The sequence below is a fragment of the Nyctereutes procyonoides genome, unplaced genomic scaffold (assembly GCF_905146905.1).
Source record: "Nyctereutes procyonoides isolate TBG_1078 unplaced genomic scaffold, NYPRO_anot_genome, whole genome shotgun sequence".
NCBI classification, from domain to species: domain Eukaryota; kingdom Metazoa; phylum Chordata; class Mammalia; order Carnivora; family Canidae; genus Nyctereutes; species Nyctereutes procyonoides.
In genome coordinates this window covers 5,263,094-5,325,859 of record NW_026575142.1, presented here as the reverse complement: position 1 = coordinate 5,325,859, position 62,766 = coordinate 5,263,094, and the positions used below count along the sequence as shown (strand labels likewise).

General features: G+C 46.0%; 1 protein-coding gene across 1 annotated transcript; it reads right to left on the bottom strand.

Annotated features, from left to right (window-relative positions):
- Positions 1–8,540: 8,540 nt before the first annotated feature.
- FRZB (frizzled related protein) lies at positions 8,541–39,834 on the bottom strand. The gene is made up of 6 exons (XM_055308174.1): positions 39,318–39,834; positions 32,264–32,311; positions 17,036–17,101; positions 12,819–13,023; positions 12,384–12,447; positions 8,541–8,927 (listed from the first exon to the last, which is right to left on the bottom strand). The coding sequence occupies exons 1-6, from the start codon at positions 39,799–39,801 to the stop codon at positions 8,811–8,813; spliced, it is 984 nt and encodes a 327-aa protein (XP_055164149.1). The 5' UTR covers positions 39,802–39,834; the 3' UTR covers positions 8,541–8,810.
- Positions 39,835–62,766: the final 22,932 nt, after the last annotated feature.

Sequence of the window (62,766 nt, the reverse complement as noted above, 5' to 3'; positions counted from 1 at the left end):
GAGGAAGATTTCTGCTTCAACATGGCTTGTGGCTCTTTGACCTAGACTAGGGCTAAGGTACTAGCCTCCTCTGTGGAGCTCTGGACTTTTCTAGGCTCAAAGCCTATCTTTGGGTACATTTGTGCACCCACTGCCTCCTTTATTCATGTTTTTTGTTGTTTTGTTCATTTGGCTGTGTTAGGCAGCCTGGCCTCAGCACACAAGACATTTTCCCGGCTCTCCAGGCTGTGGCTCCGAGAAGGGGATCAGGTCAAGGGCCTGTGGTTTGTCTCCAAGGACAGCTAGCGCCTGAACCCAGGCATATTTGAAGCTAACACATTCCGCCCTGAGCTTGAAGGAGAAAGGTAGGACTTTAAAATGTTACCAAGACTTATTAGGAAAATATCCAACCTAAGTCCAAAACACAGATCTGGCTATTTAAGTGTAAGGTATTGAACAAGTACTTCAAAAAAAAAGTAAAACAGTTATAATTGTCGCTAAATATTTCATGTAATTTGACATTTCCTTGTGCTAAAAACCTGCAGTGGAATTTAAGAAATGATTCTTAAATTCCAGAATTACCTACAAAAAGAGATCATTAAATGTCTTCCAGAATATTCTTTTTGAATGAGATAGATGACAGATAAGTCGCTGTCTTATATAGAGCATATTTGGCTTTACCTAGACTAGGTAAGAATTACTGGGGTTGCTCTCAGGTGTAGAATGCTGCAAGAATCATGTCTGCCTTTCACGGAAAGTCCCTAAAAGTCCACAAAAAAGGAATAAACTCACAAACTCAAAGTTCTTTTGTATTTGTGTGAGCAAACTGCAGTCCATTTGTCGAATGGCTCAGGGTCTCTGCCATTTCTTTATTTATGGCGGGATCAACAGTCAGCTGGAGTGTATATTTTATGGTTAAATTAACCCGAGGCAGGTTAATTATGCCGGCAATTGAACCTCATTCCTCTAAGCTCGCAGACTGAATCCTAGTATGACCATATTCGACTCAAAGCTACGGTATTTCAAACACAAACTCCTGACTGGGAGCAGTTTCAGAATCAATTTACGTTCAAATAAAAAGGGACTCCAGTGAGAGGCACATTAAGATGTTTAAATTAAGGGGCATGTGGGATTCATCAGGCTGGGAAAGCAGTTGTAAATCAAGCTCACGGCGAATGGGTTAAACACACAAGAGGGTCTTGATGCGTGGGCAGCGCTTCCTACTGTCTTTTTTTTCCCCTTTTCTTTTTTAGTTTTAGCAACTTAGATGGAAATATTAAGGAAATAGCAAAGAGTTAATAACATTTTTTTATTTTTTATTTATTTTTTTAAATAACATTCTTTTTTAAATGATAGCTACCAGTCCTATTGATGGTCTCCCACCATTACAGCCAGGCCAGCTTTAAAGAGAGGGGATAGTTCGCGGTAGGAACACATTTCAAGACACCAAACCAGAATGAATGGGAGGGGAGGCCAGAGAGAAGAAATGAGACCAGCAGTCGGAGGGACTTTTCAAAGAATTACCTCTTGTTCTTATTTCTTTTATAGATCCTACCATCGTGTATTATACATGGATTTTCCCTGCTGGATCACCCTAAAGAATATGCCTTTGTAGAAAACAACAAACTATTACTGGGTGGTCAGCCGAGTCCTGTGAATAATTGCTTAAAGGAGGCAGCTAACATCTCCCTTTCCCGACTTCTTTCAATCTCCTGTTCCCCGAGCCAGGTACCATGTACTCTCTGGCAACTTCTAGGGCTTCTTTCGGCCCTCGTTACTTAATTGATGCTAAGGAAGGGGTAATTTGATATATTTCCCAAGCTCTTGCATTTCATTCCTGAAGAGAACAGTGTTCTACGCAGTAGATTCACTCTGTTGGTAAAATGTTAGGCAAAGTCCTGTTTAAGCACAAGCCCAACCTTTCCCAGGAAAGCGTCTATGTCACCAAAACTACCTATTTCATTAAGTCCAAAAAAATGATCATTGAAGCTAGTTGGCGGACATTTGATTAGACGACCCACAAAGGCAGGCAAACTACAGCTTGTAAGCCGGTAAGGCTTGCAAAGCCTGAAGGACAGAGCTCGTAACAGAGGCCGCGCAGCCCACAAAGCCTCAAGTGTTTGCTGGGCAACCCTTTACAGGAAGGCATGCCAACCCTAGAATTTGGTTGTTCCCTGTTTCAGCTGGCTGATAGGTTATCCTCTGCTTTTCCAATATGTTCTAGTCCAAGGCCTGAGGAGTTACCCTTATTTCCCAAATTTCAACTAAAGCTGCCTCTGTTTTGAGAACCCTCAGTGTGCAGCCTGGAATGCAGAGCCTGCACTTTTGAAACATAAATACTTCATCTCGATATAATTTTAGTACTTCTGGAACACCCTAGGAAATGAAAAACACCAAGAAGCTCCTCTGACAAAATTCAGCTCGCACGGAGAGCGCATATCTTTGCAAGAGGCGTCGTCTTGCTCACCTAAACAGTGAACAACGGCTCTTCTTGGGGACCAGAATTTTACCAATAACATCAAGAAAAATATTGGTTTACTTGTTTGGTTCCCTTACGTGAAATGATCTATTACATAAAACGAATCACATTAAAGCATAAAAGCCCACTTCCAAAGTTGGAAGATTAAGTGAATCAATCGGAAAGTCCACATCTCCATGGAGATAACCAACATAAAGATGTTAAGCTTCCCGTACGTTTACCATCTTCTGTATTCAGAAGTCGTTAGAGAAGCACTTTGGTTTCTCGATTTCCAAAACAAATCATATTTGGAAGAAAAAAAATTTTTTTATCAGTTCTATAAGTACTTGCCGAATTGAGTATTATGAAGTTTTTCCAGAATTGTTTTTTTTTAAATATTTTATTTATTCATGACAGAGAGAAAGGCAGAGACACAGGCAGAGGGAGAAACAGGCTCTATGCAGGGAGTCCGATGTGGGACTCGATCCTGAGACTCCAGGATCACACCCCAGGCCTAAGGCAGCGTTAAACCGCTGAGCCACAGGGGCTGCCCGTTTTTCCAGAATTGTATCTCTCTTTTTTTTCTTAATTAAATAAGAATTCATCTGGTCTCCTGACCATGCTACTGTCTAAGCACATCTGCTTAGGAAGAGGAAGGAAAGAAAGAGGATTTCGATCTTCAACCTGAGAATGAACGAAAGGGAATTTTTTGAGTTCGGCATCTTGACGATGGTGGGGCCAGAACAGGTCAGGGTGTAAGATGTCTTGGAAGCCACTTTTTCTTCCTGGCTGGGTAAGCATGCACTGGCGCCATGTTTGAGAACCGTGGACCTTAGAGAATTCAAGAGTAAAGGTGGAATCGTTCTGACATTTTTTGAGCACCTACCCTGCTCCAGGCACTGCTCAACATGCTCTGCCCAGCCCAACTCACCTGATCTTAAGACTTGGAGAGAAGGCTAAACACACAGTAACTTGCAAAGCAAGAAGTTGGATCCAGGGGTCCTAACTTCAGAGCTCTTTTCAGGGTGTGATAATGGGGCCATTTTGAATGACTGAATATTTCTAAGGAGGGAGTGCAGGCAACTGTAGTCTCAGGCTATTGGTACCGGGTACACAAGAGAAGAGAAGACAAGACTGCGTGAACCAGTGATTCGAAAGAAATTCAGATGAGCTTCATGGATATTGATCAATGGGCTTGAGGAATGTCCATCTCTTCTATTTGTTTCGTGCTTTATTTTCTCGCAATTCTGAATTTATTTCCTACGGGCCTGTATTGGACTTAGCACAGCAATATAAGGAGGAACAGAAAAGGGGAGGATGAACAAGACGGGAAGAGACAAATGTGCACAGACAGGACAATGAAGTCTTTGCAGGGGTACTATTTCCGAGCTTCGTGCTTCTTTTTAAAGCTTTGGGATCCCTGGGTGGCGCAGCGGTTTGGCGCCTGCCTTTGGCCCAGGGCGCGATCCTGGCGACCCGGGATCGAATCCCACATCGGGCTCCCGATGCATGGAGCCTGCTTCTCTCTCTCTCCTCTCTCTCTCTCTCTCTTTCTCTCTGTGACTATCATAAATAAATAAATAAAAATAAAAAGATTTAAAAAAAAAAAAATAAAGCTTTGAGTTACACGTCACAGGGAAAGGATTGTACAGTAGAGATTTTGTTTGTATTCATATGTTCCTTTGTCCAGTTAAGTCATAACTGTTTACCTCAAATTCTGTTAATACTAGCATAGGGATCCTATCTGAGAAGCCCTGATCCTTCCCCTGCAGAGTCACCAAAAGAACATGGAAATAAAATGAGAGTAAACTAGATCGACTTCATTAGCTTGTTTGCCATCCAGTATAGACAAGAAACACTCTGTTTTCTGTTTCACAGACTATTTACCATCTCAGAAGCTTCATGGATCACCCCGGCCTACCCTCGCTGATGCCCCAAATTTTTTTTTCTTTTTTTTTTTTAAAGATTTTATTTATTTATTCATGAGAGACAACACATAGAGAGAGAGAGAGACAGAGAGAGAGAAAGAGGGAAAGAGAGAGAGGCAGAGACACAAGCAGAGGGAGAAGCAGGCCCTATGCAGGGAGCCCAATGGGGGACTTGATCCCTGGACTCCAGGATCACGCCCTGGGCCGAAGGCAGGCGCTATACCACTGAGTCACCCAGGGATCCCCAATGATGCCCCAAATTTTCCTAAGACCCAACGCTACAAGCCTATTCAATCCTATTTCATAATGTTAAGTGTGCAGAGGGGCTGCTGGCTCCTTGGAAGGGCAGCCCCGGCACTACGATGCCACTAAGAAATGGCCTTCCCTTCCACCGCCTTGAGATTGGTGGGAAGTTCCTTTCCACATTTGCTTTCATTGCTGACTTCGCCTCCACAGTCCATAGATCCCTTCCTTCTTCAGCTCCTCCTTGGGCTCTCAACACCCGCCGTTCAAGTGCAATAATGGTTGCACTTCCAAAAACAAACAAACAAGAAACAAAAACGCCAGCTTTAGTTGTCTTTCAACGTGTTGAATCCCTGTCATAATAAAAATATTTAATGGAAGAAAAGCAGGAGGAATTAGGTCATGTAGAGACTGGGGAGGACGCTGGCCGTGTGAGGGCTTGGGGAAAGATCTGAGAGTGAGAAACAAGAGCTCCCCGTGGAAAGTAGCCAATCTGGTTTTATTTGGAGTAACTGTCAACTCTGAATTTCGACTTTCCTCCTGACCTTGTTAAATACTATTAGCTCCATACTTCTCTCCAAATTCAAGGGAAAACAGAAACGTAGAGGGAAAAATACCATTTTTTTCCTTCAAAGAATCACATATCTTTAAACTATTGATGTTAAACAAAACAACTAATGCCAAAAGAATCGCTTTAATTGTTCATTTACCTGCTCATCCTCGACAAGAATCATTCCATTAAAACTTTGATTTTCGGGCAGGGAAAACTGAAAAGCAAAAACGACAGCGCTTGGGATCAGAACTGGAACTCTATTACATGCACTTTCTGGCATTCAGTCAGTAGACCTCCATTTAAGAAAAAAAATATCAGCACCCCACTCCAAGCCTGACACTACTTTTTTTTTTTTTTTTTTTACAATGTCAGGATGCCCTGATCTTTTTATCAGCAATTGCGATGGTGGGAAACATAAGTTGGGAAATAAAAATAAGAGGGTCTGAGGCCCAGCTCTGCTGCTTATGAAACTCTGCATTCCCAGTCCTTGATTTCTTCATCCATAAAGTGGAAATAATACTTACTTGACAGCCCTTGCAGGATTACATGAGGTAACACACATACAGGTGTTTTCTATAAAGCTCTAGCCCCTGTTAGATATTATTACCCAAAGAGACAACTAAAAAAGACCTGACTGTACCATTTTTTCCTACTAATACAGCTGGGAACCATATTCCAAAAGTCTATCAGTCGGTGACAGTATTAGAAATCTCTGTTTTGTCTCATTTTTACCATCTTCTTGAACACTTATATTACTTAAGTATTAAAACTCACAGTCTGCATAAACACCGGTCTTGAAATACTTATTTGTCATTTTACTTGTTGAAAAAATAATAGCAAGCAATTTCTTGCAGAAGGCAATAAGTAGTGCTATTTACTCACAGTGACTGTAATTTTTGTATTTGCCGTCTTAATACTTAACAGATGTGGAAAGCCGTGGACTTGTCCCACCCCACCCCCAAATGCTCAGTGCAACATATGGCACCGAATCAGGTTACACTCTCTATGTGACACAGTAAAACACTCACAAATCTGGGAAGAGAATCCAAGTTTGCTGCTATTTTCATTTGTGCTGGCCTGCGCAGCGGGCGCCGAACATTTCGGAGCTGTTACCTGGCTGGGGAAATTAAAATCCCGAAGGTGAACAAGGTGTTTCTAAGGAATTATTTTATTTTATTTTATTTTATTTTATTTTATTTTATTTTATTTTATTTTATTTTATTTTATTTTATTTATTTTTTTAAAGGGATTTGGTGTCTAAGGAATTTTAAATGAACTTTCTAGATCTCCAGGCTACCGACAAGGGTGCATATATATTACATTTTTAGTGGCTCTGGGAGTTAGCGCCAGGCCGAAGAGCCCTACAGAGGCGCCAAGAAGACGCACTTGCATTTTGGCGATTACGGAGGAGAACGGACTCTGCAGCCGGATTAGGAACCTGCCCGACCTGGGGACCGTCACCTCCTCGCCCGGGGAGGCCTGCACGGACTCGGGGTGCAGCTGCTGCGCCCCACGGCCGGCGGGGACGTGGCCGAGGACACGGCTGGATCAGAAGCTGCAGTCCTCTGTTGGTTCTGAGTGTAGGTGTCCTGAGTGTAAACTGTGCCACACGTGCACGCGGAATCGAATTATTCCTGCGGCTGCTACCTCCCGCCCTCAGCAAACACTGCAGACGCTGGATACACCTGCGCCCTCGCGGGGCGTCGGAAGAGGTCCCTCACTTAGACTTCCTGGGGGGGCGGTTAAGCCACCAGGCCTGGGCGGTGACCCCCACGGCCAGCTGCTCGGGGGACACCACATGCTGGCTTCTCCCTGCCCCCTCCCTCCCCCCTTGCTCGCCTGCTCTCTCAAAAAACATCTCACTATGCTTTGGAGAGGGGAGGACGCCTTGTGGGTTCAAGAACCCCAGCCTTGGAGGTCTCCCGCCGTCCCCCCTTCTGGCCCTTCTGACCAAAGCAAACCTGAGAAGCGCAGGAATCAAGCAGGACCCACCACGCAGAAGAACCACCTGGGCCCCACTCCTGGGCGCCCAGGGTGAGCCCCCCCGCGGGCCGAGATCCCAGGGGGCTGCTGGGGGCCAGGGGCACCCCGAGGACAGGCGCATCTGGCAAGGGAGGCACCTGCCGGGGCCCAGGGCAGGTGGAGGCGGGCGCCCCGGGTGGGTAGGTGGGGGGGGTCCTCTGGGATTCCAGAAGCTGCGGGCCCGGGCATGAGCCAGCCATCAGGGTGCCCGCTCCCTCTCAAGAGGGGGGACTTAGAAGACTTATTTGCTATTTGGGGGGCCATTCCCGAACGCATGCCTCACTGCCCCCCAACGGCCCTTGTAGCCGAGGAAAGCGCAGCAGGGGGCTGCACACCTGTGCACACCTGGCCTGCTGTCCAGGCCCGAAGCTCAGAACCGTGGTTCTGCTGATGTCCCACAGGGAGGAGAGGGACTCTGCTTGGGGGGAGAGCCGCGACAGCAGCCCCCAGGTCCCCAGGGTGGGGGGTGCACAGCTTGGCTGCTGTTGGCTCCAACATCCAACAACCTCCCTCCGACGACCAGGACTCCCTTTACTGGGCAGATTTCACGGAACATGAAACAGCACAAATCCAGGTGACAAGAGCACAGGCCTGCGATTGGGTCCAGCTCGGGTGGGAGTGCACACACACGCACGCACACGCACACTTCACCGTCCTGCAAACATTTTCTAGAGCTACGCATTTTCTAGAGCTACGCATCTTTTAAAAGCAACACCGCGGTGCCCGTGCATGCATACTGCCTCTCCGGGGTCAGCGCAGCAAGTCAAGATTTATCTTAAAAGATTGGGGTGGGGGGGAAGACTTACGCCAATGGGTTTATGTCCAGGGAAGCGAATTTAACAGAGCTCCGCTGCTAACAGCAGAGGTCTCCTTACAACTCACTTCCCTAGTGCTGATTAATATATTCAGAAGCAACCCAAGTGTATTGGCCAAAAGAAAAACGCTACTGGTAACACCCCAACGGCTCCCGGTTTCAGTTGTGCTTCTCAATCAGGCGAAATGTTCTCTCCCCAGCTACCAGCACTATTTATTTTGCTTCCTGCCAATCTTGCAAATAATTTATCTTGTGTGTCGTTTCCTCATAAATGTTTCCCGGTGCTTGATTGCTCTGCCTGTGTGGCGTCTGATTTCAAACTGCCATTTTACCTTTATAAACATTCAGAACTTTGAAGCGCGAGGAGAATGCCCAAAAGGCATGTGAAAATGAGGCGACCGTAATTAGAGGTGCAGACTCCGTTTCACGGCGCGCCTGGCCTTCTGCGTGTGCCCCAGAAGTCTCCCTTTGCATCCGGGATTGCATCCCCAGTCTGGGTGCAGGACAGCAAATTCACATTTACTCCAGCAAAGAGCACCTGGTATCAACATGTTTAATTTATTATTATTATTGCAAAGAACAGTTTTCCCAGGATTAGTGAAACAGAATACATATATTTAAGGATCTGCACTCAGACCACAAAAAAAAAGAGAGAGAGAAACAGAAACAGAGAAATAGAAGTAATATCAGTAACCACATGATTTTTGTGGTAAAAAATAGAATATGGCGTGCAATAGTGCAATTTTCCTTTGCTGATCCAGCAACGCAAGTCTTAGTAGGAAGTCCACTGGTGTTCTTTCTGCATTTCAGGATTTAGTTGCGTGCTTGCCGGGGGTTGGCGTTCCTGCCAGACTTCTGACTCTGGGTGGAATCACTGTGGCTAGAATCACTTTTATTCAGTCCAAGATGACGGAGCTTCATGTCCCAGCGCTGTGAAATTCAAAACAGGAAATGGTCACGTGCACATATCACCAGGGTCATCATTACAATTATTCTAACAACTAAGCAAGGCCGCAAAGTCAGGTCTCAAAAGCATTTTCCAACAGCATAAGCCTTCGCTATCTCAGGGTAACAAAACTGGTGCTAAATGGACATGATTCTCTGATCATAAGAAGCACAAAACTGGCCACCTCTGACGTATCAATGATGTTTTCATATCAAACCTTCAACTCAAAATCTCCATGTCAAGTGATGACAAAAGAATCTATCAAAATCTGCAAGTATTTCTGCAAGTGACATACACAAATCTGGCACTTCACAGGTGACCAACAAATGGAAGCTTCACACGGGGAATTCGAAGGGTTATTTTTCATCTTCTCTTATGACACATCAGAACACAGTCTTTTAAAACATATGGAATTTAAGCAGTGAAAAAAATAGAAATTTGGGGGGGCAAATGGGATCTCTTAAAAACGTCTACCAAGTGGACCAATCACAACGGACAGGGTTCTGCACTCAAAGTTTTCCAAAGCAGACATCACCAACATTTCTAATAACCACAATCAAGCCCACTGATAACTCATATTAACAATGCCAACAGTGTCCACATGTGAACTAATTAAAATTAAAAGGGAGTTATATTTTGAGTATCACAGCTAGTGAATAAGGACTACAGCTATACTTCTCGAATTTCAATAAATATAGAAATAACTGGAGATATTGTTAAAATTGCAGGTTCTCATTCAGTAGGTCTGGGATGGGGCCCAAGATTTTCACACCTAACAAGCTCCCAGGTGATGCCAGTGTGGCGGGTCCAGAGACCACACGTCGAGCAGCAAGGAGCTAATTTGGTCCAAAGGCCCAAATTCAAATCCAAATTCCATTGGTTACTGTGCAAAGTTTCTTGAACTTATTCAACCTCATTTTCATCATTAACACATTGGAATTAATAATAGAATATACTTAGAAGACAGTTACAATGATTATCAAATAAAAAGTGTATAAAGGGCTTAGTACATAATAAATTATCATTTTTCAATTACTGTAAGGAATTCTTTATTTTAGCATAGTCTATTCCACAATCTTACTGTTTTTCATATGAGAAAATAGTCTGATTCTCAGCTGCCCAAGGCAGACCAAATATTTTGATTTGAACAACCTAATATGTCAGAGACTTAGGTAAACAACCATTTGTACAGCAAAATCATAAGAAGGTCTTTATTTCTAATTCTATTCACTGAGCAAAAAGAAAAAAAATCAGCTGAAAAGGGAAATTCATATCTGAAAAAAAAGTGTCCTCCATAAAACTTTTTGACATCCTCAAATTGACTAGAAAACTAAAGTAAAAATCGCAATAATTCTAGCCAAAAGAGATTTTTCTACCCAAGATCTTTAGCCATGAGTATCTGCATGTGAATTAGAAATTGGGTTCACATTATGGGTTTAGTTCTTCCCTTTAACATGTTTAAATCCAGACTGAGAATATAAAGGATTTCACAACAATTCTGTGAGTAGAAAGCAATGGACACCATATGTTTGCCTAAGAAACAGGATAAACGGGATCTCTGGGTGGCGCAGCGGTTTGGCGCCTGGGCGTGATCCTGGAGACCCGGGATCAAATCCCACATCGGGCTCCCGGTGCATGGAGCCTGCTTCTCCCTCTGCCTATGTCTCTGCCTCTCCCTCTCTCCTTTTAAAAAAAAAAAAAAAAAATTAAAAGAAAAAAAGAAACAGGATAAACAAGCCATGCGTCCTGGGTCTTTACATGCTAGTCATTGTTTTGGTACCAAAAGAGAAGCAGCAAGCCTCGTTACATGCTTTGCAGCAGGGATGTTGAAAGGTCTTCCAACTGGTACAGGAATTTAGGACAAATTCCTGTTCTGCATTAGCAAGCAGAAAACCAAATTAAAAGAACAGTAAGAGATTCCAACGTACTGAAGAGCCACTTTTTTTTTTTAATTTTATTTATTTATTTATTTATGACAGTCACAGAGAGAGAGAGAGAGGCAGAGACACAGGCAGAGGGAGAAGCAGGCTCCATGCACCGGGAGCCTGACGTGGGATTCGATCCCGGGTCTCCAGGATCGCACCCCGGGCCAAAGACCGGCGCTAAACCACTGCGCCACCCAGGGATCCCCTGAAGAGCCACTTTTTAATAAATACCAAAGTAACTGAAAAGAGATACAAATGGACAATTCCCACAAGCCTGAACCCGAAATGCATCTCCCTTTTGACAAACACACTGGGGGCGGGGGGGGGGGGGAGAAAGAACTTACTGAAGGATAGTTTCTCCCTGCAAAATAATAATAACAAAATGCCCTTTACTTTTGTAGGTCACTTAGGCTCAAATGTGTCTGCTGTGTCAAGTGCCAGATGTAGAAGATAAACCGCCCAGGGGTGTTTAACTTACCCTGTAAATGTTTCCCAAGCCTTCAAACTCACAGAAGGAAGAGGATGTATTATGTTCGGTACAATTCTCACTCTTTCTTTCTCCCTCCCTGCCCACTACACACACACGCGCATGAGCACCCTTTTCAATTCTTGGCCATTCTATGCATACGTTCCTTTCTTTGAAACAGATTTGCTTCGTAGAGTAAGAAGAAATGAAACCCAACTTTCTACAGTAAGGTAATTTACTGTGATTTTTAAAAAACCCATCACTTCCAGAATCTGAGAATAACTGGCTTAAAAATAAAGCTGTGCGACTGCTCTAAGGACCTAACTGAGCCAGGTCTCTTACACGCAGATGAATCTGGCTGCACCTTGTACGGAAGAACTGGGGTCTATGATTTGGGACACTGGTAGTTTCCTGCCCATCATCCATCCGCCCCCCCCTTCCTGACTCGCAGAACTGCAATCTGTTCAAAGAAGCAATATGCCCAGCTAAAAAAAAAAAAAAAAAAAAAAAAAAAACTACATTTGCCAGCCTCTCTTGCAGCTAGGGATGGATACGAGACTAATACCTAACTATAAGTTGCCTTTTCACCTCTCTTTTTTTCCTCCCTAAAATGTAGGTGCGATGCTGGAGGTGACCTCCAGGTGAACTTGAGCACGGCAGTGATATCCTTTCAAAGGGCAGAAGAGTAAGGCAGGAGGAGCCTGGAGCCCTGATGATAACGTGCAGCCACCCAACCAGGACTCGACTCCCCACAGCCAGATTTCTCGTTGCGAGAAATGAGGCTATTGTGGTTAAATCTCTGATACGCTTACAGAGAATTCATTCCTCAAATTAAACGGACATTAAAAACAAAGTCCAGGGGTGTCTGAGTAGCTCAGTCAGTTCAAAACAAACTCCATCCTTAGAATTTCACACACACACACACACACACACACACACACCTCAGGTTTTAGTATTTCTCACACTCCTAAGGGCAACTCTTTCGTTTAAATGACAAATGGCTGATTTTCTACTTTTATTTTTTTTATGAACACAAAGTACAGGCTTACCTTGACTTTTTTACCAAGTCGATCCTTCCATTTCTCAGCAATAGACCCTTCCACCAACAGTAATCTGTAATTTTTTTAAGAGAAGCAACCATTTTTGACAGGTTAAAACATGTTCTTGAGAAATACAGGAGTCATGGGTCAAAAAAGCTTTCCTGTTCATTCTAGGACAGCCAAGTTTTAGATTAGCAACCCTCAACAATCTACGAGTCACGGGCTCCTTTAAGAAGAAATGATGCTATGATCTCTCCCCCCAGAAAAATGCACGCCCGCAAACCGCACACCTACACTTTGCTACCCAATCCATGATAGTGAAGGACTGAAACCTAACTATCGTCCCCTAGCAGGTGGACAGGGCCCCAGGTCAGAACCGCAGAGTAAGAGGTCGGGAGAAATGCAGTAAAGAGAGGCAAGCATCCTGCACCAGGGAGCCACTACCTGGCGCGCTCCTCATCCTCGTAGCCCATGATGACGTACTCCTCGTTGACGCTGAGCGGAGGACACAGGCAGCCAGAGCTGGTGTACAGGTTAACGGTGTCCCTTGGAATGTTTACCAGGGAAGCCTTTAGAATCTCCTTCACCTCAACGACCACAGTCACATCATGGCACTTGGTCTTTACTTCTTTAACTTTAGCCCGAATGACTGGATAAGAGAAAATAAAGCTGAAATGGTAAAACGACACACAACAGATGCTCCATTCCAAAAAGACAAGTCGGCTTTCTCACGGTCGATGCGTGAAAGTCAACCAGGTAGTTCTTTTTTTTTTTTTAAAGATTTTATTCATTTATTCACAAGAGACACAGAGAGGGACAGAGACACAGGCAGAGGGAGAAGCAGGAACCCTGTGGGGAGCCCGACGTGGGACTCGATCCCAGGTCCCCAGGATCAGGCCCTGGGCTAAAGGCAGCGCCAAACCTCTGAGCACCCCCCCCCCCCGGGCTGCCCTAAGCAGGTGTTTCTGCCTTAGGTGGAGGGGAGTGGCACACGACACAACACACCTGTCCCCTTTACTGGTCAGCCCTGACCCCCTTCCAATTCGCGGGCACAAACATATTCGTGCACACACACACACACACACACGTGTGCGCCTGTATCTCATTGTGAGAAATCCACTTAAACAAAAGTTGAGTGAATCTGATGTGATTTTCCTCCAAAATTTTATTTTGAGTGTGTGCATATGTGCTTTCAGTTGTGGCCAACAGGAATTTATATTAATTTCACGCTAGGTAAAGACCTGGTACTTAGATACGCTGTTTCCTTCCACTGTGTCCGCGGCACCATATGCCTCTCCTGGTGGAGACCCTGGCACCCAACTTGGCTCACAAAAGCCAGCTTCACGTCTCCATACAAACTGTCTTAAAAGTACCAATTCAGCTGCAAAGTATTTGACTCAGAATCTAGAAAGTACAGTGCTGCTTCTACGCTGTATATTCCATCCCTTGGAAAAGCCAGATTTTTTAGATTCCTCTTTCTGATAAATGAGCTTTCCTTTCTTTTTTTTTTTTTCTTTTTTTATCTTTTTTTTGGGGGGTGGGGGTGGGTGGTGAAAAAGCCTGCAAAGACATAAAAATGTCAACTAGCAAGAAGCTAGTGGCTTTTGGCCCAGCTCCCTAGTCCCATACCCAGGGATGTTATACAGAAAACTACGCAGTGTATTCAAATGAATCCACTTTTTGAAAGCCTCTAAGCACATATCTGCATACTCCTTGCATCTGGGTGCCTTCCCACGGATTTTAGGGTCTTTTAGACTACAAAGGAATGGAAAAAAAGTACTCCATGAAAACATAAAGCCAGCTAATAAACCGTATCCCCCGTCAATGCCCCAACCTCACGCAGAAATGTTCAGCAACATTCCATCAGTAGGACAGATGGTGGATAGAAATTAAGTTGCTGATTCTAAAAGCTTCAGGACAAAACCTCATTTTTGCTCCACAGGTATTTCAATTTCCTGAGAAAGCAGGAGCACTCCAGCGCACGGAAGAGCGCCAGCCAGCCGTCCCTGCGGGTGCTCCTGGGGAGCAAAGGAATCCCTTGTCTCTCAAGCCCGTTTTTGAACAAGAAATAAGATGGCCCTTTTTGAAATGTCACTTGGGAGAACTGATGATAAATCGACAGCCCTGGCTGGCAGACATTTCTGGGTGTCCTGGTTTATGTAAATGTGCTTCACAGCTTCCATCAGCTCTCAGAGATTAGCAAACTGTGCAAATGTTCTCAAACTAATGATTTATTTACCCAGTGTGTCTACTATTTTCATTAGAAATTTTTAGCACATGTCCCCACTCCAAAATAAATATCCCTCTACAAGACTGACTTTATTATTCAAGTAATTTGGTTCAAGCTCAAGAGCTTTTACTGAATTCATCTGAATGAAGCAGAGATTGTCTGAAGGACCTTTTACCCCCACCCCCACTTTGTTTTCTCATTGGAGGCAGGCAGATACTAGTGACCAAAATCACCATATTTTAGAGTGTGAATTGCATTTGCTTTTCAGAGTTCTTCCTTCCATTTAAGCATCTGAGTGCCCGCCTTCCCCCAAAGCAGCTCTGAGTAGGCAGCAGATGCGTGAACATCCTCAACTGTGGGCAACCCGGTCATTATTTGGGTACGAGGAAGAAAGGATCTCCTTCCCATTGATTGTGAGCTGTATTCCATTTTACGCCGTAATATTCCCTCGGCTACCTTGTCAAAGATCTCCTCTTTCCCTGACTTGCAACCCAAGTATTAGTAGTATTTCGACTTTTAACCAAAATACGCAGCACCCACCGTCACAGCACTAAGAAAGTGAGACAGAGTGCAAACTGATAAGAGAAGTAAAATAAAGTCAACGAAATGTCCCTGAAATAACATTTTCATTATGCCTTTGTTTTTAGCATAACTATACTAAACGTTCACCTAACAGTTTTCAATCTTGAAGAACTAATCTCCTAAAAAATCAAGAACCTCCATTCCCATGATTTTTCACATCAGTTTTTAGAGGAATGGGTTCTCAGAGGAGCAGCCAGGCATTTGGCCTCTCAGGAAAACATGACCTTTCGACCTTGCACAGTGCATCCACCACCGGCTAAGAGAAACTGGATTCCTCTTAGGATGAGTGGTAAGCAAAAAATAAAAATGGATTCCATTGGAAAAAAAAAAACTTGGGAAACCATTTATTTCAAAGAGATTTACTTACACTGAGAATTTCCTATTATATACCTTCTAATACACAGTTTCATAGATATTAAAGATTATTCTTACGGAGTCTTACCGATTTCTCTCCTTCTGATTCCCCACAGTACAGAAATAGAAACAAATCTGTGCCGTATGTCCTGCGTCCTCTAAAAGGAGGCACATAAATTCAATAATAAAATGCCCATTCTAATAATAAACTTTCCTTTAAGAATCTAATCGTCACGTTCATTCGTTGACTCAGCATCAACAGAGATAGTCCTGCAACCCTTTATCAATCTCATAGACATTAAGGGGGAAAAGTCACAATAAGATGCCTCTGGATGGCAGCAAATGTTGACTTGTCCCTCACATTATCAGCTGGGAAATTCTGAGCCTGCAAAGATAGTGGTAATTGGTATTTGTGAGTCTGAAGCCCGCCAGGGCCTAAAAGTATATTCTAAATAATTAAGAAAGGACAACCCAGGTTCAATAGTCACTGATGGGACGCCTGGGTGGCTCAGTGGGGGAGCTCTGCCTTGGGCTCAGGTCGTGATCCCGGGGTCCTGGGATCGAGTCCCGCCTGGGGTTTCCCCGCAGGGAGCCTGCTTCTCCCTCTCAGTGTCTCTGCCTCTGTCTGTATGTCTCTCAAGAATAAGTAAATAAAATCTTTTTAAAAATATTATCCCTGATAAAATCAGGGTAGTACTACATCTCACGGGGCAGGTGTACGGGACGCACCCAGCACAGCACTTGGTAGGACAGGAGGCCTTGTCCCCCTCAGTGAAGCCTGCGGCTACATGTGGGTTGGTGGCTCTCCAGCTAATAAGGTTTCAACAGGAGGTCACTCTCCGGGGTCCAACTAGAGCAACAAAGCCATTTCCTTCACTGCACACGAACACCTTCTGTCCGTGTCACCTTCCAACTAGGTCACCACATTCCAGCAGACAGATCGACGACGGAGACACCAGGTTGTGCTGTCAACCATGCATCCCTTGAGCTGGGGATTGACCCCTGCTCCCCACTGCAGGCAACTCGCCCCGAGGCTCCAAGCTGGGCTGGGCCTTGGCCTCTGGGGGAAGGAGGGGCCCCCACCGCACCGCACCCGCAGGGCTCCGGGTGCCAGCCACACTCACCCCCAGGCTACAGAACACAGCATGTGGGGCTGGGGCTCGGCCCTGCAGCGCCCTTTGGCCCAGGGCGTGACCTGGGATCGCGGGATCGGGTCGCCCCTCTGCCTCTGTCCCTCTCTGTGTGTCTCATGAATAAATACAGAAAAGTCTTTAGAAAAAAATAAACATAAAAAGTTAACTTTAAAAAATCAAGCATTTGTTAAGAATTCCACCCGTGGGGTAAAGAAAAAGACAGAATTTTGCCCAGGAGACATTTTAATTATTTGGCAGGGACGGGGCACTTGCACTTAAAAGTTGTCCCTGTTTGGCTGTATTTTTAGATCGCTCTGCGCCCCCCCCCCCGCGCCCCCCCAGCCCCCAGACGTCACCCTTACCGTAGTTGTAGTTGTTCCGGAAGTAGGTCTTCTGCGTGGCTCGGACAGGCTTACATTTGCAGCGCTCTGAAAAATACAACGTTTTTGGTTTTGGCCCAAAATGCAACCTGAGCTTTCTTTTTTATTCAATCACGTTTTTTTTTTCTTGGTAGGAGGAGCTGCAGCTGGGGGTGAGGGTGAGGCAGCTCCTAGCAGCACCTCCTCCCCTCCATCACCCATCCTCCCCCATCCCCCCATCCTCCCCATTTCCCATCCCCCATCCTCCCTCTCCCCCACCCTCATCCTCCCCCATCCTCCCCATCCCCATCCTCCCCATCCCCCATCCTCCCCATTTCCCCTCCCCCATCCTCCCTCTCCCCCACCCTCATCCTCCCCCATCCTCCCCATCCCCATCCCCCATCCTCCCCATTTCCCTTCCCCCATCCTCCCTCTCCCTCACCCTCATCCTCCCCCATCCTCCCCATCCCCATCCTCCCCATCCCCCATCCTCCCCATTTCCCTTCCCCCATCCTCCCTCTCCCCCACCCTCATCCTCCCCCATCCTCCCCATCCCCCATCCTCCCCATTCCCTCATTCTCCCCATTCCCCCTCCCCTATCATCCGGGCCACGGCCCAGCGGGGTGAGGCGCCTGTAACTGGCGCCCGAGAAGGCTTCCTGAGCCGTGGATGGCACCTGCTTACGTTTTGATGCAGAAAAAGGAAAAAAGAGCAGAAAAAGGGAAAACAAGCAAAGATTCTTTCCGAATCACAGAAAGCCAACACGAGAGGGGTCCTAAGTGTTTTCTATCAGGACGCCCCGCAGAAGGGAGATGGCCCTGCAGGCCCGGCCGGCCGCTGTCCTCCCACCAGGGCCCGGCTTCCTTGCAGCTGAGCTTCCCGGCCACGGCCCAGGAGGGCAGCGGGCACCCCCACCCGCCGCCCTAAAGCTCCAGAAACCCCTCCGACAGCAGCCAGCGGCCTCCCCTGGGGTCCGGGGCGCGAGGCCTGTCTCCACCACACACAGCAGTGCCCTTGCTCTGCACGGGACTCCTGACACGCGTTTCGGGGGAAGAGATCTCGGACCCATCCCTACGCCAGCCTGGTGCTGGGTGCCCTGTGAAGACCAACGAGGACGCGCTTCTGGGCAAAACACCTGCATTTCCACTTGTGCAAGATGGAAAGCTCTCTCGCTCTCCTGCACGGCCGCTCTACTCTGCACCGAAATGTCACACGGGTTTGAACGAGATATTCTCTAACTAAAATAGAGTTGGCCGGACGTGTGAGGGGGTCGCAGGTTAGGACACTGATTCCACGGGTCCTCCGTGCTGCTGTGCTCACCACCGTGCTCACCACCCCGTGGCCACCGCCTGCCGCCAGCTGCTACCAGAACACGGCTGACCAGGCTCGGGCTGCTGGCCTGTATCCCCGTGACTCGCTCATGTCACCACGGGGAGCCTACACTGCTCACTGCCCTTCATGCCTTTCGCCCATTCTCTGACCAGTTTCTTATCTGTATTTACGGATCCATTTCTGCTTTTCTTTTGTTTGTTCATTTGTTTGGTTTTCTGATTCCACATATAAGTGAAATCATATGGTAGTTGTCTTTCTCAGAGTGATGTATTTCACTTAGCATCACACCCCCTGGGTCCATCCATGTTGTCATAAACGGCAAGATCTCAGGGTTTTTTTTTCGGCTGAGTAATATTCCTGTGTGTGTGTGTGTGTGTGTGTGTGTGTGTGTGTGTGTATACATGCACACACTACATCTTTATCCATTGATCTATCAATAGACGCTTAGGTTGCCTCCCTATCTGGCTGTTATGAATAATGCTGCAACAAAGGGGTGCATATGCTTTTCAAATTAGTGTATTTGTTTTCCTTGGGTAAATACCAGTAATGGAATTACTGGATCATACAGGGTTTCTATTTTTTTTTTCTTAAGTAAGCCCTATGCCCGATGTGGGGCTTAAACTCACAATCCTGAGATCAGGATTTGCATGCTATACTGACTGAGCCAGCCAGATGCCCCTCTATTTTTAATTTTTTGAGGAACCTCCATACTATTTCCCACCATGGTTGTACCAATTTACATTCCCATGAACAGTTCACGACGGTTCCTTTTGATGGAAAGATATTCTGGAGATGACACCATTTCTGAAGCTATAATTGCTATGGTCTTTGATTTCTAGATTATCCTCAGAGGGATTTGTGCTTCTCTATAATTTAAAAATAGATATTTGTCAAACATAATGTAGATAAATTATCGACATATTTGTAATTCTTTAGAAATTTGCTAATATGCTAATAAAAATTCTTGGCAGAACCATACCAAGTATCACTGGACTGAGTTGAATATGGGGTTGTTGCCATAGGACTCTGCTTGAAGCATAAACAAAGCGATTCCATAACCTTCCCAAGCAGAGATTTTTTAAAAATTAGATCATAAAGTGATGTAGAAAGATTTCAAATTAGTATTCACATACGATATATACACAATCACATATACAGAGCTGCACCATTTCTTGATAGCTAAGGAGCAAAGCAATTATATTCCTGGGACTAGATTTAACTTCTCTACGGCTCACTCATTTCTGCTAGCTTCAGAAGTGGCGACGCCCGGGCTCCCGGTGCATGGAGCCTGCTTCTCCCTCTGCCTGTGTCTCTGCCTTTCTCTCTCTGTGTGACTATCATAAATAAATAAAAATTAAAAAAATTAAAAAAAAAAAAAGAAGTGGCGACGCCATGCCATACACGTGACCCTGGCCATGCTTCTATCCCTCGCTTTTGCTATAAGCAAACATCTGCCTAGGTAAAGTAACTAGTAGCTCAATAAAATAGCTGACTCAAAGGAGAAGTGGAAATTTGTATCTACAAAGGGCTCAAGTAGGGGAGGACTTCCTTTCACTTATTTATGCTCACTCAAGTCAAACATAATCATACCAGTGTATTCATGAAAAATACATCTTAGATCGGTTCTTCTTCTAGAGTACATTTACTCACATCTACCTATATATCCCCAAAAGTCCAAGAACTAGGAAATTACAAAGAATCACAGAGGGATATGGTACACACATATTAGGTTTTTCATACCTGCCACCCTAAGTCAGATTATAACAGCCTCCTTTTTTCTTCTTCTATTCCTATGAATAGTTGATTCCTCGGACTTTGTACGGAGCCAGTAATACTACCATCATTTCTACTTTGATTTGCTAATAACTCTTCTAGTAGTCTTCCTCTCCCGGCTTCCCAAACTGCACAAAGGTTTTATTTTCTTTTATTTTTTCTTTTTTTATTTTTGCACAAAGGTTTTAAATTTTGGTTTCTACAGTGGCAAGATAAAATCTATTATTTACTGAGCTTTGCACAAAAACCCTTAGCGATTGATTTGCTTGCATTCCACTGCTGAGAAACAAAGGTTGTAAAGGAAATGCCTTGAGGTTTTTATCTAAGGAATATGAAAAAGTCACAGGAGCTGGACGTGACAAAGAATTCTTCAAACGAGGGGAAGGTTTTAGACGAACAATTCATTCACCTCACGTCCAGGATTGAAGAGAACGTCCGAGTTGCAGAAGAGCATCATCATCAACCTCATCATCCTACATCCCACAGGCGTCCGCAGGCCCTGGTCGGCCGCTCTCCCAGAATCAGTGGTTTCCCCCTCCTTGGCTAACCATAGTGAACACTGCTTCCCATCCTCATACAAACACGAGTTTATCACCCTCACACAAATATTCATTTGCAAAATTAACGTGCCTGAGCTCCAAAGAATCTGGTTTGCAATTCGGAGGAGATCCCCCCCGCCCCATGCACTGCAGGGCCTGAGCCTTAAACAGCCTCCTCAGTGATGAGGCACCTTACAAACATAGTTCAGAGAGGAAAGTAATCACAAACTTCTTTATTTGAAGTTTGGTTCAGAAAAATGGGCTCGTTTACTGAAAACACATAATGATGATAGTCTTCCTAAAGAGTCATATGGTGGGGCCCCTGGATGGCTCAGTGGTTGAGTGTCTCCCTGCAGCCCAGGGCGTGACCCTGGGGTCCTGGGTTTGAGTCCCGCATCGGGCTCCCCCCGCAGGGAGCCTGCTTCTCCCTCTGCCTGTATCTCTGCTTCTCTCGGTGTGTTTCTCATGAATAAATAAATAAAATCTTTTTAAAAAAATAGTCACATGGTTTCCTAAGAGCTAAAGAATTAGAAGTACCCAATACAACTATGAAATTCGATTACCAGTGGTCCTTCGCTACTTGATGGAATTCATTCAAGTTGATGCCTAATAAAGGTGACACTACTTTCTAACCTTGACCTTTCCTTGAAATGGACTACTGCTGGGTCTCATCCAGAGCCGGAGGACCCTAACGCACCTCCTTTGCCAGATTTCAAAACCCCTGTAGCTTTTCAGGTACCATAACTTTGGAATACTACTCTCTATGAATTAGTATTTTTCTGCTTTTTCTAGGAAGCAAACATCTTAGATCTGTGTGCAGGATCTATTGTCAGAAAGTACGTGGGGGTTAAAGAAAGTATAATTCTATTTGTTTTACAATTTCCAAAGTAATTATTTCAAGATTGACTCATTCTAATCAGATTAGAGTTTAAGTAATTTTAATTTGTACCAAATGTATTATATGTTTTATATCTTGGCATTCAACCCTAGGAGCCCACTTGCCCCCTTCCTTCCATTTGAAAAAAACATAGGAGCAAACCACAAGTTTTAAAACAGACATAAAAAAATATTTTTTACAATTTGAACGTCTATATTCTTAACTATGACTTCTTTATGGAGATCCAGATCTGTATTTCTCACCACCTATAAGGCATGTCCATAAGCGTGCCCTTAGGTAATTTTAGACATGTCCTTTATAGAACTACTGGGAGAATTAGAGGAGAGAAAACACATAAAATACTTATCACAGCACTTGGTATACCTCGTAACTATCAGATTTAATCAAGATTCACTGGGTTTTTTAATTCATTATATATAAAGACCATTTAATGGGTAAGAGAAGCACTATTTTTTCCAGGGTCCCTTGCCACCCACTGAACCGTTGTGCCCACCAAACTTAGGCAATCAGGCTTCTCAACGGTGCCAGATTCTGCTGTTTTGGTCCAGGTCGACCAAGCTCATTTCTGTCCCCATGTAAGGAGTCCCTTTGAATTGTCATGGACGTATTCCAAATTTGAAGGATCAAGCTTAGCAAGCCAAAATGATCACATATGTGACCATTCTCATACGTATTAAAATGTAAGAGAATATGACAAAGTGATTAAGGGCCCATGGGTCTGCCTCCCAGCTCCATGCCTTTCCCATCGTGTGACCCTGGGCCAGTTACCTTCGGCAAAGCCTAGGTCTAAACGACGACTGTCTACCGCCTAGGGTTATTGTTAAGAATTTAAAGAATAATTCACTTAAACAATTTGGCGCAAAGCCTATTAGTGAGTAAATCATTCACTGAACGTTGGCTCTTAGCAGGAGTCATACATAAACAAACCAAAAAGATCTGAAGATATTTTATGCAAATTCAAGAGCGGTTGATGACGCAGAAGAGACAATTTTTCTAACAGAAAATCATCTGCAAGTTGCTGTAAAAATTAAAGTTTAGACTTAAAAGTTCACATTTAAAGGTAAAAATCTACTAGATTTTTTTTTTCCTGGAGACAGAAACTTTTATATGTATTATACTTGGTTTTGGGGGGGAACTATATGGAAAAAGGTAGAATTTAGAAATCACACTGGTATTACGGTCCCACAAGGGAACGTTACTCCACAAAATATAATGATACCCAGAAATGGATACATCTCAGAAACATTAGCCCAAAACAAAAGTAGCCAGTCACAAAGGAATAGGTTCTATATGATTCCATTTACATGAATCTGAAGAACGGATACCAATGTAGGGTGACAAAAAACGACACCTGTGCTTGCCTCACAGTGGGGTGGGTGACTGGGCCCGGAGGGATTCTTAGGGGTGCTAGAAATGCTCTCTATTTTGATCACCGTGAGAGCCATGTAGGCGTACACAGTTGCCAAAATTCAATGTGGCACACGCTGCATTATGCCTTTTATTGTAAGTGAGTTATATATCGAGAAAGTGCCAGGAACATACAAATTCATGAGACATTCCTTTCATTTTTCCATAAACTGAAGTGTGCCACGGCTTAGCAGCTGTTCATTACATGTTTAGAAAAATATTTATTTCCCAATCGTATGCATAAGGCAAAGAATCTATTAGATTTCCTTTTGGATAAGAGCAGTATGTGCAGAAGGCGATGCAGCTGACTGGTGAACACAGGTAATGTAACAAGGCTTTATTTATTTTTTTTAATTTATTTATGATAGTCACACACAGAGAGAGAGAGAGAGAGAGGCAGAGACACAGGCAGAGGGAGAAGCAGGCTCCATGCACTGGGAGCCCGACGTGGGATTCGATCCCGGGTCTCCAGGATCGCGCCCCGGGCCAAAGGCAGGCGCCAAACCGCTGCGCCACCCAGGGATCCCTGTAACAAGGCTTTAAAAAGCAAAAATAACCCTTGCTCAGTTTAGCCTACAAAACAAACCTCAAATGTTGTAATAAAGGTCTCTATTCATAGTAATTTGTACTTTGTAAAAGGGAACTGTTTAAGATTGAGGGGATTAAAAAAATTTAAAAAAATAAAATAAAATAAAAAGCTTGAGGGGATTAACCCTGTATTAATAAGAAAAGGAAATTTAGCGTATTCCTTTAGGATTTATGCCTTCAGAAATTTTTAAATAAACTGTTCCCCACAACACTTCTGGATCTAAGAATCATTGGGGATGCACAAAATATGGGTAGTCCATGAGATCTGTCCACTTTCTCCCGTGAGACTGGAAGTGTTATGGGGGAGCCTGATTCCCCCTCTCCCTCAGCCCCTTTCCCTGCTCCCTCTCCCCCTCCAGCACTCTCTCTCAAATAAATAAACAAAATCTTTTTTTAAAAAAAGATCATCAGCCATCTATCTACCTCCCCCCAGCCCCCCAGGGGTGCAGGGAGCCCTTTTCCCTCACTCCCTCTCCCCATGTCCTGGCCTTGGGGAGGCCTGGTAGGAGGAAGTGGCCCTTCTAAGGGCCAGTGAGGGGGAGGGACCAACAAACTGAAGTTTCAATCCTGGGGACCTGAGAAAACAATGGTGCCACACATTTAAAAAAGAAAGTTGCCAGGAGGAAATCTGCGATACAAAGAGAGCCTTAATTATTAACGAGGCTGTATCTGAGGTCCAGGGTGACTCAGGGAGAGGTGTTTATCCAAGGAGTACTGCGGGCTCTGCCCCTGACAGAGATAAGACCCGGGGTCGGGGAGTCAGGGGAGGGAGAGCTGAGCCCCTGTGGCTGGGTGCTCCAAGGGGAAGAAGCCCCCAGAAGGCGGGAGGAGCAGAGGCCTGCACTGGCTGGGGGGCTGGGAGGCAGGGGAAGCTCTGGCACAATTTGGCAAACAGCTCAAAGAGGAGAATGCTTAGGAATAAAAATGAGTCAAGTGTCAAAGAATTTTTTTTTAAAAAAAGCGCCTCTACTTGGAAGCTACTGTGAATTTATAAACAGACCACTTTTTAATCCATCCTAATTTTTTCCCAATAAAGGGCAGGCGTTGCACCCAAGTTAATTTAGCTGCTAGAATCAGTACACATGTGCACCCAAAGCAAAAAAAAAAAAAAAAAAAAAAAACAACTAAATTCCTTCCCCAAATTAGGAGGAAGCCAAAGGGGAGGAAAGAAGTTTGGAGAAGGAGAGAGAGAGTGAATCTATACTACCCAAGCAGGGCATAGGCCACCCCAAGAGGGGGGAGCTGGGACCGGCCTGGCAGGTGCAGGCACTCAGCAGCGGCCACTCAGCCACCCAGGGGAGCTTCTCTGAAGCACCCCTGAACCGGCAGGGAGAGGCCAGCCGAAACCTGGTGAGTGCCCACCTTACCCTGGGGACGCTGCTGATGTCTCCCGGATTTGAATATGTATCAGAAGGAAACCAAGAGTCAGTACAGTCTGATTTTATATCTTTGGAAACCAACCAGTAAAGTAATTCGGTTATGCTTATGTCAATTAGCTCGTGTCGGAATTTGCCAGCGCTATCCCCCACCCCCCCCACCCCCCCCACCCCCCGGAAACTTTGTGTTTTTCAAATATAGGAATTCATAAACCGGTCACCATCACAAAGTGGGGAACTGAGAGAATTCTTTCAATACAAAATAGATCTTTTCATTGCATCCCTGGAGCACCTGCCTTAATCTTCGGTGTTGATCTGACAGACCAAATGACTCAGTGGAATAAAACTAGAACTGTTTTTCCCCAAATTCCACGTTATGGAAACTAGAAGTGATGCACCCCTTAGTGGGAGAGTGGGTTTACAAAGTAAAATATACTCACAGATTGGAAGCTGTTCAGTCATTAGCTCAAAAAAAAAAAAAAAAAAAAAAAGAAGGAAGGGAGGTAAGAAAAGAAAAAAATTATGAAGCTTCTAGGCAAAGAATAACTTAACTGGAATAAAAGAATTTCTTTTCCAAATTCCAGCAGAAACAGCTTAACACTTTTGAAAGTGGGGACATGTGGGTGACAGTGTTTTTGTATCTTCCTCATTCCTTGTTTCGTCAACCTCGGCTGCTCCATTTTTCCAAGGCATGAATTTCTGCGTGTGAATAATTTATATTTTCTTTGCAGAACATGTGAATATGCCAGTGCATTTTTTTTTTTACAAGCAGAATGAGCTTGGTTTTGCCTGTTAGTTAGTTTGTTTTCATGGTTCCCATTATACCAGGGAACAGGAAAACATTGGTAAAAGAGGAACAGTCAACCCTAAACCCAGGAAACTACGTTCATTCCAGGTAGTTTTACACACTGAACTATTTTCGTATATTATTTATAGTATTGTTGATGCCATCTTCTTCCGTTTACACACTGAAGGGCTGTATTATTCTAACCATAACTTCTGGACAATTTGATAGCACACGCATGCAGTTGCCAAAAATGGTGACTTAGCCAACTGTACTATACAAATGAGCCTTGTGGTTTGTTTTGATCAAATATAAAGTAGGGGTGATCATTAAAATAGAACCATCGCTGGACACCAATGATTTCCAGGTGATTTTATGACACTCCAAGAACATTCTCAACTGTATCAAGAAGGTAATGAAATCATTCTAAATAAATCATTTTCATTCACTTACGTTTTTCACAGATAAATGTTTGTAGGGCAACTCTGGCAGACATGGCCTCCGGTTGAACCCCTGTCACTCTTAACAATATTCATTGGAAATCAACGGTGAAAACTGCTGCAGTCTAATGAAAATTGGTATTTCAAACTTATTTACAACTCCATAAAAGAAAAGTTCCACTTCCACATATAAGACACCTTACAAGGCAGAGGCACCTGAGTGCATTGACTCTGGATGTTGGCTCAGGTCACGATCTCAGGTCATTTCAATGGAATGATTCTTGTAGAGGATGAACAAGTAAATGAACAATTAAAGTGATTCTCTTGATATTAGTAGTTTGTTTAATTTAGCATTAATAGTTTCAAGGTATGTGATTCTTAGAAAGAAAAAAAATGGTATTTTTCCCCTCTAAGTTTCTGTTTTCCCTTGACTTTGGAGAGAAGTATGGAGTTAATGGTATTTAACAAGGTCAGGAGAAAAGTCAAAATTCAAAGCTGATTTTTGATTAGTTACTACAAATAAAACCAGATTGACTACTTTCCACTGGGAAATCTTCTCATTCTTAGATCTTCCCTTAAGCCCTCCCACCACCAGCATCTTCTCCAGCCTCTATATGACCTAATTCCTCCTGCTTTTCTTCCATTAAATATTTTTATTTGGACAGGGATTCAACACATCGAAAGACAACTAAAGCTGGGTTTTTTGGGTTTCTTTCTTTCTTTCTTTCTTTCTTTCTTTCTTTCTTTCTTTCTTTCTTTCTTTCTTTCTTTCTTTTGGAAGTGCAACCGTTATTTGTTGTTTCTACTTTGAATGGCAGGTGCTGAGAACTCAAGGAGCTATGAAGAAGGAATGGATGTGTGGACTGTGGAGGCAAAGTCAGCAATGAAAGCAAATGTAGAAAGGAACTTCCCACTAATCTCAAGGCCGTAGAGGGGAAGGACTCTCTCTCTCTCTCTCTCTCTCTCTCTCTCTCTCTATCAATCAATCTTAAAGAAAAAAAGACACCTTACAAGGCAGGACACAGGAACGTGAAATGAAAAGGTATATAGTAATTAATTGTAGTTATAACATTCTTATAAGAGCAAATACAGCATTAATCATAGAAATAAAAACTAAAAATGACCTAAATATTCCAAGAACATTAGAATAACATGTGGAATATTCATATGATGAAATACTATACAGCACTGAAAATTCAGAAGAACTACTATACACAGGGTAATGAAGAGCAAAGGAAGGCACACCCTATATATATGTTCACAAAAGATCAAAATTAATAGATGCTATTGGAATTTCTGCTAGTAGTTACCCTTGGAGAAAAAGGATGGAAGCAGTGATTTGGAAGAGGTACAAGGAGGCTTCTGGAGTGCTGTCACGGTATGTATCTTGATCTGTGTGGTGGTTACACAAGAATGTTTACTTTGTAACAAGTCACTGAGCTACGTGCTTATGACATGTTTTTTGCACGTATGTCATACTTTATTTGAATGCTTATTTTAGGAAAGACGGAGTAACTAGATGCCACCATGTCTCTCCCCCTGAACACAGCTACAGAATACGTGAAGCAACTACTTAAGGACTCGGCTAGTAAATAGTAGCAGGAGATTGGGGAAGAAGACTAATACTATCAAAGTGGCAATAGGTTCATCAATTTTTCCCCCTCTGGTCTCCTCAGGCCTAGTTTCAACACAGCCCATAGCCTGTAAGTGGGCATGATGCAGCAGAGTCCTTCAGGAGAGGCCCTCTAGCTAAGAATCAAAAGCAGGTGGGACGCCTGGGGGGGCTCAGCAGTTGAGTATCTGCCTTCGGCTCAGGTCATGATCCCAGGGTCCTGAAATCGAGTCCCACATTGGGCTCCCTGCGAAAAATCTGCTTCTCCCTCTGCCAATGTCTCTGCCTCTCTCTCTCTGTCTCTCATGAATAAATAAATAAAATCTAAAAAAAAAAAAAAAGAATCAAAAGTAGGAAAAGTGTCTTCTAACACCCCATTCTCTTGTATTCCAGCCCTCAAGCAATCCTGGGGCAGTGCTGACAACAGCTGCACCAAGGGAAGCCCTCAGAATCCTAAACTGCTGATGTTGGAGAACCTTCTCTTCTGATTAGATATGTAGTATCAAGAGATTGGGGCAAAAAAAAAAAAAAAATGAGATTGGGGCAAAGTTCCATTGCTTTGTCCTCCCACCATCTGGCCTCAGATGCAGTCAGTCACAGAGTGGGATAAGTAAAGCTCCAGCTTTCCAGCCAAAGGACCAAAAAGAAGAGCCCCGAAGGAACTGAAAAGTACTGAGAAGACCACAGAGAGGGAAGAACTTAGAAATAAAAAATCCATAAAATTGTTTATGAACTGGTAGGTTCACCCCTGGGTATATATGAATCTGACACGAAACAGTATACTATAGACTTTGAAAACTTAAACCATGCGGTAGGTCACTGCCCTGATCTCACACTGGCCACTGGGCAGGATACACATGGGATGGACCTGAAAGGCATTGCAAAGAGTGAGAATGGAACTGGTACTGAAATCACAATTCACAGAAGACAAGTCAGAATTTGCTGCTTTAACCCAGCAAGATCAACTCCTGCTAAAACAAAAATATCAACATTCTTCATAGAACTTTAAATAAGACTCAAATTTCTTAGAACATAATAATCAAAATGACCAGGATGCAATAAATTACTCTGCATATGAAGAACTAGAAAAATCTCAGAATGTATGGGGAAAAGAAATCAGATGACACAAATGTTAAAGTTATGCAACAATAATTTCAAGGTAGCTTTTATAAAATTCTCCAAAAAGTAATAGTGAAAACTCTTGAAATGAATGGAAAGATAGAAAGTCTCAACAAAGAAATACAAGATACAAAGAAGAACCAAGTGGAAATTTTGAATGTTGAAAACTCCAATAACTGAAATTAAAAATTCACTGGATGGGCTCAATAGCAGAACAGACATGATCAAGGAAAGAGTCAATGAACTTGAAAACAGACCAAGAGAAATTACCTAATCTGAACAAACAGAAAAGGTTGGGGAGGGAAATGAACAGAGCCTCTGAGACTTGTGAGACAACAACAAAAGCTCTACCATTCACATCATCATAGACTTGGAAATAGAAGAGAATGTGCTATAAAAATAAGTATTTGAAGAAATGGTTGCCGAAAGCTTCCCAAATTTGACAAATGCTAAAACTTACAGATTCAAAAAACACAGTTAACCCTAAACAGGATAATCCCAATAGAAACCAAATGTCCAGACATAGCACAACCCAACTGCTAAAAACTAAAGACCAAGAAAAAGTCTTAAAAGCAACCGGAGAAAACGGATGCATTATATACAGGGAACAATGATTCGAATGACTCCCAATTTCCCATGAGAAACACTGAGGACAGAAGTAAGTGGAATAACTTTTTAAAGCACTGGATGAACTAGCCAACCCAAAAGTCTATATCCAGTGAAAAATGTCCTTCAGGAATGAAGGTGAAAGACACTTTCAGAGAAAGGAAAACTAAGAGAATTATTGCCACCAGAACTGCTCTAAAAGAAGTGTTAAAGGATGCTCCTCAGGCAGAAGGAATACTAGAAAATGGGGAAAACAACAGAAATTAAAAACATCTGGGTAAACACAGTAAGCTATTCTCCTATTGAGTTGCTTAAAACATTTTTAAAGTCAGGGCACCCGGCTGACTCCGCCAGGTAAGCATCCAACTCTTGGTTTTGGTCAGGTCACTATCTCAGGGTCATGAAATCAAGCCATGCAATGGGCTCCATGCTCAACTCGGAGTCTGCGTGAGATTCGGTCTCTCCCTCTCCCTCTGCCCCTCCCCCTCCCACCTTTTCTCTCTCTCTCTCTCTCTCTCTCTCTCTCTCTCTCTCTCTTTCAAAATAAATAAATAAATATTTTTAAAAAACATTTTTAATGTCTGGAAAAAATACAACTATATATACTCTCATGATATATATACACACCTTGTGAATATATATATAACACAAAGATATATGTGTGCGTGTGTGTGAAAGACATTCACCTAATCCAAAATAAATTAGGAAATACAAAACAGGAATGAAAAGAGAAGGAACAAACAGAAAACAAATAATAAAATGGTAGATCTAAATACAAATATATCAATAATCACATTGATGTAAATGGTCTCAACACATTGATCAAAAGATAACGATTGGTAAAAAAAAAAAAAAAAAGATAACGATGGTAAAATGGACAAAGAAATCAATACCTACCAAAAAATGATCCAATTATTCCAGGTCTACAAGAAATTTACTTGAAACATAATAATACAGGTATGTTAAAATAAAAAGATAAAGACATAAGACATACCTTGCAAACGCTGATCAAAAGAAGATTGAAGTAGCTATATTTATACCAAGGAATAAGACTTTAGAGCAGAGGAAATTACAGAGATAAAGAGGGACATTACATGACAAAGGGTCGATTCCCTAATCAGACATAAAAATACTAACTGTGAATGCACCAAACAACAGAGTTTCAGAATACATGAACCAAAACTGACAGCCCTGAAAAGAAAATAGAAAAGGCTACAATATTAGGAGACTTAAACATTCATCTCAAAGTGATCAAGTGATCAATAGATCTCGTACACAGAAAATGGGCAACAATATAAAAGTACTAAACAACAGTATTAACTAATCTAATTGACATTATAGAACATTCCAGCCAACAACTGCAGAATATATGTATTCTTTTCCTGAAGGCAAATAAAACATTCACCAAGATAAATCATATCCTGGGTCATAAAATAAACCTTAACAAATTTAAAAGAATCAAGATTATACAAAGTATGTTCTCTAGGGTAATTAGAATAAAATATAACAACATAAAGGAAAGAGAAAAATCTCCAAACAGCAGCAAATTTAATAGTACAATCCTCAGTAATTCAAGAGCCAAAAATGTAATCTCAAGGGAAATTGTAAAATATTTTAAGGTGAAGAAAAATTAAAATAAAACCTATCAAACCTTGTGAGAAGCAAATAAAGCCATCCTTAGCTGGATACTTATAGCATTAAATTACTATAGTAGAAAAGAAGAAAAGTCTCAACTCATAATCTAAACTTCTGTAAGGGGGAAAAAATCCTACACAAGCAGAGGAAAGAAATACTGATGAGCAGAAACCAATAAATTTGAAAACAGAGAAAATCGATGAAACAAAAAAAATGGTTCTTTATAGCCAGGATACGGCACTACCTTGAGGGGTGTGAACTAGCACTCCACAGCTATCAAAATAGCTAAGATTTAAAAAATAAAAACCTTAAAATACTACAGGCCAGACGATGCACAACAACTCGAACTCTGAGACATCCCAAGTGTAAAATGGAACAGCCATTTTGGAAACAGTTTCACCGTTTTTTTTACAAAATTAAGCACACCCTGACCATATAGCCCCAGTAATTCTATTCCTACTTACCCTAGAGAAATGAACAGGTTTATTCGAACACCTTTATGCCAATGCTTATAGTGGATCTACCCATGACTGACCAAAACTAGAAACAGCCCGATAATCCTCCAAGGCCTGAATCGCTAAACAAACGGTAGTAGACTCAAGCAATGAAATCTTTAGCAATTACGAGTCCATAGTGCCACATGCAGCACCAACTTGGATGAAGCTCAAGGCATTATGACAAGTGAAATAAGCCAATCTCAAAAGGTTACAGACCCCACCATTCCATGTATAAGATCGTCTCAAAAAGACAAAGCTAGAGCGGAGGAGGGATCAGTGATCACCAGCGGTTAAGGGGGGCAGAAGCTTGTAATGATGAAGAGACACCATGAGCAAGTTTCTTCTGAGGGGATATGATAGTTCTGTATCTTTACTGTGGTGGCTGTTACGGACATCTATTCCTGCATTAAAACCCACAGAACTCACAAAATCCACACAATTTTTGATGACCAAGAGAAAACATCAATGTTAGTAAATGCTAATGTTTTAAATAAAATATGAGTGATTTTTTTAAGTTTACTTTTAAAACGTAGGGCACAAATGTACCCAAATGAGACTTGAGTAGATAGGTCACGAAGGCTCATGTGAACACAAACGAAAAGTAGGAAGGTACTGGTATACTCACCACTGCTGGTCCCTCTACAGTTTCCGTTACTAGAATCCATAGGAAAATCTGAAAGGTGATAGAATAAGCAATTACCATTTATTCGTTATTATTTCAAGAATTCCCGTATAAAAGTCTAATTCAGTCATGAGTTTAATTTGGGTAAAAAACCGAGGTGCCTCAAGGAAGTTGATTCTTATCAGTGACATGAGCTTGGTTCTCTGTTACTCACAGGTCATGTAAGGACAACCGTCGGTTCTCTTGTGTGATTAAAGGATGACACACTCTCTGGAATCCTCACCGACTACACATAAAATTTCAGGATTTAAGAAGTTTTGGGGGTCTCACGAAATTTCTGACACGATGAGGTCCACGCACATATTAAGTCCTCACCCAACACCCAAAAGCAGCAAACGCATCTCTTCAACAAATAGACGCCTCATGCGTTCCTAGCATGTAGTTAGATTCTTAGGGCCTAAGGAAAATACCCAGAACACATTCTCATGCCCTTTGTTGCCTGTAAACTAAACCGTCCCTCAGCAGAAAGGAAGCACATCATGCTGGGACCGCTCAAGCCAGCGCGATTAACGGACGTGGCAACGAGACTAAGAGTATAAAGCTCTTCTGTGTTCCAGCTAAGAAAGCAGCCTCCGGTGACTGAGCGCCTCGGCAAGACACCATGCTGAGACCTGCTGCCCCTAGCAATATAGTATTTTATTTTATTTTATTTTATTTTATTTTATTTTATTTTACTATTTTAAGTCAATTAATTAACATACTATGTATTTCTTGGGCCAGAGGTAGAGTTCAGTGATTCCTCTAGTTATAGATTCTTATGGACACTTCAACTCCATACTCCTACGCAAGCTTTAATTTTGCATTAACGCTTCATGTTATAGGAGTTATCACTGATCCTAAAAGGAAATACCATCCTTTCTCTGTCCTTTTTCTTCATAGGATGTATCATGATTAAAAAGGAATGGTTAAAAACCATTTTAGGACAACAGCACTCAAAATTACAATTAGTGAATTATTCTCTCAGGCTTGGGAATCATCATCCGGTTTGTTTGTTTGTTTGTTTGTTTTTTCAATTTTCAAAGAAATTCCTTAGCTGTTATTCTTCTGGTATTTAAAAAGCTATATACAAGGAAAGACAGTAACCACCAGGCAACACATACTTGATTCTAAAACGTGAGGTTCAACTCAGTCATATACTATTAATTTAATGACTTTCATTCTATTCAAAGACTTTCTTCATGATAAATGAAGTGTTAGAGTAACATGCCAATGGTTTTATTCCTGAAAAAGTCCAATAATCATGGTAACACACATACGATCTATACAAAAATGATCTCTCTGGGGGCGTCTGGGTGGCTCAGTCAGTTAAGCGTCCGTCTCTTGATTTCGGCTCAGGTGATGATCTCAGGGTCCTGGGATCCAGCCCTGCCTCCGGGCTCCACACTCGGCGAGGAGTCTGCTGGAGATTCTCTCCCTCCATTTGCCCCTGCCCCACTCGCACATGTGCACGCGCACACTCTCTCTCTCAAATACATTTTTTTTAAATGAGCTCTCTGTAAGTGAAGAAATTATATTAATCCACGTGTAAAATAACTGTTAAGTCCTGAAATGTTGAAATAAAAATGAAAAATAAATCTCTTCTCCCGGGGGAAAGAAAACTCTTGATATAGCTGAACCTAGGAAAATGGTTTTCTTCTCTCATTCTTAGTCACAGGAAGATATTTCTGTTTATAAAAGCATTTAGGTATCCGTTGTTAGAATTTTAAGAGAAAAAAAAAGTTTTCTGATCATAAATCATCCAAAAAAAGTTGTTTTCAGAAAGTTGAACTTAGGCATTCCGACAAAGTCATCTTAAGTGAAAATTATTCGTAGGCATTATTGGGTTTTATGCCCCAAAGATTTCTAGGAGGAGTCACAGAAGTTTCCAGAATAGTCCCAAAGCTGCTGGTGAAGGTCAGGTAGCGGGGGCAGGTTCCAAATAGAAAGTATCATGTGTCACAAGTATGGACAGAGATTGCCGCTCTGACCGAGGGCCCCCAAGCCCTGCAGCGAGGCTAACGCAGAGGGGAGCTGCAGCCAGAGAGGCGGGGGAGAGGCCCGTGCAGGCCGGGCCCAGGCACCGCCGATGTCAGCAGCACACCCTCTGCACAGAGGGCATCGGGCTGTGGGCAGCAAGCCGTTACTGCCCTGGACCCATGACCCGGGGGACCCACTGGAGGCCCAAGCTGAATGAGCTGCAGTGGAGAAGGAAGGAAACTGGATTCAGAGCAGGTTCAGGGACACTTGAACGCGGGGGTACAACTAGGGGCTGCCGTTGGCTCGGGGCCTGACCTCGGGGCTCTGGGCTCGAGCCCCACGTGGGCTCCCTGCTCTGCGGGGAGCCTGCCCCTCCCCCTGCTCCTGCTCCTTCTCCCAAAGAAATAAAATCTTAAATAACATAAAAGGGGGAGGTGCTAGAATCAGGGTGGCTCTGGGGCCTGGAGCCAACACAGAAGGAAGCATTGGCCGACGCGGGGAAGGAGACGAGAGTTCACTCCGAGGCGCTGCCCCTGAGGTCTGGGGGTCGGACGGGGGCCTGGGACCTACTCGGTCCTCCCCAAGGGGCAGCACGTACCTGTCGTGTCCTGGAACACCTGCCCCCGGCCGCCTCGGAGCTCTCAGGCTACGTGTACGGGGGCTTCAAGCGACAATGCCCAGAACCTGATCCTTTAACTGCAGCCTAAGAGCCAGTGACAGATTCTTCATCTTAAGTTACATTACGAGTCCCTTCCTTCTTCAGGAGACACGAAGCGTGGCAGAGGGTGGCGGAGGGTGGCCTCTGCTGGACCGCCTGTCCCCGAGCTGGCCTTGCTCTCCTTCCCACGGGCAGCACAGCCAGCAGGCGGTCACAGGGCCAGGCTGCCCCCCCAGCAGCAGGGGGACGGGGTGCCGCTGCCCTGCGGGTTGCTGCAGCTGATCCCGCTCCTGCCAGGACACCGGTGGCCCAGCAGGCTGCTGTCGCTAACTCCCACGCCGTCCTGCTCTGCCATTTACCAGCGCTTCTCGGGCGAGGCGCCTCTGTCCTCCTCCGTCCTCCTCTTGCCAACGTCACTCTCCACCGACTCGCTCAGGGCCTCAGGGCCACGCGAAGCCGGAGTTCCAGTGGAGGGCCTCCCGCTCTAAACCCGTGAAACTGCACACAGGAGACCAGTTCTGGACTAGTCACGTCCGTGTGTCCGTCCTTCTATTCACCTACTGGAAGGGGAAAGGCCCAGCACAGCTTAGTTTTGCTACTTATCGCAACAACTACTTGGAAATTTGGCAGGAATGAGATAAACAGGGACACCTGGGTGGCTCAGTGGTTGAGTGTCTGCCTTCAGCTCAGGTCGTGACCCCGGAGTCCCTGGATCGAGTCCCACATCGGGCTCCCCACAGGGAGCCTGCTTCTCCCTCTGCCTGTGTCTCTGCCTCTCTCTCTCTGGGTCTCTCATGAATAAATAAATTAAATTTAAAAAAAAAGTAATGAGATAAAAAATGAATTCTTAAAATAAGGCTTGGGGCCTACACAAGATTCTATGCCCACTGCGCAGGTCAGCCTCGGCCCTCGGAGACCCGCGTCCCTGGGCCACCAGAGCGCCCCGCAGTGTCTCCCGTGAGGAGGGACCACAGCACCGTGCTCTCTCCGCCTGAGTCGGAAGTCTCCACTTGTCCTTCCCATTCCATTCTCCGGCCATCGCACTACGTCATTCTGCCTTCTTGGTATTTGGCCCCTCAAATATCTGTAGACCAGGGTGAAGGAAAAGGCGGCCTGTTCCGGGAGCGTGGAGGAGTGACCCCACGGTGGCCCAGCAGGCAGGACGGGCCCGGAGGACTGTGTCAAGCAAGGGCCGGGGTGACAGACTGACAGCGGCCCGGAAACCGGCGCTGCCCGAGCCCAGGGCCGGGAGCAGCGGCTGCTCATGTCAGACCATGCGTGTTCTTGGATCCTTGCTCTCTGCGCTTCCCAGACACGCCGCTTGTCACCAGCAGACGCCCATCAGGCTCATTCTCTCCTCCTTCCTGCTGCTCCCCAAGGGACTCGATCTGGTGCCTGAGATCCGGGTCAATCACGCAAAATGAAACCTGAAGCTCATGGGTTCAGCAGGAAGATCCGCTTTCCCAATGGGCCGGGGGTGAAGCTTGCGTTCCAGAGCCGAAGTGACAAAAGCTCCAGGCTGCATCCGCACTGGCCAGGGGACCATTTCAAAAAAGAAAAACCTCATTTTGGGATCCCTGCGTGGCTCAGCGGTTTAACACCTGCCTTCGGCCCAGAGCGTGATCCTGGAGACCCGGGATCAAGTCCCGACATGGAGCCTGCTTCTCCCTCTGCCTGTGTCTCTGCCTCTCTCTGTGTCTCTCTCATGAATAAATAAATAAAATCTTAAAAAAAAAAAAACTCATCTTGATGGAAGGACGGTAATCAGGGCAAAACAGCAAAGCAGCAGCACAATCTGTCAGGGCCCGCGCCCCAGGGACCAGGCTGCTTCATCTCATCTCCCAGGCCCCACACAGTCCGAAGACTTTAGCTCACACAGGTTACAGAAGTTCCCCAAAATAACACCTGAGAGGGGTCCAGACTGAGCACCTGGTCTGCGGGCTCCGAGCCCACACCCTGCTCGCCCCCCCATCCTCGAGAGGGGACCAGGGGTCTGAACGGAGGACGTGAATCCTCGGATGCAGCAGCTGCAGGAAGCCCCAACCCCGTGATAAATATACAATGTGGACAGAGAACAAATTCCACGTAAATTTGTCCATAATAGTCAGGATGTGAGCTTTTTTTTTATTTTTCTTTTTTAAATGTACCCTGGCCCTTAGTATTTCGAAAGCAAAGAGTAGTTTGAAGCACTGATCCGTTTCTGTAAGACTTTGCTTTGTAAACGGGCCTAGACTCGTTTGTGGGATCATACTGTGCTAGGAAGGAACAGATCCCTGAACGCTAGGATTTGAAAGTCCTCTTGGCATTGAAGGAATGCGAAGGGTGGCCCCTTTTATTCAGGGAGACCTCATTTTCATATTCGGAGGCCGGATTCTAATCCTAAAACATAAGCAATTCTGTTTATACCTAAAGGAAGAGGCGGGGGAGTGCTTCGGGAACTATCATCTCCCACTGAACCAAAGAGTATATTGCATCGTAAATTAAACCGGCCACATATGGTAGTGACTAAGTAACTCCAGGTGCCTGACAGTTTGACCCAGGACAGGGAATGCAATTTTTAGCAAGCTGGCCTCGGAAGCCAGGAGACCCTTCGGTTGGAATCCAGCTCTCCATTCCCCTCCCCACCCCTCCTGCCACCAGGCTCTCTGATTCACACTGAAGGTTGTGGTAAAAAAGGGAGACGGTCATAAAAATATGGTTCCAACTGCCACCTAAGCCTACTTATTTTTCTAGCAAGGTTGCTGTCAACAAAGCGGATATTATGGCATTTTAAAGCAGCTCAGAAACCAGGTCCCACATACTGACAAATTGTTTCCATGCATGGCCTATTTGAGGGCTTCAATGAGGCAATTGTTCTGCATCTGGTCCCCAATGATAGGTAACTCGGGGACACTTAAGGAAACTGCTTCCCAACCATATTGACCATGGCTTTTGAGAGCTGTTAACCTTGCCAAACCTCGCTCGTCTGAGGTCCAGGTCCGTCTCCAAGAAAGGTTTCAGAACAAGTCTTTTCCTTTAAGGGGAGGAAAGCTATTCAGAGTGAACCATTGCCACCCCATTCCTAGTCACTGGCCAGAGGGAAGCGCCTGCATCTAACTGATTCTAAGTGCCTGGCAAAGCAGGGCAGCGACTGAGCAGGCTCTTCCAGAATCTGCACAGCCTGTGACTTTACTGAGTACAAAGGCTCAAGAGTGTTCCTTTAGCCCAGAGAAATACATTCCTCCCCGCTTAGAGCACACAGCCCGTTCTGGGCTCTTGATTAAAAGCAGCAAAACAACAGGTATTTAGAAGCCCGACTCACTGAGCAAGGCAATGACGGAAAAGGTTCTGGAATCTTTCTGTTCCTGGGTTTGCAGTACTTTTTGCCTCTTTGCTCACTGTATGTTGAGCGGGTCAGCGTGCACAGAAAGCAGTTTTTCCCCATCAATTCTCTGACAGCCAAGAACCATCCCTTAGAAATGAACTAAGGGTGTGAGCACAGGCTGAGCAACTTGAGAAGCAGATGAAGTGGGGGGGGGAGGTGCCCAGGAAATGAACAGAGGAGGCAATCAAGTCATCACATCTAATAAGAGAGTTCCTCCCCAGATGGGATGAAAGAAGACCAACCACCAACCATAAATATATCCATATATGAAATTATATGAAGGGTGCAAGTTGAGTTGAGGGGTCCTACGCGGGAGGGGTACAGAGTGAGAATTCAATGAACCATCATGAGCTGGGTTTCGCTGGGGTCTTCAAAGGCACGACTGTCATGAGACCAGTTGTGAGAAAACCACCTGTGACTGATTCCATTAACTGTCGGAGAGCAGGCAAGCTGGGGGGGGGGGGCAGGGGAACACCCTGAGGGACACGGGGGTGATGCACACGCAGAACAAAGGGCATGAGATGAGGTGTTTGGGTAGGGTCTGCAGAGCACAACAGCGGGCTGTGGAGCTTGGGGGGCGATTAAAATGCCCTTGCACGGGTGAATGGTGCCAGCTGCCTTGAGGATAACCCCTTTCACCCCTGTGCCCTCCACAAAAGGGCTGCAGGCGTGCGGCATGTGGAGGGGGCCCAGCAGCTTCCCAGACACCCGGGGCTGGAATGCAGGAACAATCTATCCCATAGAGAGGAGGGCGGATTTAGGGTGAAGGTAATTGCTCACACTGGACTGCGAGCAAACATGCCACTGACATCCGAGGCTGGAGCGAGGTCCCTGGAACCACGCAGGCTTTCCCAATGGCTAGAAGGGGGGGGGGGGCGCGCAGTCTGAGCCTGCAGCTGGAGACCCTGCAGCCGCGGGGGAGGCGGGGGGGGGGGCGCACGCGGTGCCCCCAGGAGCCACCCATGGGGAGGCGATCCCCGCGCTGAGGCCCCGGGTGGGGGTGGGGGTGGGGGGCTCACCCGCTCCGTCCGCGGTGACGATGGCCTCGGGCGAGATGCACACGCCGCGGTCGTACACCGGCAGCTCGTCGCAGGCCAGGCTCTCGGGCCACGCGTGGCGGTACTTGATGAGGATGGGCTCGCAGCCCTGCCGGGCGCGCTCGCACACGGACTTGCAGGGCTTGATGGGCTCGTGCTGGAAGTCGATGGTGCAGATGGGCGCGTACATGGCGCAGAGGAAGAAGAGCAGGTCGGGGCTGCAGTGCGTGCCCAGCAGCCCCTCGAACTGCTCGATGGCCAGGATGGCGTTGGCCTGGGTGCTGTGGTGCAGGTGGTTGGGCATCTTGGTCATGTTCCAGGGCAGGGCCTGGCACAGCGGGATGCGCACCGGCTCGCAGGCTGCAGCCCGAGCTCCGGGCGCCCAGAGCAGGCTCGGCGCGGCCAGGGCGAGCAGGCCGGCGCGCAGCAGCAGCAGCAGCCGCCCTCCGGGGCCGCCGCGCGCCATGGTCCCCGCGGGCCGCCGCGCCCGCCCGCCCGGCCCCCGCCTCGGCCCCGGCCCCGGCCCCCGGGCTCCTCCCGCCGCCCGCCCCGACGGCCCCCGACCCCGCGCCCCGACCCCGCGCCCCGAGGGCTGCGCCGCTGCTCGGCCCGGGACCCCTGGGACCCTCCGCGGGGGCGGCCGTGGGCCGAGCGGGGTCCGGGCCCGGGAGGCGACCGCAGGCGAGACCCGACTCCGCCGAGGCCGCGGGCGCCCCGGACCGTCGCGTCCCCGGATCCGGCTAAGGAGCCACCCGGGGCCGGAGCTCACCCGCGGGCCGGGCCGGGGCGGGGCGGGGCGGGGCTCCACGTGGGGGACGGGGGCGGGGCGGGGGGCCGGGGGCCGCAGGCTGGGGGGGGGCAGTGCTGGCTGGGGGGGGCGAGCCCGCAGGAGCCGCCGGAGCCACCGGAGCCGCCGGAGCCGCGGGAGCCACCGGAGCCGGGAGCTCCCACCGCCGCTCCCCGCGTCCCGCGCCCCGGCCCCGGGCGCAGCTCCGCCCCCCCAGGCCCGCCCAACCCCCGAGCCCGCCCCGCCGACCTCCGCAGGCCCAGCCCCGAGACCCCCGCGGGCCCAGCCCCCACCCCCCACCCCGCTCACTCCCAGCCCTCACCCCCCACCCCGCGCACTCCCAGCCCTCACCCCGCGCACTCCTAGCCCCCACCCCGCACCCCGCGGACTCCCAGCCCTCACCCCGCGCACTCCCAGCCCTCACCCCTCCACCCCGCGCACTCCCAGCCCTCACCCCCCACCCCGCGCACTCCCAGCCCCCACCCCGCACCCCGCGCACTCCCAGCCCTCACCCCGCACCCCGCGCACTCCCAGCCCTCACCCCGCGCACTCCCAGCCCTCATCCCGCACCCCGCGCACTCCCAGCCCTCACTCCCCACCCCGCGCACTCCCAGCCCCCACCCCGCACCCCGCGCACTCCCAGCCCTCACCCCGCACCCCGCGCACTCCCAGCCCTCACCCCGCGCACTCCCAGCCCTCATCCCGCACCCCGCGCACTCCCAGCCCTCACTCCCCACCCCGCGCACTCCCAGCCCTCACCCCCCCACCCCGCGCACTCCCAGCCCTCACCCCGCGCACTCCCAGCCCTCACCCCGCACCCCGCGCACTCCCAGCCCTCACCCCGCACCCCGCGCACTCCCAGCCCTCACCCCCCCCACCCCGCGCACTCCCAGCCCTCACCCCCCCCACCCCGCGCACTCCCAGCCCTCACCCCGCACCCCGCGCACTCCCAGCCCTCACTCCCCACCCCGCGCACTCCCAGCCCTCACCCCCCCACCCCGCGCAGTCCCAGCCCCCGAGCACCCCCCCACCCCGTGCACTCCCAGCCCCGAAAGGCAGCTCCTGTTCCCGGGAGGGGGCGGGGAGGGGGAGAGAAGGGCTGCGCGCTGAGGTGGAGGGGAGGGAAGCCTCGAGGAGCAGCCAGGGTGCGATCGCCAGACCCGGCGCGGACTTGGGACGTGCACCTCCTCCCCATCCCCACACTGGCTGCAAAGAAGAGCTCCCCCACCCCGCCCTCGCTGAAAGCCCGCCCCAACCTGTCACGGAGGAGTACCCCAGGCTGCCCCCCTGGGAGCCCCCCCTGGACCCTCGCGCCCTGGGGATAGCTCCGTAAGCAAACTACAGCTCTCCCTCTGCGGATGGGCCCCGCCGAGCCAGACGGAGGATGGACGTCAGCAATGTCGCTTTAATGTCCAAGTCACAGAAAACAGCACCCCTGCACGCAGTGGTGGGGCTTTATCAGCCCCAAGGTCAGGACTACAGAGTCTGCTTTGTGAAGAACTAAGGGGGGGGGGGGGACACTGCCTTTCAAAAAAAGAGAAAGAAAGAAACAAAGAAGAAAGAAAAGAAAGAAAGAAAGAAAGAAAGAAAGAAAGAAAGAAAGAAAGAAAGAAAGAAAAGAAAGAAAGAAAGAAAGAAAGAAAGAAAAGAAAAATGAAAGAAAGAAAGAGAAAAAGAAAGAGGCAGCACGGTGCACATAATTACAAGTAGGCCACCAGAAGCAAGAAACAGGTTTTTAAAAGAAAATTCGTCTTGTTTGCCTGCAGAATTAGAACGTTTGGAGTTTTGCTTCTTAAGGTTTAGAGTGAAAAGCTACCTGCTTTGAAGTATTTGGATATTTTCCCCCGATTTCACTCACTACAATAAAATGGCACTTCCTATTTATCTCTTGTCACCAAAGGTTTCGCCCAACGCTTGAGAGAAAAGTGTAGGAAATTTACCCCACCCGGGTAGTGACAATCAAGATGCCGCTGACAACAAGAAAACCCTTCCCAACCAAAGTAGCTTAATCTAGAGAAGAAAATGGGAAACAGATCCCCTCCCGGTCCGCTCCCTCCACTAATGAGCCCCCCCCCCCCCCCCCCGGCATATTGTGGGGGGGGAGACCTGGGGAGGCCCAGCACCCTGCCCTTTCACCAGGCAGAAGGATTACAGAATGTCAGAAAACACAGCCTTCATTGAGAAGAGAGGAAAACAAACCCTAAAACAAAACAGGAAGTCACCTCTGCTCTACATCATTGAGATATTTCGCTGCTTGAATCCAGCCATTTCTCACAGGCAGCAAGAAGCAGGAAAAAGATGCCCCCCCCCCTTCCGAGCCCACGGGGAGAGGCCGGCTTCCAGCCCCCAGCCCCGACTCCGAAAACATCACGGCTCCCTTGAGTTTATGGAATTTTATCTCTAAGACGACCGTAAACAGCAGTTTGTCAGTAAATTTTTTTCAGAAGAAAGTTTGTTCCATTTAGGAGAGAAAAAAAAAAAAACACCCCATAATAGATGATAGATAACGAGTCATTTAGCAAGTATGCAAACTTTGATCTACAGTTATTTCATGTCGTGTAAGAAAATAAAGCCAAGAATTACAGAAATGAATTAGATGAAAAGTGATACAAAAAAAAAAAAAGAAAGAAAGAAAGAAAAAGAAAAGTGATACCGCAAGTGCAAGGTGGGGGGGGGGGATTGGAAAATCGAGGGTATTAGAGCCTTTGGGAGCTAATCTGCATCTAATAGGTGGCTGGGATTTTCAATAAATTGGAAGGAAGAAGCAAAGAGTGGATCTAGTAGATTCTGTGCTATTTATGTTCTCGGGTTCATCGTAAGTCTTAGAAGAAGACACAAGCTAATTGTCTTTATGGTTCCGCGAGTCTCTGAAATGGAGGTTGCTTTCCTCCCCCGGCACAGAAATGATCCACTTGGTCTACGAGGTGCCCCCACCGTTTTCCTCTAATCCAAATCTGTCTTTATCAAAATCCAAATAAAATTCACTGCCTCCCTCAAGGCTTTTGGGTACACTGCCTGGTTCCATGCATTTTTCTAGTTAGTTCCTCTTGAACTTTGTTCGACTTTGCAAATTATTCTTTAGCACCTGTCCCGTTACTGCCTGAAAATTGTTTCTTATTATTTCATCTGGGTGTCCTCTGTCCTCCTAGATGGCATGTATGGTTTTTCTTTCTTTTTTTTTCTTTTTTTTTAAAGAAGGGAATTCATCTAATATTTCTTTCGAAATAGGCATTTGAGAAATGCGAGCTGATGTAATTTAGAACGCAATACTTTAAATATTAAGATTTTAATGCCAAAAATATAAAAAAATAATAACCATCTTAAAGAGAAATAAGATACGATTTGAATAAACAGTGAAGTCTGAAAAATAGGCGATGTGATGGTGAGGGAAATACAAATCAGATGTGACCTACAGTCTCCGCTAGTGGATGAGCCTTAGCCCCAAGTGAGCGCCTTCCAGCAGGCCCACATTCAGAGAGAACTAAGGGAGGGTGAATCCGGGTCCTCCGAGGAAGTGGATCATAGGTGGCTTGTTTGTCTTACGTTATTCACTGGGTTTTATTTAACCAGTTGTTAAAAGGACAGAATCCTTCTGGAAAGTGCCCCTGGGCTGCATGCAGGGCAGCTGACTGCCTCAGACCTTTCCCCCTGTCTGCTGAAGAAAGGGCAGACGAAATCATTTGCAGGCAACACACAAGTGGCTGGAGAATCAGATAAAGGCTATTTTGTTGCACGTAGCAATAGGAATCTTTTAAAACTCACTCTTTAGGGGATCTCTGGATGGCTCAGCAGTTTAGCGCCACCTTCAGCCCGGGGTATTATTCTGGAGACCAGGATCGAGTCCTGCATCAGTCTCCCTGCATGGAGCCTGCTTTTCCCTCTGCCTGTCATTCTCTCCCTCTCTCTATCTCATGAATAAATAAATAAAATCTTTAAAAATAAACAAAACTCATTTTTTAGAACTAAGGATGAAATTCAAAGATTTTTGAGAAGATTTGAGAAGGCTGTCGAGGTGCAAATGCAAATAACTAATGTACCAATACCCTCCTGAGAAAGATCCATGGAGACCTGGTTCCAGGACCTCGAAAGGCTCCCCAAAGCACATGCGGTGGCTCTTCGGGGGGCTGGGGGCGCTTCGGAGCAACCACGTGGCACCTTACCCCCCAGAGCTGCAGCTCCACACCCGCCCTGGCACCCACTGGGGCTGTGAGTCACTTCCGGGCTCTCAAATGCTCAGGAAGGGACCCCAGGCCCAGCACGGCCAGCCGGTCTTCTCAGAAAGCATCACGGCAACACGGTCATCGGCATTTCATCTAATTTTCTTTTTTTTTTTTCATCTTTTTTTTCCAACTAATTTTCTGACGAGACTTCCAGTGATTTCAAGCAAAGGTTGAATCACGATAGTATCGTTGAATCACGATACTGTGCACCTGAGACTGATATAACATTGTATGGTAACCACATGGAATTAAATTTTAAATCAATAAAAATAAAAGACCAAACAGATTAAAAAAAAAAAAAGATCTTCCTAGAGGTTTTCAGCGCAAAATAGCCATCTTGCCAAAATTTGAATTTGACCAATCTCAAAAAAAAAAAAAAATTATAATGTCTTGTTTTTGTCGATAATTTAAGTACCGACACGCTTGAAACTTACCCCAGGCTTGTGTTTGTAATCTGGTCCCCATCTGTCCCTTAAGGAAAGGCGCTTCGGGGGGCGCCGGGTGGCTCAATCTGTTAGGCAGCTGCCTTGGGCTCAGGCCGTGACCTGGGCCCAGCCCGGTGTTGACTCCCCGCTCAGCAGGCCACCTGCAGCTCCCTCTCCCTCCGCCCCTCTGCCTCCTGGTCTCTCTGACTCTCTGTCTCCCTCTCTGGGAAATAAATCAATAAAATCTTTTTTTTTTTATTTTTTTAAACGCTTGCACTTCCATAAGCAGGAAGTGGAGTAAGGAACAGCAGCACAGCATGGACATCCGGCCTGCGGACTGAGGCCAGTCCCGTTCTGGCGCGGGGGGGGGGGGGGGGGGGCGTTGTTGGGGGTCGGCCACCGGGCTCCGAGAGCAAGGAGCCGGGTTTACTGAGTACCTACTACCTGTGAGGTGCAGAAACCAGCCGGTGCTTCGCAGAGGTGCTAGTTGCAAAGACCAAGAGGCCGAGGCTCCAGGCAATGAGGCATCTCCCAGGGCTCTGGCAGCTGCAGAGGGGCCAGAGATGCCACCTGAACCCTGCCCCTTCCCCCACTCGGGCCATCACTTCCTCGGCAGAGGGCATGCAGGAAGCACAAGGGCCATTGCTCTCTGGGGACCTAGGTCTCTCCCGGGGCCTGTCCTGGTCGGATGTTGGCTTTGCCTTCCAGGAACAGGCTCTCCAAATGGGGGGGCCTTCAGGGCCTCCTCGCGAAGTGCTGTGCACCTTTGGGAACGTGTCACCTTTCCGGCCTCCACAAGCCATCCCATAAAAGCTGCCGCCTGCGAGCTACCTGGACATCAGGGCGGTGACCCGGCGAAGTGCAGCACCGCAGGGCCTCTGACGCCCCGACGCCCGGGCCCCAGCCGAGTGTCCAGCAGTAGGTCTGGGCCGGGCCCGAGAACTTGCATTTCCCACACCTTCCCAGGTGACCTGGTATTGCTGTCCCCGGACCACACTTCGCACTTAGATATGAGGCCCCGATTTGCCCTCAGCAAATTCTGCAAGCTACAAAGATTTCATTATTTTATCTCCTAGTTATGTTTCCTTAGGAGGAATCTAGAAACAAAATTTCAGTAAAGCAGCCTGACAGCTAAGCGACACTCTGAAGGGGGGTGAGGGAGGAAAAGAGGACAAGATTTCCCTACTGGTCCTTCAAAGGCCAGCCTTGACAATAAAATCAGCTGGCTCTCTGACCCCAGTGACTTTGCTAAAGGAAACTAGCACCCCTCCACTGCCACCGCCGCAGAAGAACAATAGATCCAGCTTCAAAGAAGTTCCAGACGTAACCATAGTATCTTAGCAATGGAAGGAACCTCCGCAGTCTAGCCCGCCCACCTGTTCCTCCCCCTCTGACCTCCCAGCCTTCCCTAGCTTAGTCTGGAAAAAAAAAAAAAAAAAAACCTCAGGGATAAAAATCACTTGTGCAGAATCATGCAGTCAACGGAGGTTAACGGGTGCTCCTTCAATGACCTATTTACGCGGCAGCCTCCGTCGGAAGTTACGTTTGGGGACACCATAGAAAGTATGTAGGATAATGACACCTGATGGTATCCAGCTTTCACAATCCCTTAAAATCATCCAAACCTTCCAAACTGCCCCAAAGGATTTGGGGGTCCAGGAGGGGAGGTGTGGGACACAGCCAAGTGGACTCCAGACTCCAGGGCTCCCTCTGTCTGGCGTCGGCGGGAAACTGATCCCGAATTTTTTCCTAATCTCCCTTCGACAACACTTACTTAGAGATGATTGCTAGACCAACCCTTCCGCCATCCTACTCTGGGACAGACCTACACGTTGTGCTACGTCTTTCCTCTTGGATCTTTAAAGTCTCGATTTACTCCCCGGGTGCCCCTCTGATGGCGAAGGGAAGTCAGGTGGCACACGCGTCATCCCAACAGGGACTTTAGGCTTGAGCTGTGACTGAACAACTGAGCAACTGACTGTGACCGTCAAGACGGAGTCAGAGAAGCCTGAAAAGGATCCCCACGGTACTAGAAATCCTGCAAAACGGTCAACAAGAGGCCAGAACCCAGCGAGTCCTCAGTCACCTGTGACGTGTTACACTGAGTCGTGCACTGTAGACTTAATCTGGAAGATGGATTGTTCTCTGCCAAGGACAGGTAGATAGCGAGAGCGTGAGTCCGCCAGCGTGGCAGACGCATCAATTACTGAAACCAATGAGGGTTTTTTTTTTTTTTTTAAGTCTAAAATCGTCTCCTCGGTTTTGAAGAATGAGCGTACACAGGAATATCCGAAATGGTTACTGAAGGACTCCTCGGCTCACAGCGAGGTGGTTCAAGAATAACCAAGGCCGGGTTAGGGGCCTAAATCTTCCCACGCATCCTCCTAGTGTTAACAGAACCTTTGGGGCACTGGGGCCACTATCCTATGTCACCAAGCAACTGATTGGGCCCCTGTGCGAATCCCGGCCTGCTCGCCTTCCTGCCACGAGGGCATTAATCAGCCTTAAGGGCGCCTGGCAGGCGGCTCACTCCGAGAAGCCGCTGCCTTCAGCTCAGGCGGGATTCCTGGGCCCCAGGATCGAGCCCCTCAGCTCCCCGATCGGTGGGGAGTCTGCTTTCCCCCTGCTTGTGCTCCCTCCTCCTCTCTGCCAAATAAATAAAATCTTAAAAAAAAAAAAAAAAAAAACCAGCCCGTGCATCCCCCCAGCCCCTGTCCTTTCTAACTGATGCCCCGACGCTCACAGGGGCCTCAGCTACTCTGCCCTTCCCACCACCACCTCCCGGCCTCTGGCTGCCACCCTCCCTTTCAGTCCTTCCCCGCACGTCTCTCGTCCAGAACTGGGCCGCCAGGAGGCAAACGCAGACCTCATCCTACGCTCCCTCCCCACCTTGTTTCCTTACCTGCCCGAACTTCGTCCCTGGGCGATCTGTTTTCCTTACTCGAGCCTGGGCTCCTTTCTCAGCGCATTTATTCACTAAGCTGGAGACAGAAAGAGCTGGAATTCAGAGAGAGCCAGAGGATGGCTCTGGACATGGGCCACTCGGTGAGGGGCGACAAGGGCTTGCCCGCGCGGGCCCTGGCTCGGCCTGGCACTGCTGGGGCCTCCACCTCCCCGACCGGCCCAGCGGCCGCTCGCAGCATCCCTCTTCCCACTTCACGAATGAGGAAGCTTAGTCTCGGGTAACCCATTTTCCCAAGGCCCTGAGACGCAAGCAAAGGTCATGTCAGGGTGGGGGTGCCCACGGTGCACGGCAGCCTGGGCAGCTGGGGCGGGAGCTGGGTGCAACAGAAACCCTCTACCTGGACCCCGGGGGCTCAGCAGTGGGGCGCCTGCCTTCAGCCCAGGGGATGACCCTGGGGTTCCGGGATCGAGCCCCGCGTCGGGCTCCTGCATGGGGCCTGCTTCTCCCTCGGCCTGGGTCTCTGCCTCTCTGTCTCTGTGTCTCTCATGAATAAATAAATAAAATCTTAAAAAAAAAAAAACAAAACGCTCTACCTACTAAACCGCATGCCATCCCCCAGGTGGCTTTCACGGACACAGCTCACTCCTCCGGAGCCTAGAATCGTGTGGTCCTTGGCTCGCCCACGGGCACCAAGCAGTCACCATCAATTTGAGACCGTTTCCCCCACTTCCCCCCAAAACCCATACCCATTCGCAGTCACTCCTCGCTTCCCCCTTAATCCCTTCAGCCCTAGATGGTAGCGAATCTCGGCTCCCTCTCTACACATTGGCCTATTTTAACACAGATATGCAAATTAACACAAATGGGACCTGCAGTACAGCTTCCCGCCACTGGCTGCTTTCCCCTCCTACGATGTTTTAGGTCCATCTGCATTGTAGCCAGAACCTGAAAAAAAACCCATCAGCTAATGGGCACCTATTGGGATTTTTTGTTTTTTTCCACTTTAGGGCTACAATGAATAATGCTGCCATAGTATCTGTGCACACATTTTTTTTTTTGGTGGACATGTTTTTTTTTTTTTTTTTAGATTGTATTTATTTATCCATAAGAGACACAGAGAGAGGCAGAGACCCAGGCAGAGGGAGAAGCAGGCTCCATGCAGAGAGGCCTGACGTGGAACTCGATCCTGGGATCCCAGGATCAGGCCATGAGCCGAAGGCAGAGGCCCAACCGCTGAGCCACGCGGGCACCCGTGTGTTTTCATTCCTGTTGGGTACATACTCAGGAGGGAACTTACTGGATCACATAATAACCCTATGTTAAACCCTCTGAGGAACTGCCAAGCTCTGTTCCAAATAGCGATACCACTATTCCCACCAGCGATGTGTAAAGGGTTCTCATTTCTCCACTTCCTCATAAACACTTACTATCAACATCTTTTCCATCATCGCCGACCTAGGCGGGTAGGAGGACATCTCTGTGGTTTGGGTGCATATTTTCTTAACGACTAGTCACACTGAGCATCTCTTCAAGCGCCGATTTGCTGCTTAACTTATCATCTTGGAGGAGATCTTGATTCAGACCCTTGCATTTTTTAATTGGGTTGTTTGTCATTGATGATTTGTTCTTGTTTGAGTCATAGCAGTTCTTTATATAATCTAGACACCAGCCCCTTATCAGATAGATATATCATTTACAAATATCTTTTCTTATCCTACGGTTTGTCTTTCCATTTGCTCAATAGTGTTCTTTGAAGCACAGAAAGTTTTAAATATCGATGAGGTTCAATTTACCTATTTTTTTTCTGTTCCCTCTTTGTGTTATATCTATTTTTTTAATAAATTAATTTTTTATTGGTGTTCAATTTACCAACATACAGAATAACACCCAGTGCTCATCCCGTCAAGTGCCCCCCTCAGTGCCCGTCACCCATTCACCCCCACCCCCCGCCCTCCTCCCCTTCCACCACCCCTAGTTCGTTTCCCAGAGTTAGGAGTCTTTATGTTCTGTGTCCCTTTCTGATATTTCCCACACATTTCTTCTCCCTTCCCTTATATTCCTTTTCACTATTATTTATATTCCCCAAATGAATGAGAACATACACTGTTTGTCCTTCTCCGATTGACTTACTTCACTCAGCATAATACCCTCCAGTTCCATCCACGTTGAAGCAAATGGTGGGTATTTGTCGTTTCTAATGGCTGAGGAATATTCCATTGTATACATAAACCACATCTTCTTTATCCATTCATCTTTCGATGGACACCGAGGCTCCTTCCACAGTTTGGCTATTGTGGACATGGCTGCTAGAAACATCGGGGTGCAGGTGTCCCGGCGTTTCATTGCATCTGAATCTTTGGGGTAAATCCCTAACAGTGCAATTGCTGGGTCGTAGGGCAGGTCTATTTTTAACTCTTTGAGGAACCTCCACACAGTTTTCCAGAGTGGCTGCACCAGTTCACATTCCCACCAACAGTGCAAGAGGGTTCCCTTTTCTCCGCATCCTCTCCAACATTTGTTGTTTCCTGCCTTGTTAATTTTCCCCATTCTCACTGGTGTGAGGTGGGATCTCATTGTGGTTTTGATTTGTATTTCCCTGATGGCAAGTGATGCAGAGCATTTTCTCATGTGCATGTTGGCCATGTCTATGTCTTCCTCTGTGAGATTTCTCTTCATGTCTTTTGCCCATTTCATGATTGGATTGTTTGTTTCTTTGGTGTTGAGTTTAATAAGTTCTTTATAGATCTTGGAAACCAGCCCTTTATCTGATATGTTATTTGCAAATATCTTCTCCCATTCTGTAGGTTGTCTTTGAGTTTTGTTGACTGTATCCTTTGCTGTGCAAAAACTTCTTATCTTGATGAAGTCCCAATAGTTCATTTTTGCTTTTGTTTCTTTTGCCTTCGTGGATGTATCTTGCAAGAAGTTACTGTGGCCAAGTTCAAAAAGGGTGTTGCCTGTGTTCTCCTCTAGGATTTTGATGGAATCTTGTCTCACATTTAGATCTTTCATCCATTTTGAGTTTATCTTTGTGTATGGTGCAAGAGAGTGGTCTAGTTTCATTCTTCTGCATGTGGATGTCCAATTTTCCCAGCACCATTTATTGAAGAGACTGTCTTTCTTCCAGTGGATAGTCTTTCCTCCTTTATCGAATATTAGTTGACGATAAAGTTCAGGGTCCACTTCTGGGTTCTCTATTCTGTTCCATTGATCTATGTGTCTGTTTTTGTGCCAGTACCACACTGTCTTGATGAACACAGCTTTGTAGTACGACCTGAAATCTGGCATTGTGATGCCCCCAGATATGGTTTTCTTTTTTAAAATTCCCCTGGCTATTCGGGGTCTTTTCTGATTCCACACAAATCTTAAAATAATTTGTTCTAAGTCTCTGAAGAAAGTCCATGGTATTTTGATAGGGATTGCATTAAACGTGTAAATTGCCCTGGGTAACATTGACATTTTCACAATATTAATTCTGCCAATCCATGAGCATGGAATATTTTTCCATCTCTTTGTGTCTTCCTCAATTTCTTTCAGAAGTGCTCTATAGTTTTTAGGGTATAGATCCTTTACCTCTTTGGTTAGGTTTATTCCTAGGTATCTTATGCTTTTGGGTGCAGTTGTAAATGGGATTGACTCCTTAATTTCTCTTTCTTCAGTCTCATTGTTAGTGTATAGGAATGCCATTGATTTCTGGGCATTGATTTTGTATCCTGCCACGCTACCAAATTGCTGTATGAGTTCTAGCAATCTTGGGGTGGAGGCTTTTGGGTTTTCTATGTAGAGTATCATGTCATCGGCGAAGAGGGAGAGTTTGACTTCTTCTTTGCCAATTTGAATGCCTTTAATGTCTTTTTGTTGTCTGATTGCTGAGGCTAGGACTTCCAATACTATGTTGAATAGCAGTGGTGAGAGTGGACATCCCTGTCTGGTTCCTGATCTTAGGGGAAAGGCTCCCAGTGCTTCCCCATTGAGAATGATATTTGCTGTGGGCTTTTCGTAGATGGCTTTTAAGATGTCGAGGAAAGTTCCCTCTATCCCTACACTCTGAAGAGTTTTGATCAGGAATGGATGCTGTATTTTGTCAAATGCTTTCTCTGCATCTAATGAGAGGATCATATGGTTCTTGGTTTTTCTCTTGCTGATATGATGAATCACATTGATTGTTTTACGAGTGTTGAACCAGCCTTGTGTCCCGGGGATAAATCCTACTTGGTCATGGTGAATGATTTTCTTAATGTGTTGTTGGATCCTATTGGCTAGTACCTTGTTGAGAATTTTTGCATCCATGTTCATCAGGGATATTGGTCTGTAATTCTCCTTTTTGGTAGGGTCTTTGTCTGGTTTTGGAATTAAGGTGATGCTGGCCTCATAGAATGAATTTGGAAGTACTCCATCTCTTTCTATCTTTCCAAACAGCTTTAGTAGAATAGGTATGATTTCTTCTTTAAACGTTTGATAGAATTCCCCTGGGAAGCCATCTGGCCCTGGACTCTTGTGTCTTGGGAGGTTTTTGATGACTGCTTCAATTTCCTCCCTGGTTATTGACCTGTTCAGGTTTTCTATTTCTTCCTGTTCCAGTTTTGGTAGTTTGTGGCTTTCCAGGAATGCGTCCATTTCTTCTAGATTGCCTAATTTATTGGCGTAGAGCTGTTCATAATATGTTTTTAAAATCGTTTGTATTTCCTTGGTGTTGGTAGTGATCTCTCCTTTCTCATTCATGATTTTATTAATTTGAGTCTTCTCTCTCTTCTTTTTAATAAGGTTGGCTAATGGTTTATCTATCTTATTAATTCTTTCAAAGAACCAACTCCTGGTTCTATTGGTCTGTTCCACAGTTCTTCTGGTCTCAATTTCGTTGAGTTCTGCTCGAATTTTAATTAACTCTCTTCTTCTGCTGGGCGTAGGGTCCATTTGCTGTTTTTTCTCTAGCTCCTTTATGTGTAAGGTTAGCTTTTGTATTTGAGTTCTTTCCAGTTTTTGAATGGATGCTTGTATTGCGATGTATTTCCCCCTCAGGACTGCTTTTGCTGCATCCCAAAGATTTTGAACGGTTGTATCTTCATTCTCATTAGTTTCCATGAATCTTTTTAATTCTTCCTTAATTTCCTGGTTGACCCTTTTATCTTTTAGCAGGATGGTCCTTAACCTCCACGTGTTTGAGGTCCTTCCAAACTTCTTGTTGTGATTGAGTTCTAATTTCAAGGCGTTATGGTCTGAGAATATGCAGGGAACGATCCCAATCTTTTGGTATCGGTTCAGACCCGATTTGTGACCCAGTATGTGCTCTATTCTGGAGAAAGTTCCATGTGCACTTGAGAAGAATGTGTATTCAGTTGAGTTTGGATGTAAAGTTCTGTAGATATCTGTGAAATCTATCTGGTCCAGTGTATCATTTAAAGCTCTCGTTTCTTTGGAGATGTTGTGCTTAGAAGACCTATCGAGGGTAGAAAGAGCTAGAGTGAAGTCACCCAGTATAAGTGTATTATTATCTAAGTATTTCTTCACTTTGGTTAATAATTCTTTTAAGTATTTGGCAGCTCCCACATTCGGGGCATATATATTGAGGATTGTTAAGTCCTCTTGCTGGATAGATCCTTTAAGTATGAGATAGTGTCCCTCTTCGTCTCTCACTACAGTCTTCGGGGTAAATTTTAGTTTATCTGATATACGGATGGCTACCCCTGCTTTCTTTTGAGAACCATTTGAATGGTAAATGGTTCTCCAACCTTTTATTTTCAGGCTGTAGGTGTCCTTATGTCTAAAATGAGTCTCTCGTAGACAGCAAATAGATGGGTCCTGCTTTTTTATCCAGTCTGAAACCCCGCGCCTTTTGATGGGGTCATTAAGCCCATTCACGTTCAGAGTTACTATTGACAGATATGAGTTTAGTGTCATCATGATATCTATTCAGTCCTTGTTTTTGTGGATTGTTCCACTGAACTTCTTCTTAAAGGGGAATTTTGAGAGTCCCCCTTAAAATTTCTTGCAGAGCTGGTTTGGAGGTCACATATTCTTTCAGTTCCTGCCTGTCTTGGAAGCTCTTTATCTCTCCTTCCATTTTGAATGAGAGCCTTGCTGGATAGAGTATTCTTGGTTGCATGTTCTTCTCATTTAGGACCCTGAATATATCCTGCCAGCCCTTTCTGGCCTGCCAGGTCTCTGTGGAGAGGTCTGCTGTTACCCTAATATTCCTCCCCATAAAAGTCAGGGACTTCTTGTCTCTTGCTGCTTTAAGGATCTTCTCTTTATCTTTGGAATTTGCAAGCTTCACTATTAAATGTTGAAGTGTTGAACGGTTTTTATTGATTTTAGGGGGGGGGAATCTCTCTATTTCCTGGATCTGAATGCCTGTTTCCCTTCCCAGATTGGGAAAGTTTTCAGCTAGGATTTGTTCAAATACGTATTCTGGCCCTCTGGCCCTTTCGGCGCCCTCGGGAACCCCAATTAAACGTAGGTTTTTCTTCCTTAGGCTGTCGTTTATTTCCCTTAATCTGTCTTCATGGTCTTTTAATTGTCTGTCTCTTTTTTCCTCAGTTTCCCTCTTTGCCATCAACTTGTCTTCTACGTCACTCACTCGTTCTTCCACCTCGTTAACCCTTGTCGTTAGGACTTCTAGTTTGGATTGCATCTCATTCAATTGATTTTTAATTTCTGCCTGATTGGATCTAAATTCTGCAGTCATGGAGTCTCGTGAGTCCTTAATGCTTTTTTCTAGAGCCACCAGGAGCTGTATAATAGTGCTTCTGAATTGGCTTTCTGACATTTAATTGTAATCCAGATTTTGTAACTCTGTGGGAGAGAGGACTGTTTCTGATTCTTTCTTTTGAGGTGAGGTTTTCCTTCTAGTCATTTTGCTCAGTGCAGAGTGGCCAAAAACAAGTTGTATTGGAACACGGGGGAGTATCACTGGTCCGTCCAGCTGGTCTTCTGGGGGAGGGGCCTGCTGTGCTGATTTTCAGGTGTTAGCACTTGGGGGAGCTGCTCTGCCCCTGCCTGCTACAGGGCTCAGCGGGGGTTGTTTCCCCCGTGAGGCCCCAGGAGGAACAGCCGCAGTGGCGGGGCCAGCTCTGCAGCCCTGGAGTCAGCCCCCGCAGGAACTACGGGGCTCTCCGTCCGCAGGGCCTGGAGGCTCCGGGGCGGGCCGCTGATCTGCTCAGCTCCGGGCAGGAGCGTCCTTGCTGTCCTGGGCCCTCCCGGCCTCTGCCTGTCCCGGGGGAGGCCGGGTCCTGGGCTGTGTCCCGGCGCCCTGTGCTCCGGGGCCTGCGCTGGTGGATTCGCGCTCCCGCCCCGCAGCCCCCTCCGCGGAGCCGCCGCCCGAGCCCCTCCGAGCTGCTCCGGCCCCGCCGTGCGCGCTGCAGCCCTTAGGGAGCTCGGCGCACTCTCCCGGGGCGCAGGTGTCTGTTAGTGTCCCCGGGAGCCCGAGGGCATCCCCGCCCTCCTGGGTCCTGCTCCAACTCCCTGCGAGCCCCTTTCCGCCCGCCCGGGAAGGTTGGTGCAGCTCCTGCTCCTCCGGGACGGGGCTCTCCTGTCCTGGGGACACTCGCCCCGGCCTCAGCCCGGCTCCTCGCGGGGCCCCTCCCCCTCGGAGGCCTTTTGTTTCTTTATTTCTTTTTCCCCGTCTTCCTACCTTGATAGAAGCGCGAACTCTTCTCACTGTAGCCTTCCAGCTGGTCTCTCTTTACATCTCAGGCCGAATTCGTAGATTTTCAGGATGATTTGAAGGTTATCTAGGTAATTTGGTGGGGACAGGTGATTTGGGGACCCTGCTCTTCTGCCATCTTGCCCCTCCTCCCTCTTTGTGTTATATCTAAGCAGGCTTTGAGTGACCCAAGGTCACGAAGATTTACTCTTCCACTTCTTCTAAAATTTCATAGGTTCAGCTCTTGTATTTAGGGCCAAGATCCATTTTTAGCTAGTTTTCGTGCAGAGTGTGAGGAAGGGGTCCGACTCCCTTCTTTTGCATGTGCCTATCTCGTTGTCTCAGCACCGTTTGTAGAGAAGGTTTTTCCTTCCTCGTTTCTTGTTTTGACACCTCTGTCAAAAATCAAGTGAACACCTAGACAGGGCAAGCTGGTGGAGGAGCAGGATCCCCAAGTCACCTGTCCGCGCCAGCTTACCTAGGTAACTTTCGAAAACCTACGAATTCGGCCTGAGATTTAAAGAGAGAACAGCTGGAGGCTACCGTGAGAAGAGTTCGCGCTTCTATCAAGCTTTGGAATCCAACTTTATTGACTGTGTCATTTCTGTGTCTTTGTTACTTTAATGTGTGATTTAAATAAATGTTTTTAAGTACATTAAAAAAATCAAGTGAACATAGACATTAAGGGTCTGACTGGATTCTTTTTTTTTTTTAATTTTCATTTATGATAGTCACAGAGAGAGAGAGAGAGAGAGAGAAAGGGGCAGAGACATAGGCAGAGGGAGAAGCAGGCTCCATGCACCGGGAGCCTGACATGGGATTCGATCCCGGGTCTCCAGGATCAGGCCCTGGGCCAAAGGCAGGCGCCAAACCGTTGCGCCACCCAGGGATCCCCTGACTGGATTCTTAACTCCATTCCACTGATTCTCTTGATAACCTGATTCCATCTGATGGTAAGTAGTGAAGACCTTAACACCAAGATGGGTTTTATCTCAGGTCACTTGTCTTGTAAAGCCTGTCTTCCTTGAGCAATCTCTCAGAAATAATAAGGCAAGATGGGAAGATGATAAGTCTCAGATCCTACCCTGAATGTATGATGTGATATGTTATTAATGTGATATTATTAACTGAGCACGATAGCAAAAAATTTTTTGAGCCCAAAGGAAAAACATCTGGTTAAACCCATTCCTTACAACATTATGATACATGATAGTCTCTGGAATCATTCTTGGGGAGAATTATTCTATAATCCTCTCTCTTCTATACCTTCCATCTAGATAAAAATTTGTTTTACTTATAACCTTTATAAGAAATCAGTTCTGGGGCAGCCCGGGTGGCTCAGCAGTTAGTGCCACCTTCAGCCCAGGGCATAATCCTGGGGACCTGGGATGGAGTCCCACGTTGGGCTCCCTGCATGGAGCCTGCTTCTCCCTCTGCCTGTGTGTGTGTCTCTCTCTCCTCTCTGTGTATTCTCATGAATAAATAAATAAAATATTTTTTTAAAAAGAAATCAGTTCTAAGCCTATTTCAAAAATATTAATTATAATTCATAAGTAATTATAAGTAATATTTATTTTGATCCTCAATCCCAGCTGTCAGTCTGATCCTGTACGTTAATTAAAGTAACAGAGAAGTGAGAGGCTCTCCTATTTATTTTTCTTTTTTTATTAAAGATTTTATTTATTTATTATATATAGAGAGAAGCAGGCTCCATGCAGGGAGCCCAACGTGGGACTCGATCCCTGGTCTCCAGGATCACGCCCTGGGCTGCAGGCAGGCGCTAAACCTCTGAGCCACCCAGGGATCCCCGGCTCTCCTATTTATTGGTTGACCTGATGAAGTTTAGGATTGGCTAGGACTCTGCACGTAGGTCTGGGAAAGCACTCCTTTCCCTTGTTCCACGTCCTCTGAAAGGCAGCACGGTGCGTGGAGTGTTTCCCTGAGAGAATTAGGGGAAATGCTATATGGAGTTAGCATCGCTCCATTATTCTATCTGAGGTTAGAAGATTAGATGGGGACAAAGAATCAGCCATCCTTCCTGCTGGCCGGTCAAAGATAAAGACCTGGTGAAAAAAAAAAAAAAAGAGACCTAGTGAAATTATGAAAGCAGCAACACAAGGGAAGATCAGAGGCCGTCCAGATACTTTCTAAACACAGAATTTCTCTAAATCTACCTCCTGTCTTGATGGAAGGTCAGATTTTGACTTTTCACTAGTAATGGCCAAACAGAAACATTTTGAATTCTTTAAATATCTTTCAAGAATAAGACAGAGTGCCTCTTTTCTTGGCTCTTCTTTCTCATCGGTTTTGAAACTTAAGTGATTCTAATTGGTAAGCATAATATAATCTGCTTTAAACAAAAATAGTTTAGGGACAGTTTAGGGGCACCTGGGCTGCTCAGTGGGTTAAGCGTCTGCCTTCAGCCCACGTCATGATCCCAGGGTCCTGGGATCCAGCTTCATAAGGGGCTCCCTACTCAGCGGGGAGCCTGCTTCTCCCTCTCCCTCTGCCCTCCCTCTACTCGTGCTCTTTCTCTCTCTCTCTCTGTCAAATAAATAAAATCTTCAAAAAAACTTTAAAAAAAATTGAAAACAGTTTATAGGTCTTCAAGAAGGCTTTGGAGAGGAGAGTCCATTGGCTCCCACTTACAGTTTTATAAGCAGTATAAATGCTTTCATGTTTTTTTATTACAACGATAAGGATGGTGATTAACACAATGAGAACATCGCGATTAAGGTCCAGAAATCTGGGTCCAATAGCACCAAACTATTGGTGGGAAACATGAAGCATCTTCTTTGAGGGGCAGGAATGGGATGTAATCTCTGAAGAAAGCTTAAAAGAATAGTGTTGTTCTGGAGAAGAACATTGGCCCGTTCATTCATTCAACACTTAACGGCCGGCCTTGTAAGTTCCAGATGATTTTAGGTGGAATAAGCAGCACAATAAACAAAGTCATGGCCATCATAAAGTTGGCATTCTGATCATTTTTTTCTATACAAAATGGAAAGAACTGTAAATGGTCAGCCCTGTGTCTTAACTGAGGAAGGACCAGGTTACAACATGATGCTACAGCATGAAAGAATTACATTAGATCGAAAGAATGTTCAAGGTAGAAGTTGATAAAGTCCTGAATTTGTTCCCTTAAAAATTAAGTTACAATTGAAAGAGAGAACACTTTTCTCTTCCAAGAGTGTAGACGACTCCACCTGCAAACCAGGTCACAGATCGCCGTTTCATCTTCAGTCAGGCCCTACGCTTAACGTGGAAGATGGAGGCCCTGGGAGGTGAAGTTTAGGAAGAAATGGCAGGTAGGAAAATGGTCAATTTGGCATTTTTGATAGTGCATATAAACAGCTTTTGAAAAACTGCTTACATTTCACTGACATATTGTGATGCTGGTGTATATATTTATTTAGTCACACTTAGTACCCTAAGTGTATACATTTGAAATGATTATTTGTCTGGCAGGTGGCATTTAATGTTTCATTTCACCAACTTACAGGTCCATATATTCTTTTTATTTTTGTTTCTTCCCCTACAATATCCATGGACATGGTTTTTTGTTTTTTGTTTTTGTTTTTTGCAGGAAATTGCATTTTCTCATCTAGATATAAAAAATGTTCACAGAAGTATCTGTAAGACCTGAATTGCCAGCTTTGTGCAAGCCACAAGGAGCTCTCTGTCACCCAGCACCGCATCACTAACTCGGGGTGGGCCGCCCGGTGTTACAGATACCATCCATAGTGAAAGAGGAGGTGGGGAACTTTGCAGGGCTTTCCATCTGCTATGCATTTTGTTTTAGGACTTGTTTTTCTCTGAAGAATGCAGTCCACAAGAGCTAAGGTTTTCCCTAAAGTATTCAAGAAGAACCAAACAGAAAACCACAAAACTGTAACACTTAATTCATAGTAAGACTATAACAAAGGAAGCAAAGGCAAACAAGAAACTACTTTACAGGGGCACCTGGGTGGCTCAGAGGTTGAGCATCTGCTTTCAGCCCAGGGCGTGACCCTGGAGTCCTGGGATCGAGTCCCACATCGGGCTCCCTGCAGGGAGCCTGCTTCTCCCTCTGCCTGTGTCTCTGTGTCTCTCATGAATAAATAAATAAAATCTTAAAAAAAAAAAACTACACAGAACAGAATTCAGTCACATTTGAGAAAGAAAAAAATTACCCAAATAGACAGCCAATCGTTTTTATTGTACCCTCTAGGGAAACAAAACAAATGTGTAGGTTCTGTATATAAATAAACTTATTCTATAGTTTTAAGAAATGTAATGTTCCTTAGGTATCCACAAACTCCGTGTTTTCAACCAAAGTACAAAATTAATTTTTCTTTCCTGGATACAGATCATTAAGATCCTTGTCATAGTCACATATAGATCTCAAGGTATATAAAATACATGTTCCCATTCTTGCATCTTAAATGAGTATAACTAATATTGATATTATATTCCTAAGGCTAGGATGCATTGATGGAAATAAGTTATTAGAAGAAAATGCAGAAAATAATGTTTGATGGCTACCCGTGATCGATACAGCATGCAAGCACCCCCTGACCCCGGGAAGGGAAAGAGAACGAAGGGAAGAGCAAAGGAACAGGCTGGTAGGATGCTGGGGACAAACTCGATGCTGGTAGAGAAACCAGGAGATATTTCAACAGATAGGAGGTGATGTGCACTCTTCTCCCAGGATGGAAGACCTTGGGAGGATTCTGGACAAGGGGCAATTTTTCTGACCTGTGAATTCAAGCAAAGAGTACTTCAGGCTTCCCCTCTCTCCTTGGGAGCCCTTCCACTCCCCCTGGCGTCCCAGGTGGTCTTTCGAGGGGTGGCCCAGCACTGGTAAGAGAGGGCTTTGTTGATTGGACTCCTTCAAGATTTACCAACAGCCCAACTTCACCCGATGGGCCTCCGGGACAACTGTGTGCCACTGGAATCCGGTTCCCCTGGAACACGGATGGTAACGGGCCCTGCGTGGGAGGCCTCAGTGGTACACCACCAAAAAGGATCCGATTCCAAAAAGATGTGCACCACTCTTGTCAATACAATTGTGTAATTTTATAAGTAGGATCAAAGAGAATAAATAGGTCACGGATGATAAATACACTATTTAGCAATCCTTCAACTCTCGCCATTTTTATTTTTCTCATGTTTGCCAAGGCCCTTCCACCAATTTCTCTCTAGTATTGCCTGTTATTTGCCCACCTATGAACAGAAATGCCCTGGAGACTAAGCATGACGTAAATATAAGATGGAACAGATGATGTGCTAAATAACCCTGCCCCCTCCCCAGAAAACCGGGGGCTGAAGGAGCTTTTAGCACACTGTGTGTTTCTCTAAGGCTAAAATCCTGTTGTACCTTTTTATCCTATGGGTCCTGTTCAGGAATCTGATCTGCACTGTAGTGTAGCTAAATCCATAAGACAGTAGAAGTCTCTGAGGCAAGATCCATGAAACCCCCAAGCCGCTGTGCACCCCGCTTGTAACTTACCGCGGGCCCCACCAGGGTATCATGTGCTGTCGCCAAGATGCTCCTGCTTATTTTTTTCGCAACTCTTCATTGATAAAAGTCATGAATTCTGAGTAGGTTCACAGGAGCCTCTGAACCAAAGCTCGAGTCAGGACATAAATATGTTGTCCCGTGATGGGGAATGGCTACAAAATGCGGAGGCCTTACGGATAAAAATTCCTGTACAGTTCCAACATTAATTAGTACGTAAATTGTTTTTAAAATTTACATCTGTTGAACCCTTAATGGGTCTGCCCCGATTTCCTATTATTTTAAAGAATGTCCACACACAGGTACCTACGTACTAGGTAATAGTAGCATGTAATTCCAAAGGGTGTGGTGATCCTTTATTGCTTGGAAGGATTATTTGATTCTCTAATTTTTTTAAAAGACTTTATTTATTTATTCATGAGAGACCCAGAGAGAGAGAGAGAGAGAGAGAGAGGCAGAGCCACAGGCAGAGGGAGAAGCAGGCTCCCTGCGGAGAGCCCCATGAGGGACTCCATCCCAGGACCCCGGGGTCATGACCTGAGCCAAAGGCGGACGCTCAACCACTGAGCGCCCCCTCCCCGGCCAAGCATCCCTGATTGTCTAATTATTAACATTAGATTGTATAGGTTAAGCGTGTCCTTCAAAGTGCCTCGGGGAACTACTACCAATGACACTTTCAAACTAACACAGGGGACAACAGAGGAGGAGTGGAGAAGAAAACTGAAATTAGAATCTTCAAAATGCATTCCTCTGTCCTTAAGAGGAGACCCAGTCTGGAAATTGTTTACATTTGCAAATACTCCGTAGAAAGCACAACTTCTCCACCTTGGGACCTTCAAACGCTGGTCCCTCACCACCTCGAAGGTTAAGTCTCCCTCTTCCCCTCTCCCTTCCTTCCTCCTCCTCCCTTCTCTCCCCCTCATTATACACACACACGTACCTATATCTATATGCTCAATTTTATTTTTAGATCAATGTTATGCCTACGTCTTACGGCCTTAGAAAACAGAAAATAAATTACTGGTCCCTATGGTTGAATCTATATATTAACTAACAAATTTGACTAATGAAGAACAAAGGGCCAGATTGAATATAGTAGAAATTTGACGTATCTGGTTGGTGGCAGTGTTGGGGCTTTTTAATCCTATTTTCAATGTTAAGAAAATCCAGTTAGATTTATGTAACTTAAATCACTCTATTAGATCAGAAGTATGTATTAATTATTTTGTTGATAATGATAATTTAGGGGAACGGAGAGGAAGGAGAAAACAGATCATCGAGACATGCAGAGAAAACCTCTGGGCTCCGAATCAGTTTGCAGGAGGAGGGAGAGGGGAGTCGCCTTCTGCACCAGTTTCATCAGAGATTTATCAACACCACCTCTTTCCCCTCTTTCGAACTCTGATTACATGGTCCTCATTCAACAAATGAAGCACCGTAAGGTTAGAATTAGATGCCGTGTCTCATTATTAGGGCCTCTTGGAAGACAAGACCATCTACACTTGTCATCGTGCCATTAACCATAGCCAGGGTCCCCCCAGAGCCTTTATCTGCACAGCCCGGCTCGATAAGAAGGCAGGAGGCTTTGAAACTGGATTAAATGTGAGCAAAATACAACTCCTTGGGAAGGCATTCCACTGTATTCTAAAAAATAAGATTTTCAGACTTTAATTTATAGGGCTCTTCCAATTTGTGAATATCCACCAATGAATTCTAAATCCATTTGCTTTACAGCAAACTAACTAGAAACACCTCAGAGTCAGGCTCTCCCGGACGGTCGAATTAATATGGCAATCTAAAGGAGAAGACTCGACAACAACCCACGCTAAATATTTCCCAGACGCATAAAATGTGACATTGACTTGAAAATTCCCCTAGGTCACCGTTTTGTTTCAAGATGCCACACTGAGCTTCAGATCTGACTTACGGTGTGTGTTGTATGCTCTCTGGCA

What these genes read in the sequence shown, in the direction of transcription:
- FRZB (XM_055308174.1), bottom strand. Translation starts at nt 39,801, where the DNA reads ATGGCGCGCGGCGGCCCCGGAGGGCGGCTGCTGCTGCTGCTGCGCGCC. An exon ending in CCGGAACAACTACAACTACG is followed by an intron (nt 13,024 to 17,035) that starts GTAAGGGTGACG and finishes TCTCTTATCCAG; the next exon opens with TCATTCGGGCTAAAGTTAAA. An exon ending in GAGGATGAGGAGCGCGCCAG is followed by an intron (nt 12,448 to 12,818) that starts GTAGTGGCTCCC and finishes AAAAAATTACAG; the next exon opens with ATTACTGTTGGTGGAAGGGT.